This window comes from Ruditapes philippinarum, unplaced genomic scaffold (assembly GCF_026571515.1).
Source record: "Ruditapes philippinarum isolate M1 unplaced genomic scaffold, ASM2657151v2 ctg5210_1_1_1_1, whole genome shotgun sequence".
Classification (NCBI taxonomy): domain Eukaryota; kingdom Metazoa; phylum Mollusca; class Bivalvia; order Venerida; family Veneridae; genus Ruditapes; species Ruditapes philippinarum.
In genome coordinates, this window is record NW_026851983.1 from 1 (window position 1) to 60,307 (window position 60,307).

The window sequence follows — 60,307 nt, forward strand, 5'->3', positions numbered from 1 at the left end:
TTAAAAATTATTGTGTGGGGGTTGATTTCAGGTACAGTATATTGTGGGGTTTAAAACAGTAATGGTTAAAACGTTTTATTTCATAGGAATCTATATTATATGAGTGCAGGTTGTTTGTATTATATGATTTATACTCAATTGTTTTATATCTAGAAGTTTTGTTATGTTTCAAATGTATAAAATGTGATGGTCCTTTACAAGTATGATTTAATGTATATAATTTTATTGTAAATGAACACTCTAATAAACTATGTACTAGCAGCCTTTAATAACTAACATGTAATTTAAGTGAATTGGATTTAAGTTTAATATTTTTAGGTTCTGTAAAGTGGAGACATTGATTAACGCTGGTAGTATTCATTTAAATTTTGTAAACAATGGAATTAAATCATAGCATATTTATATATTGATTTTTCAAAGAAGAACAACTTCTATTTTAGGTGTCCCTTTTACTTGTTTGACGTTTGACGTCATAAATTTTGTAATCATTTTCAAAAAATTAATTCAAAAAAAATAAATCTATCCTCACTCCTGTACATTTTATATTAGAACTATCATCTACATTTTATTTTATAGTGGCAAAACTATCCTTTCCATGTTATCATAGAGCTATACTTAAAATTTTATTTCAGAATGGTAAGAACTATCCTTTACATTTCATTTTAGAATGGTTAGCACTGTCCTTTACATCTTATTTTAGAATGACCAATGAGATTCACTGATTTCAGTTTGTAATTTTAAAATGACCAATAAAAATTCTTCTTATATTCAGTCCTTCCCTGTTAATTTTACAGGAAGTCAAACTGATAACAGACGGAATTTGTCCGGAAAAAAAATGCAGCAGTTATATACCGAAACATTATGATCTAGTTTAATTAATGTGTATAACCATATAATATGTAAATTCTTTTAACATCTGAATTTTCTTACAAATTAAAACAGCTTGAGTTTTTGTATCGGGGGAACAATTTCTAAATTTGTTAATAGAGGTGATTTGGGGTTAGAATAAGGGCTTTATAATACCACTGGTGACAAGGTTAAATGTTCTAGGATTATTCTATTAGACTTCTTTTTCTGACTTTTTCATCTTCATTATAGATTTTTTGGATTTTTGTTATTGTTTTTTAAGAATTCATCTATTAGTAGAACTTTTGACAGTTATTCATTTCAGATGAAGTTAACATTCTTCCAATAAAGATGAATAAATCGCTTCATTGTTGTTGTTTTTTTGTTGTTGTTGTTTTTTTTTTAATAAACCCCGCAACATTTCAGGTGCGACATTTTTCTGCTGTGGATAAGCATTGATTCCAATATTTTTTCTACCTAAAACTATGTACAGTTTGGAGGGGAGGTGGGTACGTAGATACAAATTCTTTTAAACAAGACTGAAATTATTGTCTATATCCACTGTAGTCATTACTCTTGATTCAACTTTTTTCTTCAGTTTTTTCCATGTAAATTACGCATTTCAAAACCATAATCTCACAAATATCGGAACAGAAATCATAAGTAAGAAATTTCTTTCTATATATTGGCTTATCTTGGGTGTCACTTTTGTCAAAACAAGTTCGGCTCTTTTTCTTTTGTCATGTATTAAAACTTGATTGTTTCCTGTTATGATACAACCATATTTATGAGACTAAATTTTCAATAATCGTCTTGCAAGACATATCGGTGTGTTTGCGTGCTTTTATTAATCGAGCAGCTCTGTTCCGTCGTATCGATGCTTAGCATTGCAGAAAATTGATTCGGTAATTAATGAAGAAAACCTTTGTCTAATCATTCTATTGAAACGTGTTAACTCGTTTTTATTATTTTATAAATGAATTACCAGTGAAACAAAAAAGTGATACAGCGTCATTATAAAATATAAATCACAAGGTATGATGTCGTTATGTTGCGAAATATTCGTATAATTTCCGTAATTAAATCATAGAATATTCAACATGGCCGACATCAAAAAGATGTTATCTCACCACACTGCATGTTTTATACCCCGTATTAAAGTTATACGACCCTTAACGCTCATAATATTATTCGATATGAAATATCTATTATGCATATTACAGCGAGGAATCCGTCAGTAAAAGATAATTTCTTTGTAAGGAAAGGACATTACATGATGTGTTAGTAATCAAGATTTAAACTCTTGTCTTGTACCAAGGTGTTCCCGAGGGAAAATGCACAGCGCGCGTGGATCTTACTCGTTGGAGCAAACCATGGTAGCAAACCGTTTAAAATGATACATTGTCAATTATAGGTGTAATTCCATTCTTCACAATGTTAAAATCGATTTAAGATTCTTTGATTCTAATATGTAACACTCCTATAAATAAAGAACGCAGTGACCTGACCAATTGTCACCACTCCCCGTGGATGATGGATTGCCAAAACAGTTTATGGTTTTTCCTACGGAATAATAATATTATATTGACAAGTATAACTTAAGGTTAAGGAAATTAAGCGGTACAAAATATATATTAATGAATTTACTTTAAATAATTTTGTCAACACAACAATACATTTTTTTTTATTTAGTCAAGGTAACAGGTTAATTGTAAACAAAGTAGAATCCTTATACACATGTATATACATAAAAAAATGTATTTGGCGTATTGAAATATCAAAATATAATGTAACACTTTCTGTCTGTGCAGATTGAATTCATTTTATCAAATGCTCTACGATAGATTATAGAAATATTAATTTCATTAACTGTTACTTTTTCCAGAGTGAATTATAAAACAATATATATATATAAATATGTAAAAAAATATTTTTCATGGAAGAGACAGTGCAATTATAGAAATGTAATTTAACTGTAGCAGAATTACATTTGAATGCGAAAGAATAATGTACTATAAAAGGAAATTTCACCAGAAATACACTCTAAAAGTAAGTTAAGATACATGTATACATGCATGTGATAACTGGAAACGCATGAACAGGTTCACATTTATTGTTGAAATACACAAAAATCTTGATATCACATCTTCAGAATTATTTTTAACGTGACAATGTGACGTCTTAAAACATCGTTTTTCCCTTGTAAAATGTTTAGTGTGTGTTTCGGGTTTATGCAACTATCAATTGTATATATAATCGCCGGATACAACTCTAAAACGACATGGATGTGTATAATAAGTAGTACAATTCCCATCATAGTAAACAGAACATACTCAGAATGCTTATTATAAAGTATATCACAACTAATAAACTGGTAAGATAAAACAAAGATTTATACTGGTAAAATTTAGACCAATGAGAAACTCTGGAAAAAGTGTGATCCCTCTGAAGCATAAATCACACCAAAATTACATGACAATTGCAGACTCGGTTTGATTGAGTCTTTACATGAGGGATAATGAAAAAGTGCAACATCACTCATGCCGCCCCTAGCACCGGCTTGAATTTAAACACTCCCAAAATGATGACTTTCTTAAGTATTGCCACCTATTATTATAAGTATTGGTAATATCATTGTCGGTTATCCACGGTATATATTCCGTACTTCACGGTATATTTTCCGCATGTACGGAATATATACAGTGGGTAACCGACGGTATGATAGTATTATGACAATTCTGTATTATTTTACGTTTGAAATAATATTTAAATGTTTTGCTATTAAATGTTGAGAAAAAAAGGACTTATGTAGGAATGCCAGTAACAACATCCTCACATGATAGAGCTAATCTGTTTCTTGACGAGATTCGAACATTAAGCGGCAAGAGGCGCGTGATTCGAAGTAAGGCCGCACACTGCACTGTGGTCTTCATCACGGTGTACTTAAAATGCAACAATATATATGTAAATGTAAACTATATAGTTAAATATCAAAATGAACGATTTGTTATCATACAATGAAATAGCATTAAATCACGAAACCACTGTTTTAAACTATAGTATCACAAATAACACAGATCTATAAGTCATGACACAATATCAATTAATTATGAAAATAAAACAAACTGTAGATAATAATTGACTGAGAGTTATAATATCATCATAACTTTCAATGATAACGGTCGTTATCAACATGACTCTGCAGTTTTACATTGTCATTACACTGAAAACAAATGTTTGTAACCTCAGAAATATATCAAAATTTGAGAAAAAAGGAAATTAAAGAATAGTAATAAATAACCTTTTATTTTAGATAGTCTATGACATATTTTCACCCTATTGGTGGTATAAATTAATATTTAATGAAATATCTAGCACACAAAATGATATACAAACATTTTGTTTACAAATTTTAACATATTAACGATGCCCACTTGCTGAATCAATCACGTTGGTTGTCTCATAAACTAATATTTTGTAATCCTATCCGAAGATTACATAATAAACATGTTAACATGTTATTTTACTTGAGGCCAGCATCTGTAGATTTGAAATGACACCTTTTGTTTTTTCCAGATTTGCTACCCCTGTAGCAGCGCTATATATCTGTTACTTGTCAAACAAAATTTGACATTGTTATTTAAGTCTCCGCTGCGAGTAATGTGTAATCTTTCCTTTAATATTCATATTTTCATATGATATTCAATTTATTTTTCAATAATTTATTTCAAGTTTGTAAGACAATTAGCCCCCTTGGGACATCTGTCATCAACTTACATTTGCGATAAAAGCTTTTAACTTTCAAATTGCGATCCTAAATTTAAACGAATATAACATAAACAGAAATACTGATGAAACGCATTCATTCTTGTTATTTGAGATACGTAACTAGAAAACCTTGCTTCAAATTATCCGATACAATACTTTCATTGAACAAATAAGAATAATTAAGTTCTATCTGCAAGCTCTATCCCGTCAGTTTCTGCCTAAAGAAATAATTGTTTTTAGCATGGTAAATAATCGATGTTCAGAGACAAAACTTCGGACAAAGCAGATTTTCGGATAAGTTATAATCCCTTAATAACATAGTTACTTGATTACTAAGTCATCATAAATATTTACAAATAGGCAATAAAGATGCCGTGCACGGCGATTATTACACTAGCTTTCATTAGACGATGTTCCTCGATGTGGCATAAAGGATGCGTGTCATGAGACCATACATGTACGAGAAACGTTGTATCTGATCCCACGAGATGCGCTTAAAGCAATTCCTAGACAAAACACAGGTACTCTGCTTCTCTTATCTTTCCAAGTTTTATATGTAGCAAGAGGAGAAACTAACCTAACTATGTTTGTTTTTCCTTGAATTTAGGGCAGCTTTAATAGAAGCATATTTTGATACGAAAAATGTGTGGTTTAAAATGATACATGTTAAAAACGATGAAGTTTTGTCTTATCAAACTTTTTCAATCGAAAGAAGGTCTAGATAATTTAATTTTGTATCAAACAAGTGAAAACAATTTCCTGTAAATATTTTGTCTTAAACAATACATAGTGCGCCTCCAAGAGCAAGTTATATAAAATCGCGACATAGCCAGAACTTGAAGGCTGAATCATACAAGGAAACAAAAAAGTTCCCAGCAACAGCTTATATGTCTACATACATCAATAAGAAACCTTGAAAAAACGTGAAACACGATCCATTAGAAACCTTGAAAAATGTCAAAAACGACACATTAGAAACCTTGAAAAAACCGTTAAACACGACACATTAGAAACCTTGAAAAACGTTAAACACGACATATTAGAAACATTGAAACCGTTAAGCACGACACATTAGAAACCTTGAAAAACATAAAACACGATACATTAGAAACCAACATTAAACACGACATATTAGAAACCTTGAAAAACGTTAAACACGACACATTAGAAACCTTGAAAAACGTTAAACACGACACATAAGACACTTTGAAAAACCATTAAATAATTAAATACGACACATTATAAACATTGAAAACGTTAAGCACGACACATTAGAAACCTTGAAGAACGTAAAACACCATCCATTAGAAACCTTGAAAAACGTTAAGCACGACACATTAGAAACATTGAAAACGTTAAGCACGACACATTAGAACCCTTGAAAAACGTCTAACACGACACATTAGAAACCTTGAAAACCATTAAATACGGCCCATTAGAAACCTTGAAAAACGCAAAACACAACACATTAGAAACTGTTTCAAGCTCGTTTTTATTGAGCCTTTGATGGTCTTTTCTGGTAAATGCAAAGTGTCTTTCATACCCCCTAGCACCGGCTTAAGAAGTCCTCGACATTAAGACGATGAAATGATGTTCATAGGACGACGATCAATATAAACACCCAGTAAAATTGTGATAGTTTCAACTATTTCACATTTGCAACGTCATTTCTACGTTAAAATTTATCGTTATATTCACATTGATATTCGTCAAAGCTTAATTTTTTCTAACTAAACTGCTTCAGCAAGCAAATTAAACATAATTTAGTGAACAAACTCCCTGCAACACCTGAAAATGAACACAATGCAATATATTGTGTTTACATAGCTACTAAATCTTCATATGTACAGGTGTTAAGAATTTAAATTAATTTGTTGCTCTGTTCACACTATATTGCATTTAGAAGTCACGAGAAAATCGTGCAGTTTGTCAAGGCAAACTACCCGCCATATTGAAGTTCACAGGAACGAATCCCTCCAGCTGTTCCGCTTGTGTTATCGCCGCTATTATCAGTTAGATAAGCATCAAATACGTTTCATTTAGAACATACATCAATCTAATTGAAAGAATAAAAGCGATAATCTCACATTTTAAATGAGATCATCTTTATTATGTTCTTTTGCCGAGTTTTAACGCTCCATTGATGCGATTACAGATAGCAAATATTTTGATTAGAGTAATTTTAAAGCATGTAATAACATCTATTTTCCTAAATATTGCGTATATCCGATAGTACAATTTTGATTTATGACATAGAGTCATGGTGATTTTTTTCTAATCGCTTTCGATGATCAAAGCAAAATAATAACAACAAATTGCCTTTTAAATAAAAACTACGTTCAATTAAAGTAATGAATGCGCTTAATCTATTTTCATGTCACACAGACAGAATCTATGTCTTCTTGATTTTAATTTAATTAATAAATTCATGTGAATCATATTCAATTATGACATGTGTTGTGTTTGTTCTCTTGATATGTTTTCAAGATAATTAGTTATTTAATTTAGCTACTTTTACTTCAGCTTCTCTTTCTCGCTTATGCATTTCAATGCTTTAACCGTAGACCTTTACTAAAACCTTTGGCTATGATCATGGCTATGTTTTTTTTAACCTGTTGGCTGTATTTTGAATAATTCATTTATGAGTATTGTTTTAGTTAAATCTGTTTAATCTTGACTATTGAAGTATACATTGTTATTTTATTATTAATGTTTGTAGTTGGCACTCTTTGATAAGTTGCTTCCAGTATAATTAAGTAATACACTTTGATTCCAGTTATTTTTCACGTTAAAAAAAGAACAACATGACTTTGTTGTCATTTTTATTCCAATCATGATGTGTGTATCAAACTGTTCTACAGTAAAAACTTGAACTGAGACCTGTTATTGGTAAAGTAGTTTATTCAGGAGAACACTAAATGAAATATGTTCCACTGTTTTGTTGTTTGTTTATGTAACAAAGTAAAATAAAATAGTATTTTCATAAAAAGCGAAAAATTGTTGGACAAAAAGTTCTCATTTTCCGGACGACGTTTTGGTATTTCTAACGACACATGAAAAACACAAATTACATGCAGGTCAGCCATATGGTACATACTTCATTGATTCCAGCACATTTAGTGTTGAAGACTGTATACCGCTTCAGCCGGTGCTAGGGGGCGTGAGAGATGTTGCGCTTTTACATTATCTCTCACATACCACCCAAATCAAACCAAACCTGCAATTGTCATATAATATTGGTGTTTCCTTGCTTCCGAGGGATCTCCTCTTGTCCAGATTTTAAAACGCCCGTAAATAAATCAAACACAAGATTTGACCACTTTATTTTCGAAAACTATTTATCATGAACAGTATCTATCAAGTGGCATGGAGAAATAACAAGAGATTATACATCTGCAATTGGGGTGCCCTTTGCACACACCCCTCCCTTTTTCTTTCAGCAAATTGTATTTCCCTTTTCTATAAAAACTTGCCTTTTTTCTCTTATAAGGTAAGCGAGGGACCTTACCAACCGCCTCACACCTGGACTTAGTCGAAATCTTCATCACATTTCTAAACTATGGGACACCTGATCTAAATGAAACAAATCTGCCTCTCACCTATTCTTTAATTTAATGGTCCGTAACGACATAAAATATCATTATACAATTGTACTAGATAATGTGTAAAATTAATGGCTGCCTCCGACACAAATTTATTTTTTTAAATACGAAACTATGTAAATTGGAATCGATTAGTTTGCTTAACTCTATAAATACATTTAATTCGGGGTTAACAGGTACGAAGGAAACTTAACATAGATTTGGAAAAAAAGATAAACACTTTCTTAGGCAATATCGTTCATTACTCTAGAAATAATAATAATAATAATAAATAATAATAATAATAAATACCACATTTATATAAATAACATTTCAAAAACTGCTATGGTCTTCTTAGTTCGGGAGAAGTGAGATAATAGTATTTAGGTTTTTCCGTATTAAAAGCAGGGTTGACATTTTCGGTTGTTTAAGATATTGAATAATTTTACATGTAACTGGAATATCTTGACAGTATTACAACTGACGCGCATGCGTCGCCTATGTTAGTGTTCTATCCAAATTGTATTGCGGCTAATTATGCTCATTCATTTCCGTTAGGCATTGAGTGTAACCCATGAATAACATTCAGTTGTTTTGATGGTACTTGGTCACCAGTCTTTGATCACAGGCCTCTCAAATATACCACATTTATTTCAATATGTACTTTCATTTGTACAGTGTTATCCGACCATTTGAAGTACTTATATATTATATAATTATTGTCCTTGCATATAATACAATGTTGTATTAGTAATATATAATAAATGCAATTCAGCCACTCTCATTGGGACATTCTGCGACTTATTTAGTTGAATTTGCATACTTTCTGGAAAATATACATGAGTCCATAATTAATATCAACTGTCATTTCATTCTATTTCAGATTGAATGTTTAAAATGAAATACGTTAATTAGTTCCAAATGAATTCTAATTTACAGATAGATTGAAAATTTAATACAATCAAGTCTGGCTTTTCGTTCAATTCAGCAATAGCGTGTTAAAGTTTTATACATATTCGATTTAATTATATGTAGGTAATGACGTTTTTATTTTCATAAATATTATTTATTACATATATTCTAATCAACATTAATTAAGAGATATAAAACAGTGCATTTAGGACGTATCTGTTGTATACAGTGTTTATAACAGGAAAAAATGCTCTTTTTGATACACATGAGCCACATATTTTTTGTACATAAAACATTGGTTTACCACGCAATTGTCATCGTCAATCTCAATAGACTTGTGCTAAATCGTTCTGTTTTTTTTTTCTGGGTTTTCTTACTTTCTTTTGTTGTTGTTGTTGTTGTTTTAATTAAAAATATTGCCGTTGTCATCTCAAAACGTTCTTATACATTCCAAAAATCTACATTTTTCACTGCAAATATTATAGACCCTACATATACATGTATATGTCTGTAAGTTGAGTTTATATTTTTGTGTCACAAGTTACTCAAAATGTCGTATTGTCAATTGTAATTTGTGTGATGACCATTATATTTATGTGATAAGAAAATGATTGACCAATTTAAACAATCTTCATTTATATCGTTCTTGCAATAGTCGTTGTAGCTAGCATGTCCTAAAACATCACGTGACCGAAATCCCAATCATAACATTGCTGCTGATGTTCCTTTGCTTTTGTTTCATATTCCTGTCAATATATTTTTTATCAGTCGTATTTAACAATTGTACATCGATAGTTAACAATTCAATCCTTTATTTCAGATTTACAGTTTACATGAAGTTATCTCATGATCTGATATAATCAAGAAATCAAACAAAGGTTACAGTATCTACAATAATCCTCAGTTTGGAGGGGATAGAGAAAAATAGATACCTTGAAGAACGCCCAAAAGAGCAAAATTGAATATGTTGCAGGGTCTTTTCATGGACGGTACTGGTAAGTGCAAGCTATCGTCCATGTCCCCTAGCACCGGCTTCAGTAGAATTCAACATTTAACGTTAAGGTTAAATGTTGAATTTTAACACATCCGCAGATGTGTTTATGCGTCTGTTATCATGGAACTTTCAAGGTGACAAGTACGTGCCATTCCATTCACAGCGGCGTGTGGTTCCCCTAGTTAATAAATGAGTGTGCCCCAAAACAAAATGAAATTTTGAAAGGGGGACAGAGGTAACAAAACCTGCTGATACATATAACAGACAAAAAAAATCAAGGGAAAAAGTCGTAGCCTGTTCGACTCGTGCGATGAATGCAGACTAGAATCAACCGGAAATTCCATGTCGTCAGCTCATGGTCTGCACTGTTCGCTATTCAGTGAATTGTTTCCTTTAAAATGATAAATGGTTTTGTCCAGAATGAAAGCTTGGCAAGACATTTAAGATAAGTAGCGTGGTAAGGGCTAACATGTTATTAATCCGGTGTAATGTTATTGACAACAGCTTAAGCAATTTTAACGAAAGTAATGTTGAGTCTAAATTGTAATTAGTATACATTGTATTGCTTACAGACACAAGAAACAATGTATCAGCGCCCTTTGTACTTGAATTTTCTTGCCTTCTTTGTCCGTTTTATATTAAAACAAATATAAGTTACAATTTTTCATAATAAAATAATTTAATGAATAAATCATACATCACTGTCGCGGTGCATGCGTGAGGAATTATATTCGTGACATTCACATTCTGATGAAAATTTCCATGCATAATAATGCATGTGCTTATATACTGATAGCAGACGTTTGATTTGCTCAGACTGCAAAATAATATATTCCGAATAATATGATTGCATTTCTGGAATCCCTTAACATGCAAAAGTACAAAACTTAAAAAATATTTAATGTAGGGCCTATCTCATTAGGGGTATATCATAACATGAATATGTCAAGGTCAAATAATAAAATTTATTTAATAAGAAGCATCAATTTTAGACCGTTAATTCATTATATTTCAGAATATCATTTCTGAAAGAAAAATCTATTATGAAATATGTCCCTTCCGAAAATTCTTAGTACTCGCCTTTTTCTATTCATTTTTATTATTCATTTTATACTTGTAGGAATATAATCCCCTATAATTCCTAAATATCGTTTTTGACAATACAGCGTTTTACATACATGTGAACATGTATATGTAGAATCTATCTATATTCCAAATAAACAATACTATAAGCACATACATATGAAAATAAACACATACAACAAATTATAGTAATATGAAATAGTAATTGTTTGTAGTAGGCAACACCTAAATCTACCATTTTAATTCTGCACTGATTATTTCTGCACTGATCAATAGCCAGTCACAAGTCTTTCGGCACTTTGGGATTTAAGCTTAAGGCCCATCATGTACGTGTTAATATCGCTATGTATGTAAATGTTATATGTTATATATATTTGTATTGTAAATATATGATATATTTGTCTTTAAAATTGATAAATTCTATTTGGAAGATGTACCTGTGATGACCTTTGGGATCGGTGTATGTAAGAAAGTCCATACAGACGAATTTACGGTATGTCAGTCATACATACTTGTATTTCATTGCGTTTTTATGAGGATTGAGGGATAATAACTTAAGATTGGATATAAAACTTAATCACACAAGTCAATTATGTCAATAAATCTTGCAGCTTCTCTTAAACGTAAATTATTCAACTGTTAAAATATCCAGAAGCTATGCTGAAATTAGGCTGATATACCTTGCAAAGAATTAATATAGATATTTATAGCTTAGCCCATTACATTTAATAACAAAAAAGAGAAATGAAAATTAGGACTGATAATTTGCATACCGATGCATTTATTTTATTGAACTTGAAACAATGTAAGGAAGTTAACAATACCAATGAATGTAACTTTTGTATTTGTGATAGGAAAATATATTAAATACGCTGATGGTGACTTTACTTAAGAACATAGTACATAGGCACGCATCAGTCAACAACCAATAATGCGTTGGAATAGTAATTTAAGGATTGTTGGCCGCGTTGGTTCAAACCCTGTTAGTGGCAAACCGTTGTTTCAGTAACAAGAAATTTACACTCATTGGTTTCTGGAACAGATTTAAGAGTTTATCGCTTCTCACATAATCAAACTAAAATAAATTAGTATATACTAACAACTTATATTGACTGTTTCATTGTTTTGGACTCACTTAAAGGTCTCTGAAATGCAAGGAGAACCGTATTAATACACTATTAATTTTCTGTCATCATGTTGGAAATTACAAGAAAATTAACTGAAAAAAGGTTCACAACAGCATTTAAAGCAAAAGAATTGAAATCTTTCTGTAGTCGCAATTTTGTTTTGGTAGCCGCATACCCGTAAAATGTTTGAACTGTAAAATGTATTTAGCGGTTATTCACCTCTAAATTTAAGCGATATTATAAATAGAAAATATGTTATTGTTTTGTTTGTAAAGTCGACATAAATTTGACAGAGCGAACACCAGATGCAATATTTTCACGAGCTGCAAAGTCACTGACAGCTGGTGTTCACGAGTAAAATATAATTTCATCTTACATGCAAAACATACAAAATCTCTGTTTATTGCATGCTTTTTGTGACAATTTTTACATGACGCGTGTAAATATTCATGTGATTCCCGTAATCTTGAACATACGACGGTGTGTATTTCTGATGAAAATTCCACATACGTGATTATTCTTTTCATCCGCAAACAAATATAGATTCCACTTCGGCAAGATGTACTACATGTATAAAATTGTATTTTGATAGTTTCACTGTCAAAATATAAGAATATTATTTCACTCTATACAGAGAAGCAGATTAAATAATGCCCGTTCAGTCAGTCTCAATACTTTTTGTAGAACCGCTAACGACATACTAACACTTATGTAATTATTATACCGCACTTTGCTTGATAGAAAAGAAATTGTTATTGCTGAAACAACAAATGTTCACATTCTTTTAGCTTGTTTGTAAAATGATACAGCACCAAGTCAAAAGATAATAGCATCCTGCCATACCCTATACGTTCAAATACAGCACTATTCGTAGTTGTTGTCATAAAGAACTCTTCGAGGAGGATCTTTGACGCTTCCCGGACGGTGCAGGTCACTTTCGTTATGATTGATCATGAAATCCTTCCTACGGTCATTCGCACTATACCTCTGCATTTGCATGTACAGAAGTTACCAGGTCCTTGCGAAAGTGAAGGCAACTTGCACTGGTAAACTGCATGACAGCCTGCCCAGGAACGATACGGTCGCTGAACTGAGCTCTGGTAAATTCTGGATGGCTTACTAACGTGATGCGGAGTGAAAACTATCAACACCATCAGCATCTTTGACGCTATTTGACGAACTATGCTCCGAAAATGTGACGACGATCTGTATTCGGAGTAACAGTAGCTTCTAGTTGGATATAGATCTGCATATATCCGATGGAATATAAAATGCATAACATATTTGATGATTATAGAATCAAACACACACGCACAAAACACACAGAGTTTTGGGACAATAGTTATAAGACACTCTAATCGTCTTGCAACAAATTATCGGTAACAATCTGAGCACACGAAGAATTAACTTCTTTTAGTTTGTTTATGTTTTTATTGGCAGTTACTGGTTCCGTTGTCATTCATTCTTTATATAGTAAGACATTAAGGCAAACTTTATTTATAGTCGGTTATGGTTATAAGTACATGTACAAAACTTAAAATCCGACATGTCATCATTTAGATCACAAGAGCTTTTCTTGACGTTGCGATTGATTTTGCCGTATAGAACAACCGAGTTTATGGTTTGCAATTAATCGAATAGAGCTCCACATCGGAATTTCATTCGATGGATTCCTATAGGGTGGAGACATAAATTAATGTAACAATCGCAACTTCTTGGATAAGGAATGATTATAGGCTAGGTGTTCCGAATGGTACTGTATTAGCGTTTGTATTAACACACTTTTTTCAACATGTTATATCACATTTAGTGAATATTTGTATCAATTGTTGTGGACAATACTTTTGAAAATACTCCCAGCAAATATGAACAAAATTTGTGACATAGAAGACCACTGAATAAATGACTACGTAGATTAATGTTTACTTTTTTTGGCGCTAACGGAAATTATCTTGGTATTATTCCGAAGTCCTTTCATGCTTAATCTAACAAATCCAGGGTTAGAGCCTAATTAATGTTTACTAAGTCTTTTGTTAAATACTGACATATACCAAGAACCATGTAAAGTTTATGTATCATTATTTGACATTTCATCCGGCCCTTGTTCAACGCCGTTTTTCTATACTTCAGTATTTAAAGTTACATAACGGGGTATTGCTTTTTTCTGTAAAAGTCCTTTAGAGTGATGACGCAGTCCCATTATAAATGTAAAGCATTCAAAACAGAACTGTTTGCATATCCTTGGATTCTACTTAACTCATTATCGCGCTTATTTACTATGGCATTAACTGATTAGTAAAGTGCAAAATACGTTACATCAAATTATTTATTTAACGACTACGAACCCTATTTCCACCTGCTAATATACAAAATGGAAGTGAAATATTTACTAACCAGTCACAATAAACACATTATTCAGGCTTTTTTCGAATCCCTACAAGTTCAATACTCTGCTAATACAATACGCATATAAAACGAACAAATGTGTTGACACATTGAACAATACGTATAATGCCTTAGTTTTGTTAAATTTTACGATCCGGTGAGATTTAAAGCTCTTTGGCTAGTATCAATATTTGAATCTTGGAGATTTGTACAGTCCATTTCATTGACAATGTAGTAAATTATTGATATAGCCAAGTTAAGCTCCCAATTCAAATTAGAAACATTCGCACAAACTTCTTTGCTGTAAACATTTACCTGGTCAACAGCGAGTGGTTCAGGTTGAAATAAATGGTCAGAAGTGAGGTGCTGCGCTTAATGAACCTTACTACAATCATTTTGAATTAGTGTGCCCGCTTTAAAATTATTCATTGTTAACTATTACAAAGGGGCTTACAAAAGACAAAAGTCTACAAAACAATGCAATTATAACAGATACAGTGTTTTAAATCTAACTAACATGCAAGAATAAAAATCTATAAAGATTTATTTTTTTAAGATAATGCCTTTATTCCTCATCTACATATCTACATATTCAATTAAGACGAATCGTCTCCATAAATCAGAATGCCCAGCTTTTATTATGTACTGCCTGAAGTTATGTTTATGTCTTAGCAAAACTATAATAAAACTGATAGAGATATGAACAAAATCCATCACAGATGATATATAGAGTACAGAATACAGGTCCAAACATAATAACTTACAGCATGTAAAAGTTGATGCACGAAATATTGCTTGCGACGGACATCAAACGTAAAACATTATACATGTATTATATCACAGATATATAAACAACGGATAGGAAACTCCGAAAATAGACGAGAGTCCGATTCAGACCCACAATCCTTTGCGCGCTTCGGTTATAATCGGGCTTTCCCGCTAGTCTCCGATTTTCACGCTAGCTCCATGATTATATCATTACGTAACGGAACATGTGCTTTTTATTATGAATTATAATTAAGTCATTAACGTAGTCTTCAAGACATCTTTTAAATCTTGAGTCTAGTAAATTACGGGGTTGCGCCATCTAGAAGGCGCTACAGATTCATGTTTTACTTTGATCATTATGGTTATGTATGTACAGAGCTGGTAAATTGTTAAATTAAATATAATCTAATTACGCGAATATTCTGTAAGATTTTATCAATTAACCGAATCTTTTTAAAAGAAGCATACAAATTAGGTTTCCGAGTCATTTTGACTGGATGAAATATGACAAAATAAATCTAAATTATAGTTTAACTTTAATGAGATTAACTTTTAGTACTTTCAGCTGCAAACATGGTTGGTTTTCCATTGAAGTAAACCTTTATTTTTATCATACAACATATGGTTCCCGGTTTGTCATCAACCGATCTTTTACATCTTCAATGATTAAAGCTATGTTAAGCTTTTCCATGTCAAACGCTTTATGAGATTATCAGATTACAGCAGACGATATGTATTCAAACATTATGCATGTATTGTTTCACTGTAAATGTATCAAAGTCCTCCTCGTGAAATCAAAGCAGAAGAGATGTTTATATTGCAGACTCGGTTTTACTGTGTCTTTTCTTTACAGATAATGTAATATGCTAAAATCTCTCAAGCTCCCTAGCACCGGCTGAAGCTGTAGTGTTGAACAATTAAAGTATTTGAATCCATGATCCCGGATGACTACATTGGTATGAAGCACGGAACACATTTTTACGGCTGATCAATTAAGTCTACTTCTAAATCTGTGAAATAAGATATGCATGTTCATTGGTTGTATTGTTGAAAAATTATTTCGAGGACCTTCCTTCTAAATTAACTTATTTCTTTTTAATTCTGCTCTGAAATAAGGTTGTACCGATTTATCTGTAAGATATTATTACACATGATCCTGCATATTACACACGAAACTAATCCTTAAAAACATCCGATAGATCTATGCATTTTCTTTTAATTACTTTTAGATATTATTGTTATTATTATTATTCATAATCCAAAATCTAATATTTTATGTAGAATTTTTATGTATCTTTGCCGCACTGCTACTTAAATAGGCATTAATTATACTTAGAGCCGAAGCTTTTTGTCGCTTATGAAAAGTACCTGTCAAACAACACAGCCCGCCTGGCATTTGTAATTAGGAATCAAAGAAACTTGAGGGTAACGTGATCCGTTTAATCTGCAAAGTTGGTGTAAGGAAAGGGGTTCTTTAAACGCCGTATCCGTTTCAAAGGAAACTTGATACGGCGTGGTATATATTAATACGAATATTCTTTCAGATAAATATTAAGAAAATTAAAAGATGCTAATAAATTTGGCATATCAGTTCATCTCTTATCCCGGGCAGCAAAGATATGTTAAATATTATAGTGGTATTTTCTTTGGTAATCATATTAGCTTTTAACTCCGTATTTAAACGCATTCATCTACAGGTTATGTTTAAGAAAAAACTTTTAATACCGGGCTTGGGAAACTTCTTTATTACAAAACAGGCGTGTTGAGGAATATTAATGAGACAATTATTTCATTATGAATATTATTAATAAAAGGTTTTGATATAAAAATTACACAAGATGTTATCGCGAGAGCAGAATGAGGAAATTTATTATCTCTTTTTTGGTTTAGACCTTCTATTTTATGTTGATATTAAAATTTAAATCATGGTGAATGAAGTGTATTTTGTTTGTTATTATTACCTCATCATTTACATTAATCTGATCAAGGTGTTATAGGTAGGTTTGGCTTGTACAGTATACATACTTTTATCTTCTAATTGAGGCTTGGCAAACTTTTCCTTTATCACAACAATAGCAAGGTATTGTAAGAAGCTACAAAACGTGTAGCTCTCAAAGATATTTAACATCACTTAATTTTACACACAAAAAGAATGTCAGCTTAAAGGGACTCTGCTGAGGTTTTTATAACATGGCGGGACTATTGTTAATATTTTAGATGAATTTTCTATTTAATGTAGGTCCCGACCAATGACCTATGATTAAAATTTCAAATCATTCGCTCACTCCGTTTTTCAAGAATAATTATTCTAATTGTGAAGGAACTTTTTCAAGACTAATTATTCTAATTGTGAAAGAATTAACAAAAATGAAAAGCGTTGCAACGCTTTTCACTCATACCAGGCTACAGGGCTAAGAATACACACAAAAAAATCGATAATATTTTGCATATTTTTTTATTTATGTTAAAAAAATCAAAAATGTTTCTCGGCTTTTGGACCTCAGTAGAGTTCCTTTAACCACCTTATGAAGACATTGATTACTAGATATAGCGGTCATATAAATATGTCATGATTCTATCTTAAAACAAGAGCATTAAAAGAGCCGATTAAGATGAAGAATTTCTAGAATTTAAGTCATAATTTGATTTTCGTTTTCTTTAATTATACAAATGAGCCGCGTCACTACAAAACCAACATAATGGGTTTGCGACAGGCATGGATCCAGACCAGCCTTCGCATCCGCACAGTCTGATCAGGATCCATGCTGTTCGTTATCAGATTCTCTACTTGTAATAGAGTTGGTAAGCAATGTATGTCATAGAGAGGGAGGAAGCATGTTTTCAGTATTTGAAAGATGCGTGGATAACCTATCATTTGCTTTTTTTGGTATTGTGTTCATAGCTCCTGCCAATCGTTGGTGTTGGTTATTATTACTATGATGTTGTGATAATGATGATGATGGCGATGTTATTCTTGTTGGTGATGATGATGATGATGATGATAATGATGATGATGATGATGATGATGTTGTTGTTGTTGTTGTTGTCGGTGGTGGTGGTGGTGGTGGTGATGATGATGATGATGATGACAAAGCAGCGTCAAAACCGTCCCGATGTTTCAAATGGAAGGGACATAAGTCAATTTAAAACCGAATAAAAAACGCCAAGCAGATAAAGAGTTAATCCCCTTTAAGAGTCCCATTCAAAACTGGTTTAAAGTATGTCGAATTCAATCCTTAATATTTTAAGTTTTAAACAAGATAATGCAGTTATTCATGTATATACACATGTTGTCTTATAAACATTTTTTTTTCAAATGGAAACTTTCTCAACAATAAATTTTGGGAAATCGATCTCGATCGGGAATATACTGTATTCATATTCATCTAATATAAGTATTTCGTAAATATTCGTATGATTAAGCATATAAATTATTCGTTTCTTTTAAAGTATTTTTTATTAATTATAGGTTGGACATAACTTGAATATATTTGGTAGTACAATGGCGCGCTATATGTTAGCGTTACGCTATAGGCGCGTGAATAAAAAGTGATTACATGTTTTTAAGAGTAAACAGTTCTTACTTTGGATAAGTGATTAATAAAATATTATATTCCTGTAACTAATAGATTTATTCACAGGAGATTGACAGTCTATCAATAACTGAAAAATATGAGCAAATAATCAAAAACATAACGGCAAATGTACCCTTCCAGTTTATTTATAGTATAGAGGGGTACATTTATCGTTATTTTTTAAATTTTTGCTTATATTTTTCAATTATTGATAGACTGTCAATCTCCTGTGATTTATTGAACTCGTCGGATAAAATAAGATTATGCCCGTTCAATAAATTTAGTATTGACCTTACACTCATTCAATATCTTCTAATATATTGGCCGCTACAACGTCAAGAAATGTGAGGCTATTTTCTTTTATGCTAACCAGGAAGGGTCTTGGTTTTATGCATGTGATAAAATCTACATCACCCACAGTATATTATGCTGGCTGATTTTGTACACGTTGTGCGTTGCGTTGTCGATAGCGACAACACAACCTATATCGTTATCGCCTTTTCGTCTTGTCGCAAGCGAAACGCGCCAAATGGCGCGTTATCGCACTGTCGTCTTGTCGTCCTTTCTCTAGCAAATCACGCCAAATAGCGTGTTGTCGTGCGGCGCGTTTTCGCGATGCCTCCCTGTCGCTTGGCTTATAAGCCAATCCTTCGATTTGAGTCGAGCGACAAAGTGACATCGCGACAACACGTCGCACGGCAATGCATCGTTAGCGACAGGACGAAAAAACGAAAGTCCGACAACGCGCCATTTGGCGCTTTGTCGTGCTGTCGCTAGCGACAACATAACGCACAAAAGCGTTCCAAAGCAGCCACCAAAGTATATTACTCATAATGTATGAAATATAGCTCTTCCGAAATATTTTTGGCTTCATTTTCATGATTCCGTAAATTAACATTAACATAAAAGTTAATTGTTACGATTTGTTCTAACACATTTCTCTATTTAAAAATATTATTACTTCTCTCAAATTATTCTTACTCTAGTTACTCCGCGTGATGACGTCAGTCTTGTATTACTTTTGCATGGCAGCGTTCGCGTAGCCGTTGAACGCTTGGCCCCATCTTTAGAAAATGTGTTAGTTTTTCGTGAATAAGTAAGAAAATATAAACATTTTGGAAATGGAAATGTTCTCACTACTCCGTGTTATATAATTTTACACATGTAGCACTGTTTGAAACAGTGAAATTTCCACTTTGATAATTTCACTGTTTTGAATTTAAGCCCCTTACGTTGTTTTAGTGAAATACCAGCGTGCACAGTACTGGGTACCAACTTAATGACGTGACGTCGTAAATGACGTCACGTTGAATTATTATTTGGCGCGCTTTTCATTCAGTATCAGGTTTAATGTCTTTTTAAAAGGTTTCTTTTCATATGATAAAAAGAAAATTTGTTTAGTTTAGTGTAAGATCGAAATATATTTCACCTTTGATTTATCTAATACTTATGAATGAAATATTGAGAAATATTGATGAAATAAAATGCGTATTTTCAGTTTCCGTATTTTCACTGTAAAAAATATGTTCCACTGCAGTGAAACATATTTTCCGTATTTTCACTGGTGTCTTGCCGCACTACTATTTTTCCTAAATTCAGCCAAAAGGGAAATCTTTCAAATGGTAATGCAAATAAAAAGATTTCATCTTGTGGTATGAAAATTATCATATTTCACTCGTGGCTATCGCCACAAGTGAAATATTTATTTTCATACCACTCAATGAAAATAAAACCTGTATTTATAGAAAAAACTTAAATATCCTCTGTTTATTAAGTATTTTTCATACAAATTGGGGAAGGGAAATGAGTGTAAAATACTGAAATCCTGCTCGTGCATACGTTTATGAAATCGAAACTGTTTAAGATCATAGTACAAATATAAGCAAAATTATCTTCAAAACAAATATAGCATTTTGATAATATTGTGAATTCTATTGAATTTTAATCATTAAGCTATCGGAATACGACGATAACTTTATGCAAATTACAAATGAAATATACATGGAATGTTTATTTTCCTAGCCTAATTTGTATAAAGATAAGTTGGAAATATGAGTATTAATTTACCCCGCAACCATGATTTGCAGTTGCAACTTGTATCGTATCATTTTACTGTAAAGTACAGAGGAAATATGAATTTTAGTGTTTTCTTTAATATGAAAAAACACGAGTAATGATGCAATTAAAAAGTGATAACTAAAGACCGTAAAAAGTTATTTTGAATGAAAACACAGGAGTTTCGGATCATTAATTATTAATAGACCATTTTGTAAAAAAAAGTGAGATTAAACATATTGAATCTAAATTACTTTCAATCAAACTTATGACGATACATTAACTACACGAACATAAAACTTGGAAAAACTTGCACCCCCAAAATGCCTGGATTTTTAGTGGGCGTCGGAAAGGCGGGGGATGTGGCAGAACGCTCTCCGGCGGTAATATCCGCCAACCTCAAAGAAGATATGCTGCTACAGAAGAAGATGGTGGTGTTAAACCGGTCTGAGAGAAGTGTGGTGCATCAGATCAAGGTGGATCAAAAAGTCATGTACAAAAGGTTCCAGGCTCGTTTAACGTGCTCTAAGCTTGCGCATGCGCGTCTTATGGGGGAAACAAAACTTCAAATGCAGCTGAGAGCTAAGACGCTAGGTACACTTAACACTGACATTGCAGGAAACTGTGATGAAGACTATGCATTTCTTGAAAAATTAGAACAAAGGCCATGTACATCGAGCTCATTCTCACCACGTGGTGAATACAAGCCTCCACTTTGGAAACAGTCTGAAGACACCAAACAGTGCGTTCATCCTAAATCAATACTTAATACAAAGAAAGAGAGATCTTCATCGGCTCGAGCATCATTTAGTAACAGAAATATAACGGAAAATAAGGAAACGAAAGATAAGAGAAGAGAAAGTAATACTGAATCGTTGCCTAGTGACAGAGCTCCAAAACTACGTCCAGCAACTACACTTGGAACGAGAGTTGAGAACGAGTTCAATCGTCATCAGAGAAATATGGTAAAACAAGAAAATAATACAGAAGGAAGTCTGACGGAAGTGGAAAATGGCGTAGATAAAAGCGAGTCGCTCTCAAGTGCTAGAACAGGTATGGAGGGCGAAGACAACACTAATAGTTTGGGTGACAAACATACCGACACTTCAGATGATAGTATTGACGATGTTAAAAACAAACCTAACGTTGCATTCCTTGAACACTTTGATTTTACTGATAATCGTCCTAAAACAGTTGCCGATATTTCACAATGGAATACTTCTATCCCGACTTCACCCACATCACCTAAACAAATGTCTCGCCGGACCAGTAAAGCAGCCGATTTCTTCCAGGCAGAAGAGAAAGTAGATATGGTTGCTTTAAGACTTCAAGAAGCGAAGACACTAGACTTCACAGAAAATGTACACAAATTTTGTGAAGAGCTAGAAGAAATGAAGTGTTCACGCACGCGCCCTGACATAGATTACTACTCTATGCGACTTCAAATGTCGTTGGATCAAGCACATTCAAAGTCTCTCGTTGAAGTACCTGGGACGCCTGAGGATGAACATGCAAGATCTATGGGAAATCTATTCGTTAAAAGTTTAACCTTGCCTCCAATTAACTTTTATACCGATTAGATTGATAGTTTCCTTTAGTTAGATATGTTGTGTTGAGGGACAATAGAGACAAACTGTTAATAGCAGACTTACCACCTATATAGTTGTCAATTATATTCCCATTTTATTGTAGTTGCTGTTGTTGTTGCTGCTGCTGATGCTCTGCTGTTGAGAAATATTTCAAAGAACTTTGTTGAAATAAAAAGATTGAATGTTTTAAGTAAATTCGAAAGTTTTAGAAAAAATAGAAATTTGTGCCAGATTTTAAGGTATATTCTGACGTTGATTTTATATGTTGTGCTGTTGCATTTGCGAGAATGTGCTGCTACTATAACCAATTACTGTATATTATTTAGATAAAAGATTTGAACAATGTTCTCGTTTTATGAGAAGACAATCATCTTTTTATGTTTATTTTTTCTGTGGCATGCATAAACAAAAATGTAACAGGCAAATTGATTAAAACGTACATTTTTATTGACTAGTAACGGTAACTCAATCACGTATTTGATATCTTTGAGGGAAGTATTGTGTCCCCTGTATTAGGGCATAATGGAGGTACAATATCACTGTAGGCCACAATGATAGAGTTAACATTCGTTGATTCTACCGCGCCGGGTACGTTAGTACAATCTTCGCAGTTATTGAATTGACTAAACTCGTCACATAGTTTTATTGGAGATCTGCTCATTCTTTCATCTATATAATGACTTTCAACAATCGGAGAATTTAGAATTTCCTGCAGGTCGAAGTCTGTTAAATCTCTGTCGACTGTTAGTTGTTTGTATGTGGAAAATTCTCCTACCGGAAATGGGCAAGTGTCGTCTGATGCAGTACTGTAGGCGCTCGTGCTGCTGTCAGTTGACCGGCATGATTGCATACCTGAGTCATCATCCTCTAAACTGCTGTAACCGGTCAGAGTGGAGTTTGATGCGACATTATCAATTGTTTCTTGTTTTATATGCACAGATGTGTCTTCGTTGTCATGGCGATTATTTTCATGCTCCTCGTTCTTGTGATTGCAACCAGCACCTTTACCCTCCTCCTAAATGAAAACCTAAATTGAATAATTTTGAATACTAATACGGGTACATAAATGATACATTAGCAGAAAGTTAATATCTACTTTGTGTCTATTGTATATTGTCGTCTGCTGGTGTTATATTGATGATATGAGTTTCCTTGCCAGTTTTATTTCATCCCAAAGCTTTTATTTATCTTATTTATAAATTATCTTTTATTTAAGTCTCATTGGCAAACTATTCATACACGCATACATAACGTTTATACAAATCCCCACATAGCCATTCCTAGGTTGAATATTTTGAGAACATAAGTATTAGGTTCAGACTTTAACATTCTACACATAATCTTGAAAATAGAAATGAACCAGTCCTTACTAAACCATTACATTACAAGTGGCAACAGTTATGACATGGATGTAACAGTACGAGGGTTGTTGCAATAAGTCGTACACAACTGCTTTAACATTTAGTATATGTATAATTTCTTGAAATAGTGTTTATTATAGTTCAAATTGACGGAGATACACTTGTTCCAAATTATTAAAGGTTCTCCCTTTAAAAAATATTACAGTCATTGTCCACGACTTTGTGGGGCAACCCTCGTAATAAGAAATAAAGATTACAACTTTCACCAAAACGTAATGCATTTTGTAAAGTTCAATGCAGTAAATTAGCTAATGTATTATTCTTTCGAGAATTAAAAACAAACATTATTTTCAAATTCATATATCTGTATATTGCATTTGTACCAACTTAAATGTTACCCTCTGTTATAGTACATATTTACTATATTTCCTGTAAATATGATACACAATAAAACACAAAGGAAAAAGTTGTTACATTTAAGATATTGTTTTGTAGAATGTTCTGTAAGTGCTCAATATACATGCTCTTAATCGCTGTAAACTACCTGCGTATTTATTGCAATGCATGTATAATAGATTTAAAATATCTTGAAGTTCATGTTTTGTGAAGTTTGCAAATAATATAATTAAACACACTATTACAAATGCGTTGCAAGTGCACAGTTTACATCAGTTAAAACTGATCTACAAATGTAGACGAAAATAACAGGAAAATAAATGTAAATTTATATAAACTGATTTAACATCAACCGAGTGATTCAAAATGAGTCTTAATTAGCACATTTGTATGTTATTCTGGGAGTGCACTTCATGGACTAACCGAGGAATCAATTGAGGCAAAGGTAATGGCCATAGCATGGCTCGAACCCATGATCATATCCTGGACAAGCATTGAACTTTAAGTATTTAACACAGCTCATTCTTATATAAAAATATTTGAAAATGACTAGTACTAGTAAAACTTCAACTCACCTTACTAAGTTTTCTTTTTCTCTCGTAATAAATCAATGCAAGTAAGGAAACGACAAATGCAGAACCAAATAATTGCAAGTATGGAGTTGTTTTCCGCATGTTTCCGGATGTTGTTAACGTTGGCGCCATATGACGTCAGACGTTACGAAGACGTATCGATATGTAGAAATTTACTTCAATATGTATACGTCGTTTAATCTAACTATTTTTAAAGGGCATTTTTGTAATTTCTCATTGATCATGGAACAGAACAATGTAAATTGGTGAAAAGCAATTCTGCAAGATATTTGAATAAGTACATGTGCAATGGCAAAGTCCCGTTACTAATAAATACATTTATCACACACCCGTGCCGATTTTGCGATTCCGTAAATATGGTATTGCACGGCCGTGCATATATTTTGACGCGACGTCATTAGCGTTATACAAACATAGTGTAAAGACGCGCTAAATGTTAACGTTATACTATAGGCGCGTCAATGTAAAATTACTCTTATTTCACTTTAAACGGTCTTTATTTTTGGTATGTGATAAATAGAATATTAAATTCGTGTAAGTTCAATACTGAATTCATTGCACTCGTTGAATAAAATAATATTATGCTCGCCACAGGCTCGCATAATATAATTTTATTCAACTCGTGCAATAAATTCAGTATTAAACTTACACTCATTTAATATCCTCTATTTATAACCAGTTCCATATACTCAATGTTAATTAGTTTGTTTTGTTACTTACAAATGAAAAAGCTGGCTACGATATTATTATATATTATATCAACCCTAAAGATGATCCGCATTTTCAAAAAAACCAGCTGAGTGACAGTTTAAATATGATTGTGTTTGGAAAATTATTATAATTTTTCATTATTTTATTATTATTTTTGGACCCCATTGGAATAATCTTTTAGCAATTCTAGGGTAGCATAAGACATACATACTACTTAATTTATATAATAATATTTTTGTTGATTTTTATATATGTGACAATATAGTTTGTGTTTACGTATATTTCCCTGAAAAAAATCAATACGATACAATTTAGTTAGGTTTGTGGATACGGGAAAAGGCGCGTGCAAACCATGTGTATTTAGCGCCAGTGTCATTAATGTTGACCCAGAAATCAGTAAATAAGTGTAGGTTCAACACTAAATTTATTGAATGAGTTGAATAAAATTATATTATGCGAGCCTCAGGCGAGGAAAATATTATTTTATTCAACGAGTTCAATAAATTCAGTAATGAACCTATCTATATAATTTTTTTTATCACATACCCTAAAATTTATAGTTATAGTGCAAAAGAATGATTGTTCATTGACGCACCCGCTAATATTACGTGCGTTTTAATAACGCTTTGCTTATATAACGCAAATGGCGTCACGTCAAAATATATGCACAGCCGTGCAATACCGTTTTTACAGAGTCGCAAAAGCGGCACGGGTATGTGATAAATCATATCAATAATGACATTTTAATATCATATTGTATTTAACATATTAACTATGTAAAGAGATTATCAGTGTATACTTATATATTAATCCTATCAACTTTCTGTAGTATTTAATCAGTGACCGGGTTCAGGTCTACGCTAAATAATCCCTTATTTCAGATGTAGAACAGACTTTACTCCAAGCGACGATAAGTCGACTAAGTAAAATTGCCGACTGAATAAATTTTGTACTGAAAGACAATTGTCTTAATTTGATATATTTAAGTAAATGCATAAAGTTATTTTTATTTTCTTCTCCGAGAGAGAGGTGTAAACGTATCTGTTTCTTAACTTTAAGAATCGCTAGTTCGAACTCTTCTTGGGTAACGGCCATGTTTCACTTATTTACTATGATATTCCTGCTAGATTTATATATTAAATTATCTGGAAATAGATCTATTCCTTTGCTATTATTCTTCGCCTGTTGCTATATAATATCTTTGGATATTTAGAACTTGAAACGCTTCGGACGCTTTGTTAAATTGTTCCGCCGCATAATTTAGTGATATTTTAGGATGACTTTTAGCCGCTACATAAATAGTGTAACTTTAAACGTTCAAATCGATATAAATATTAACATGCCCTTTTCAGGAAACCGATAAAAATCAATCACTTTATTGACTGTATCTACAATACTTGATCATTGTATAAATGTATATTCAATTTGGCACTATCGGCCCTATTTAACATTACAATAGATTTTAAATTACAAGTATCGGCTAATATAAATTGTAAGGTATCAAGTTGACTAGCTAAAGTGCATTTTATTCTTCGCGGATTGTGCTTGTTTTGTTTCGTATACATGTGTTGAATTAAACGCTCGATTCTATCCTCTCTCTGTCAAAAACAGTATGCGAGACATGTGGAATAAAGGAATACATTAACAGTCTTTATATGCACAAAACCAGGGTGTCAGGTAGGAATAAGTTGCTTAATGTGTAATAAAAAAGAAAAGACTGTGTTCGATGGGGGAAAAGATAATTTTCTATATTTTTGCTTTGAAGTAATCATAGCACACCTGACATAAAAAACATAAGAGCGGAAATACCAGGACAAAAATTACAGATTTATGGTTTCCTATTTTTTCATGGCTATTACGAGGGAATTTACATTATACTTTGTGTTAAAGTAGTTAATGTTTAAATATTATATGCTTTATGCAAATTACATAATGTTTTGATGATTTGGGATAGGATAAGATAAGATATGATAAGATAACGATCGTAGTTAAACAACTGATAAGAAAAGACAGGAAACATTACTGTCAACTTATATGCAGAATGCTTAAGATTTATTCACATTCTGACAAAACATTTTATTACAATTGCGATCTTAAATTTTCAATGGTGATTTTTTTAAAGTCTTACAGACTAAAGCGCCACCTGTACTCAGTTTTATCACATCTTAGACATCGTGATGAGATAACAGGATAGATAAATATCGACTTTTTCACTGTAGATCTTAACTTATAAAGATAAACACCGACCTTTAAACCCGTTATCCTATTTGTCAATAATATTTCTATGGTCCCAAACAAAACCAGAGCCCAAATTATTGCAAAATTACATTAACCACATTAAATATCCCAAACCCATTACAATGGTATATAGATATTATATTGAAATATTTTTGTTCGCTGTAGTGTATTAGTAATAGAATATATTATAAAGCCATAAACAAATGAGATTTAATCTTTAATGCATGCATTTATGTCTACAAAAAGGGATTTATCTTATCGCACGAAATTGTCGAACTTTAAATTAATAAACGTCTGAGATTTGAAACAGATAAAAACAGTTCAACATTTGAGGAAAAAAAATCATGATTAAAGATACAGTTTAAAATAGTTTGACTTTATGTTCATCTATACCAATAAACCTTGAACAAAATCTATAAAACGGTTAACCTCTGTTATTATCCATCTACTTTTCAGCTGCGGGGACAAGTTTTTACAGTTGTGATTTAATGGTGAAAGATCGGATCTTTAATACAAAAATGGTAAGTATTTTTAGCTTGGTTAACTGCTGTTTATTATTTGTTATAGTATTGTTACGGTAACTAAATGCAGCATTTGTATTCAGTCTGAATTATTTAAGTTTAATTTGCACCATTGAGCTTTACCCGTAAGGGAAAATTCACGGTATAAATAGGATAGGAAAGGTTTATATTTTCCTGTCAGCACATGTGGAAATCTTGTCCTATCTCCGGAAGTTACTTTTAAATTTACTTTGCTACCTCTCCCAGTCTGAATCACAATGTTTTTTTAGTCTTGATTTCAAAGCATTTTTTAATATCTGACCTAGAACAATGGAGTCGTATCCTGTAAGTACTGTCAATGACTAGCAACATATCACCACTCAGTGCAGTTTAAATCCCATAATTGCGGCCAGAGATTGCAAACTTCTTGATTTTTGTTCAGTAGCATTCTTCGGATTTTCCTCTCCTCAATTTTTCTTAAAATTCACATCCACGTCAAAGACAAAGTAATTCAGAGCACAATGAACTTGTTCAGATGAGATATCATTAAGGAAGTTGTAGACAATTTAGCATCTTTATATCGTCCTAACATTTTTCAATTACATACATCAATAAAGACACTCTTGAACGGCACGATTTAAACGATATTGTTTCCGTATATCAAATGTTTGATAAAAAAAAATGTAATATAACCCTCAACTTGAAGACTTAGTTTATCTGTATCACTTTAAAACTTGTTAGATGTTGAAGTCAACGGCAAGTAAATATACTCAAGATAAGAGTACTCTGTCTTTGATAACAGCGCAAAGTAACTTCCGTCTGCTGATCTCATTGGTAAGTTCGCGATTTATTTACGGACACAGGACTCAGTTCTATGAGATATCTGCTATTTTTTAAGGGTTTCCGGGAGTTAAGCATTGTAAAAATTTATAACTGAAATTTCGTTTCTTGGGCAGATAATAAAAAGCAGTGGTTTCAAGTAGTCATTTTCGTTTAAACCAATCGCAACTTTTTGGGCCTTTCCTTATGTTGACGTTTATAATGCGGCCTTTTAGCATGTCGCAGTTGGATGTATACGTAATAACTGCGTGTCGCAAATGTTACTTTCCTGTCATAATTAATATATTATGTAAACTGCGTGTCTTAATTTAAATACAAAATTTGTAGATCTACCATATCCAAATAAACCGGTTTTTTTCCCTTATTTTTCTTATCGATACGTTGTACAGTGTTTAAACATTACATGTATGTGATTTACCTTTTTAGAAAAATATCAATTCATAATTTTTCAAATGACATGCTGCACTTTTGACCTGAATCATTTATGCATTTTATAGAAACCAGACTTGCTTATTTTACAAGCATTCAAAGCTATCTAAACAAACTAGCTTTGAAGTGCTTTTCAAGTTTACAAACCCATTTAAATTGAAACACTTATCAAAATAATGGCTAAATATCGGTTAAACATAATGTTATTTTCATATTACTTACACATAAAAGAATACTAAAATCTAGACCTACCCATTGTAAAGTTTACAAAGTGACGATAAATCTGTCTGTATATATTTGGTCAACAATTTATCTCTTTACTCGGCATTTAATTATTTCATATTTATATATATGTTATTTCCTTTCCTTTATATATCAAATTTTAAAGTGCTTATTAGATTAACCACATACGTATGTTTACATGTAAAACATAAAGAAATACATACATGAACATTATAAAATAAGAAATTTGCGAGTTTTGATACTGCACGGCTTCAAACAGCAGACGTTACATACACAAATGTAAATGAATGTATCACTTCCTTAAAAAAAGAACAAAAAAACAACAATAAAATTAATTTAAAACAAATGATTAAACGAGCATACAAGAAATTTGCATGGAAGAACTACGCAAATGTGTCGTTTTGATATTTTTGTTAAGAAGCAAACAACAAACGACAATGGATCGTTTCAGTTAAGAGTTTATATGAGCCGCGTCACGACAAAACCAACATAGTGTGTTTGCGACCAGCATGGATCCAGACCAGCCTGCTCATCCGCGCAGTCTGATCAGGATCCATGCTGTTCGCTTACCAACCCTATTACAAGTAGAGAAACTGATAGCGAACAGCATGGATCCTGATCAGACTGCGCTGATCGGCAGGCTGGTCTGGATCCATGCTGGTCGCAAATCAATTATGTTGGTTTTGTCGTGACGCGGCTCATATGTTGTTGAATTCATTTTTATATAATTATGATTGTTGTTGTTGTAGTTGTTTCTTCTTTTTTTATACTTTTTTTAACAACGGTCATTAAATTGCTTACGTGTGAACGAGATTTTAATAATCACTCAACACGTGTGAAATCTATAATATCATTTAGATATTTAATAACTCTAGTCATAATATTTTTAGACAAATTTAACAATTTTATTATATTCTCAACGCTAGACCTATTTCATTTTCAATAATTCAATAGTGGCTCAAGAACTCATGTTTTTTATCCTTAAAAGCTGTTATTACAAAGATCTTTTTTCTGTAATGGTTAACATTTTTAATTCAATGACGGATTAACAAGTTTAAATACTATGTTTATATTTAGGATAGATCTATTACCGAATTTACATAAGTTTCAATCAAAGTTCACACCGCATAGGGATCAAGATAAGCGTCCGTCTCAATCAATTGCTCAAAAAATATAAATACAGTCGAGATATGGTAATAGGCATATTCATGGATATCATAAAAAGGTATATATCTATATATACATCAGCAAGCTTAAAGTCTGCCTATTAAATCACAAGTTGTCATTAATCTTTATCCAGGAAAAAGTGTTGCCGATTTTTTTGTACAAGCTTTTTACTACATGATGCTTGTAGATGATTAGATAAGATAATAAAAACGATCAATCAAAGTTCTTTCATGAAGCACTGCCAAAGCCAAGTAAAGAACAGTTTTATTAGTTATAGAAGTATCAGTACAGAAGTAATTGCAAACAAACTGTCCGAAAAGTCTTGTACTTGGTAAACCTAGCGTTTTAGGGGCTCAAATAACCATAAGTGGCGGTATGGCCGAGTGGCTAATGTGTCGAACTATTAATCTAAGATCGCTTACCTCGTGGGTGTGGCAAGCCTCTGTTTCCTTGAGCAAGAAACTTTTCACTCATTGCTCATTACTACTGGAACCTACCAGGAACGGACTATAAGCTTATAGCTTCATACTTAATCAAACTTAAACAGAAAAACCTAAGATCGCACGATCAACCTATAACATATAAAGGTAATATTTGTATGTATGCTGTAATGTTTTTTAAGTCCTTTAGTTATCAAAGCATAACTTAGTTAAACTATGTTAGATAACTAGGTTTATCAAAGACGCGAATGAAAACAGTGAATTGATGTTGCGAATAAGATAAGCGTTGAAAAGAATCTCAAGTCTTCTGATATACAATTATTTTATTTTTAATTAAGAATAGTATCAATGATAATTGTAGGTTAACCTTTGTTTGAATCTTCTAATTAAACACGGTCACGATATATGGCTATGGTGATACCGGAATCCGGTGACAAATTGAATACTTTCACGTACTCGTATAGAACAGTTGCTTTAAATATATACCTTTCTACTTGTTCATACAACTTGTTAAGTTCGTGGCTATTGATCTATTAGTAAAAATATTGTGGCTATCTCTTATCTATCCCTAAGTCAATGATCTATCTCTATATGCCGTATATATAAACCATTCTCATCTTGTTCCCTCTATCATACTCACTATATGGAAGACACTGTTAGTTGTCATTAATTTTAACTGTATCTTTAATGCAAGTAAATTTGATTGAAATAAATCAGGGAATACTTTTGGATTGTTAGAGCAAAAAGGTAAAAAAGTTAAGTATGACAAAATGTTAATATTATCTATTTGATGCATTCTATATTTTTATTGTACCAACGTAGTTTGATATTATAATATTTAAGCAGCTAGGAAAATAGTTCGAAATTCTAGAATGCGAATATATTGCGAGTGAGGTGGGGGTGTGGGTAGAAGTTTGTGTGTAGTAGTCGGGGTGCGGGAGCCGTGACGGTGCCAGTGCTGTAGCATTGTCGATGTAATTAGTTAAATACTACATAACTTAAGTTAAATACTACATAACTTAAGTTAAATACTACATAACTTAACACTTCTTTAAATAATTGTTTTAAGAATGTATACATTGCATGACGTAAGTTTTCTAAATATTGTGATGAAGTCAAAATATATCATTGAGATGATTTTTTTTATTTCTAATACCGATGTAGTCGTCAAATTTCTCAAAACTGTCAACAAAATTGGGTAATTTCATGTGTGATTTGTCTTACAATAGAACCGTATGCGTGAGAAAGGTCGGTATAAAATATAAAGTTCATGATGTATATGAAGAAAGGAATTTTGACGGAATTATAATGAAGCTAAATAAGTCGGAGTTTTAATTCCACTAATTCTCTAAATCCGATCGTAAATACATTACAAGATTATGAAGCTTTCTTTGAAACTAAGGTCCACTTATCGTAATATTTCATAGAGATAGGGTGTCAGAAATTCAGTAAGATACTCAACAGGGGGAAAAGGTCAATATACCAAAGTAATTATCATAGTACATATGGAACGGTCAGATTATAGAATTTTTTCTTATATAATATAAATTTCATCGAGTTCAAAGAGAGTAAATCGAGCGCAAACTGACTAATATTAATAAGAGTCCGAGCTATGACTTATTGTCATTTTGTTGGAGTTCCGCTAATTTGAACCTTTTCAAAACAAAGTAAATACTTTTAACCGTTATTAAAACTACGACAACTCCTTTTTATTTAAGCTTACCAGTTAGATACCGGGTTTAATCTGTGTGATAAAATCCATATCACCCACAGTGTATTTAACCACAGATTAACCACTGTGTGGGTCATGTAGCTCTGTCCAACTATTTTCATGTGCAAGTTTTTTATGTTTCCGTAATTTTGTTAATTAACATTAAAGCTTACTGTTGCGTTTTGTTTTAAATAGCATATTTCTCGATTCAAATATCATTATTTCTCTAAAATTGTTAACAATTTATCAGCAAAATGGACTAATAACATGAATCAATTTTTCTTTGAGCAGCGTTCGCGTAGCCGTTGAAAGTCTGACTTTATTTTTTACGTGTGTCTTTTCCCGCGCTACAGCATTATACATATTATAAGGCATAAAATAAAAAGAAAATTTGCTGGTTTTGAGTGAATATGATATACATGTATATCACACAACGAAGTGAGAAAAATATCCACCTTTTCACTCGCGCTAACCCGCCACTCCCGCAACCTACAGACACAAGCCCTATCGTTCCCGCCACCACTATCATCATCATCAAATGATAATTTTAACTAAAGCCTTAAATTAGATTGCACTATTTACAAAAATACAAATTTGACTGACACTGAAATTAAAAGATGGAAAATTGTAAGATTGTTACTTGAATGATTTACGCTGATATTCTATATTTATGTGGGAAAAAAATAATGTATTATTATTATAATTTTGACTGTAATTACCGTTTTAAGTCATGTCGATACAAAACGGCAACCGTAAAAAAATCACTTTAAAGAAAAAAAAGTTGTATAAACTTGTATCAGATCCATACCGTGTGAAATGCACTTTGTATATCGCTTAAAGTATTTCATTGGCACATTACAAGTTACTTTGATCTTCATCCAACAATCACATTTAATACATCAAATTGTAAGTCAGGGAATTTAAATGCAATGTCACGTAAGAACAAATTAACAAGAGCATGGACCAAGCTGAACTAAATACCAAATTTCCGTGTCATTCTGGTAGTTAGAAATTATCCATTGAATGGTTGTTAATTGCTAATAAAAAGAAAAGAAAAAAAAAGAAAACATAATTTGAGCCGCACCATGACAAAACCAACACAATGCGTTTGCGACCAGCATGGATCCAGACCAGCCTGCGCATCCGCGCAGTCTGATCAGGATCCATGCTGTTCGCTTACAGACCCTATAACAAGTAGAGAAACTAATAGTGAACAGCATGGATCCTGATCAGACTGCGTGGATGCAACACCAAATGTATGAAAGAAATATGTTGGCATATAAATTTCCTTATGAGCGAATGACGCATGCACAGAATCATGGCTTAACAGTTAAAAACCCTCTAAAGTAGTGTTCCTGAACATTTTATTCTGATTACATACATTTTTCATCTGTGTTAAATAGAAGAGACAAGTTTCAAATCTTTCGATACTTTACCATAAGGATAACAATAAAATTTTACCATTTATAAATTTTACAGGAAAAAAAATCATTAAATACAGCGTTTTACCCCTAAAATCTAAATGTTGCTTTCTGTAACGAATGTTCAGAAAATGTACAACAGTCCATGTACTATATTGTAACCGGGCGCCGGATACAGTACATATACATGTACAGTTATCATTAATACTACTCTGTTAACAAGATGCTGTCTATTCTATTGCTATAATATATATACCATATTTATTTGCAGGATTTCGAACTCAAGGATGAGCGAGCACTGTGCTCTACCGCCACTGTCAAGGAATGACAGCTTTATTGCACCAAAATCTAGAAGAAACAGTAGACGAGGGTCTATTAGACAGAAAGATAATCAGGACAATACACCAGTAACGCGATTCAAAGAACTCGTAAGCGAGGACGTGTACCTGATGGATAACAAGACAAGGAAGATTAACACTAATCTGCTGGCTAACAGCTTAACAGCGCGTCTGCGTAGAAATCTACCAGATGGTACTGTTGAAAATGAAACCATTCAGAAATTAAGACGTGATTCTTTAAAAGATTTTGTTCACCTTGACAATTTAGAGAAGCAATATGCAAGTGAACTTAGTCGAGAATCAAGCAGATTGGATAAGGAATCACTACAAGTATTGAAGCGTCAAAAACAAATGCAAAGACAGAGTGAAGTTCAAAAGCGGAAACTAGATAGATTAGAATCGTCTATGAGATCTAGATCAGGCTTGAGCTCAGCTTCTTTGTTCCCACTTATCATGACCAACGGTACCGATAGTGTGGAGCAAGAAACGGAAACATTTCCACAATTCGCGTCCGTGGATAAAGATGACCAGTCACACGTTAAAGTTTTCAAACTAAATGGAATATATCAGCCGACAAATAAATACTCTAGTCGTATAGAACCTTTAGACATATCCCCAAGAGATAAACCAGCAATTAAAGAAAACAACATACAGGAGTCGTTGAAACTAGCAGACACCGGAAGTCCCTCAGACTTATCGCCAAAATCAAGAATGAGTAAGAAAGGCTTGCGAGTTTCGTGGAGTAGACAAAGTAAATATTACCCAGATGGTAGAAGTGAAGTAGACAATATTAGATCACCATCCGTCGCAGACACGCGCGCAGATACGCGCATGTCTCAATATGACGTGCGTTCTGACGCCAATAGTCCAGATCGTGAAAAAGCAAATAAAACACCAACAAAACGAACATTTAACAGCCGTTTAAGTTTTCGAAGTGACACGTTTTTGCTTCAGAGTAAATTAAGACCGAAGGGACGTCGAAAAATTGAAACAATTGGTCTGAAATGGAAAATACCTCCTGGTGTTGATGCCCATCAAATCATCGAAGAGGCACCACCACGTCCAACAGTAAAGGCGGGAACACAACGTTTGTCTCATAACCTTATGCCAGTAACGACTGCTTTAGCAAAGGAAGGAATGTCAACAAAGAAAACGTGCTGGCAGGTGAAGAAAGTTCAATCACTGTCAACTATAGAGATGTATAAAGCATGGCTAGAAAAGTTAGAAATGTTGAAAAACAACGAGTCTCGGGACAGAACAAGAAATTTACATAGTAGAGCTACTGTTATGACGCAACCAGTTTGATGAATATGTCTCTTCTAGTACACCATATATTTTTAACTATGTTTACCGTAGCATTATAAAAAATACATGTAAGATGTCATAACAGCTAACTGTTTCTCTAGAGGATTGTATATGAAAGTGTTAACTCAGAAAACTAAGTACATGCATCCTAAACAAGTGGTATGATTGAGATCGTGTGGTTTTTGACGAACATGTAAATCAACAAATGTTTTCTATTTCAAATTCTTTGCTAATGTCTTCCAATAAAACATACGTATAACCGGTTCCGATGCAGACCATTTGACTAATTTACATAACGAAGTTAAAATGGAGAGAAATAAGAATCCCTCAAGAAAGCCCAACACGGCAAAGGCTGTTTTAGATTTTGGACTGAACAAAACAATTTCCAGATTCATGCTTTTGATAGAAAGATGTGTTGTGAATAGTTTTAGCTGATCACAGAATACAATTAACTCATAAGATTGAATCTGTTTTGCGTGAACGCATAAAGTTCCAGCGTTATTTGAGACAGCAAAGTAGTATTTGAGTGTACGAATTGCGACTTGTATTTACTATGATTATTTCAAAACTTTAATATCTAAATGTGTTTGATAGCAAAAACAATAATTACGTTATTGTTTGAAAAACAATATATGTAAGTTATATGTGATTATATTTGTGTATGTATAAATGCTGGTATTTTGGTATGTTTACTCTTAAATATGTTGCAATACATGATCTAACAGTGCTCATATGTCAACTTATTTTTATCTATTTATAAAGGTAAATGGCATTTACAACTTAAAGATACAAATAAATGTGCTTTAACTTAATAAAAAAATGCGACACAAAAATACATGTAACTGATATACACCATTTATTAAATAATATTATAATTTTATAGAATAATATACTAGAAATAATTGCTGAATATATATAAAGAAAGCAAGGGGTCATGTTTGATGCAAATATGTGTCTATAGCTTTGATGAAATTTACCCTGTAATAACGCTTGGATTGTACAGCCATAACTTAATAGCAATTTGTGAAAATATGTGAAACAAGTACCATCACAAAAATAATCTTGTGTGGAAATTTAAGAACTATTTGAGCCGCGTCACGACAAAACCAACATAGTAGGTTTGCGACCAGCATGGATCCAGACCAGCCTGCGCATCCGCGCAGTCTGATCAGGATCCATGCTGTTCGCTTACAAACCCTATAACAAGTAGAGAAACTGATAGCGAACAGCATGGATCCTGATCAGACTGCGCGGATGCGCAGGCTGGTCTGGATCCATGCTGGTCGCAAACCTATTATGTTGGTTTTGTCGTGACGCGGCTCATTTTTTCATTAGCTTTTTACTTTACTGAATACTTACAACGTATGGATTATTTTCTGCATTCATTAAAGCTGCAGAAAATCAACATTAAGGATATGTACATGTACTTAGATTTTAAGGCAAGTACAGGTAATAATTTACATGTTAATTACATTATATGAAAAATATTTGATCACATGGCTGGGTCAACAACAGTTTCGCCTACTATTGACCTGAATCATCTTAAAACAAATATTGTGAAAGATTCATTTTTTTTAAATCTCAGTTAACTAGGGTCAACATCTTGCAGAACTCAAAACATTTTGATACCAAGGAGAGGTCCATATCAAAGTTCTTATCGAAAGACAAAATAACGAAATAACCTGTTTTAATCTTAATTAAAACTGCAAACTGAAACCATTTGATTTTCAATGGATTTGTCAGTAATGCAAGGGGATTGCACACCTTTTTCAATAAATAGTGTCTTTACATTTTATTGCAATGTTTTGTTCTAAACTGGTAGTGTTTAAGATATCTTTAAGAAATGAGCAGTGGGGAAATATACATCAAAATTGTCCAAAACTGGAATTCACTGTAATGACCAACCTAGGCTATTAGTCGGTTTAATAAGTTCTCTCACACCGTATCAAAGACTTGACACGCGTCAGACAGAAATATTACAAAATGTTAACAAGCCTGATCGTCAACATTATAAAAACTGTAGGTTAAAGCCATATTTAGGAGCGCCCTATAAACTTTTCCGCACGTCCTTATCTCACAACTATTTGCATCATTATAAAAAGCCGTCGGATTTTAATGAAAGCGACTTAAACATGGAGATCAGACACGTACACTTAGTTTGTGTAGGATACATTATTTGGTTTTACACACTGCTTACTGCTGCAGCTTTCACAAATGAGGATACCTTGAAAATAGTTCTCTCAGAATTAGAAGATTTAAAGATGAAGGTCAACACATGCGAGAAGAGAATGGTCATCAACGACCACAAGCTAATGGCGGTCACCAATGAACAGAGATTACTAGTAGCTAACATGGAAGAAAGACTTCTCGCTGCAGAGGAAAATCTTAAAACTACCGCAGAATTATATGAGAAAAAGTTAGCCAAGTCAGACAGTAAACTCCGTGCCGTTGAAAGGAAACTTACAGTGTTTGAGGAGATGTACGGTCGCTTATCAAACAAAGGAGAGCCAATTAAAGACGTTGGGGAAACTGATTTGAACGTGAATACCACCGATTTTGACGGGGAAAATAGAAAACACAGTGCTGATGAAGAGAAGTTAGCATCCCTAAATGGGTTCCATGTTTCTGAAACGGTATATGACAGCACTTTAGGGGAATCTCTGTTGACAGATACTGACAATAACCACGGAGATATAAGGGACACTAACAACATCGACAATACACGACGCTCATATACTCAAAAATCAGAAAGGGGTAACAAAACTTAATTAGTAGATAAAGATCGTTTTGAAAACTCCTATTTAATCATAAATTAATTCAGTAGTGTTCAAAGACATCATATAATACAAATATAAACATGTATTTATATATACAGCAATGCCATGATAATGCAATAGTTTTTTTCTCATTTTAGCATCGCATACCATATATCATAAGCGACTTGTGAATCCAGCTGTCAACCATCGTGTTGCCTTCACAGCGCACTTATCAGTCGACAAAGCTACCGAACTTGGGAAAGAGCACACAATTCCCTTTAATCAACTCCTGTTAAACGAAGGCCAGGCATATGACGCTATCACAAATACGTTCATATGTCCAGTGAACGGTATATACATCTTTCAATCAGCTTTAATGAGTCCTTTACAGGAACGTATCCAAACTGAAATGGTAATAAACGGTGCATGTATTGGTAGAATGTATGCGAACGGTGCAAGTAATGGATATGATCAGGGATTTAATTCTGCAACTGTACAATGCAATAAAGGTGATCACGTGTGGGTCAGAGTACACTATCATTATGGCACCAGCATTTATAATCTATTATATTCTTCGTTTTCTGGACACATCCTATGGGAAACATAAATACTTCCTTTCAATTATTTTAATGCCCTTATCACTTTTTTCAATTAGTAATTTGAAATGTATTAAAGACAAATACATGTATGTTTGGAATAACACATGTATATAATAAACATGCAAAGTCGCGAATTCTTTTGTGATTTTATTGACAATTACACCAAACAAACAAAACTGAGCACTATGAAGCAAACTATCTCTTATATCATAGTTTGGAGATATTTTAAAGCTACATGCCTCCAAATAAGTTAAAATATTTCAATAAATGCAAACTTGAGAAGAAATTTACTAAGATTGTAGAAAAGTAAAAAGATTCAAGATTCAAGTAATAATTTCAATTATTTTTTGGATTAATTACTAAATTTTTTAGGGTTTTAATTTATTTCTTTTGGTTTACAAAAGCAGCAAGGGTTTTTTGTTATAGTTTTTTCCCCTTTTTTTGGGAATTACGTGTGTTCATGGGAATTGATAAAGGGTTTTTTCAAATTTACACAATTTAAAAAACATTTTTCCCAAAATTTTTTTGAAAAATTTTCAAAGAATTTTGGAGGCCCTGCTGCTTTTTAAGGGCGTTTTCCCACCCATACACGCACAAGGGGCGTTTAACTGGAGTTTCCCAAATAATTAAAAAAATCGAAATGGGCCTATTTTGAAATAATTTAAGCTTTCATTTCCCTGCATTTCCCACAAACACAGCCCTTTTCATTTGATTGAAGAAGAATCCAAATTTAAATTTTAAAACATGTTTGGGCAACGGAAAAGAAGAAAAAAAGAAAGCCAAAAAAAAATAAATTGAAAATAGGGTTTTTTCGGTTTTTATAAAGAGGTGGGAGTGGGGTTTTTCAAAATTCCAAAAATTTCTGCCCGGCTAAAAGCATTTAATTTGGGGAAAATTTCTGAAAATTTGTATTTTAAAAACATTCCGGCGTTGAAGAAAAGAAATTTTAAAGAACACGAAAAGTGTTCCATTCTTGAATGTGACGCCCTGGGGTTTCCCGTAAAAGAATGCCCCTGATTTTTAAAAAAAATTTTAAATTTTTAAAAAACACAATTTTTTAAATTTGTTATATTGTGTACTTAAAAAAAGGGAAAATTATTGGGAGGGTTTTTTCTATCCTATCACAAAAAAGAATAAGTAACCCTTAAAAGTAAATGTGTTTTTTAAAAACGCTTCCCAGTGCTTTTTTGTCTTTTTAAAATTTCTTCTTTTTTAACAATTATTTCAAAACTTCAATAACACTATGTGTGCTGCTTTTTTCTTTTTAATATTAGAAATTATTATGTTAAAATGATAGAAATTCGGTAATCTATGAGTACTTGTTAAAATGTGGCAATACATGAACTTACAGTATTTATATGTATACTTGTTTTTTTTCTATCTACAATTTACATTTAAGTAATGACATCAACACATATGCCTGTTCTAAGACTAATAAAAAACAAGGGCTCGTTTTGTCGCAAAATACGCCCATCATTAAAAAATTTCGACAGAGATGTCGGCATTATAGATATACAAATAGGAGATATGCTCTGGGCAATATCCGGACAATATCTGGAATTGTGATCACAAAAGCTCACCTAGTCACTTTGTGAAAGGTGAGCTAAAAACTAAAATATAGGTCACTAGGTCAAGATATCTCAACTGATATATGAGTTCAACTCTATATCAGAGACCATGCTTAAGGTCCAAAATTTATAGCTGTATGTCAAATAACTAACAAATTTTTACTTAATGCATGTAAGGAAATCCCATGGAGGCCCCGCCCCATCCAAGGGCAAGGCGTATTTTGACCACAAGGCTATAATTTGATCGATCTTTGTAGCTGTCCACTATAGTCTGTCCCACCAGATTTGAATATTTCATTTTTTATTAAATATAATAGTAAATTCATTTACATTAATGTCATGTTAACCCTGACGTCAATATCTCTAGGCATGTTTTTCACATTTTTCAAAAAGTCAGTAATATTGTCAAAATGTTAGAATTATTTTTTCCCGTTGACTTACGTTGTTACTTGACGTGACGTCCATATCAAAATGGTTGCGCCATTACTGACGTCGTGTAGGGTTCGTCTCATAATAAGCGTGAAATTTAAATCGGTTATTATAAAAATTTGATTATTCTTATTTACTTACTGATCAATAAACCTTTTACAATACGATTTTTCAATAGTAATGCGTAGGACAAAAAAGCAATAACGATGACCACAATTTATCATATTTAAAAGCTTTAAAAGACGTTAATCAACAAATGTTTTCTATTTCAAATTCTTTGCTAATGTCTTCCAATATAGCATACGTATAGTCGGTTCGACTTATTTACATAACGAAGTTAAAATGCTGTATTAAATAAGTGACTAAACAAAACAATTTCCAGATTCGTATTTTTGATAGAAAGATGTGTTGTGAATAGTTTTAGCTGATCACAAAATGCAATCAACTCAAAAGACTGCATCTGTCTTGCGTGAACGCATTATTTGAGACTACATAGCAGTATTTGATGTACGAATTGATATTTGCAATTGCGTATGTATAAATGCTGGTATTTTGGTATGATTACTCTTAAATATGTTGCAATACATGACCTAACAGTGCTCATATGTAAACTTATTTTATCTATTTACATAGGTAATTGGCAATTTATAGACACAAAAATATGTTTAAGTCATTAAAAATGCAACACCACAAATACATATGACATTATGACTGATACACACCATTTATCACATACCCGTGCCGCTTTTGCGACTCCGTAAGATGGTATTGCAAAGTCGTGCATATATTTTGACCTGACGTCATTTAATGACGCGCTAAATGTCAATCGGAACGTCCTCGGCTATTATCTATAACAACCTCGGTGAAAGTAGTTCTATCACGTGGTTGCAGATATAAACAGAAACAAAGATAACGTAAAACGAATGTATATATATGTATTTGACATCCAAAGGAAAATAAAGTCTGTTCGTACAATAATGATTGAATATATGTTGACAACCATTTTTAAGTTAAATATAACCACTGATGTACAATTCTAAACAAATCAGACAATGACATTTAATATTTTCGGTTTCTACTACCATAATAATAAGTATATGAATAATATATTGTTCGCTTTTATATCTATGAATGTTGACATTTACTTGATTGAAAATAAACTTGTCAACAACTCCCAGCATTAAATTACTATTTGTTTACATGTTTAGTTTCTTAGCGTAGGTTAGACCGAAATAACGTATCCGTTCTGGGTATTCATACTTTTGTGTCCGAAGACTGGCGGAAATGGCCGAAAAGTTGCGATTGGCTAAATGTTAGCGTTATACTGTAAGCGCGTCAATGAAAATTTTTATTTTTACTTCAAACGATTATTATTTTTTATGTGATAAATAGAATATAAAATTCGTGTAAATTCATTACTGAATGTATAGAATTCGTTGACTAAAGTAATATTATGCTTGCCCGAGATAATTTTATTCAACTCGTTCAATAAATTCAGTATCAAACTTACACTCATTCAATATCCTCTATTTAATAAATAATATGATAATTTTATTGAATAATATAGTCTAGAAGAAAATGCTGAATATATATACATGTATAAAAAATTAGGGGTCATGTTTGATGCAAATATGTACGGCCATGATTCTATAGCAATTTGTGAAAATATTTACGGAATGTAAAACAAGTACCGTCTATAATGGTCTCATTGGCCTCCCGTGCTCACAAAATTCGACTTGCATACATATTTAGTATCATTCAGTGAATTACTGAATTCAAAATTTATATGTCACCTGTTGGTTGATAGTAACATTTAAGGACATAAATGGTGACATGTCCGGGGTCAGTACTCTCAGTGCCTGAAAGAGCGGATGGACCCTCATTAACCCTAGGATACATACATACAAGTACCGTCTTTTGACTTTACAAAAATAGTCTTGTACGGAAATAACATACTTCGGGAAATCTTTAGAACTATTTTTATGTGCTATTACGGGGCTGAATATACGCAACATCTGGCTTTTTTTGCTTTTGTTCACACCAATTTAGATGAAAAAGGTTTGCTCAAATGACTTGAACAGTTTTGTCTACCAGCTATTTGAATCATTTCAAAACGAATGGTGTGTGCACTTGCAGCACTCAAAACATTCTGACACCAAAGAGTAGTTCTTATCGAAAGACAAAATTACAAAATCGTTCCCGTCTTGATCTTAATTAAATCTGCAATCTGAAACCATTTGATTTGTAAGCGATTTGCCACTCATGCTGAGGTTGTAGCACATATTTCAATACAAAAGTGTCTCGACATTCTGTCTAAACCAGTAGTGTTAAAGATATCTTTAAGACATAGACAGTGGGGAAATAAGAACATCAAAATGGTCCAAAACTGGAATTCACTGTAATGGCCGACCGAGGCTTTTAGTCGGTTCAATTAAATTCTCTCATACCGTGTCAAAGACTTGACACGCGTCAGAAAGAAATATTACAAAATGGTAACAAGTCTGATCGTCAACATGATATAAAATGTAGGTTAAAACCATATTTAGGAGCGAGCTATAAACTTTTCATCATGGCCTTATCTCACAAGTATTTGCATCATTATAAAAGGCCGACGGATTTTAATGAAAGCGACTTAAACATGGAGAGCAGACACGTACATGTAGTTTTTGTAGGATACATTATTTGGTTTCACACATTGCTTACTGCTGCTCGTTCCACAAATGGGGATACATTGAAAATGGTTCTCTCAGAACTTGAGGATTTAAAGACGAAGGTCAATACATGCGAGGAGAGACTGGTAATCAACGACCACAAGCTAATGGCGGTCACCAATGAACAGAGATTACTAGTAGCTAACATGGAAGAAAGACTTCTCGCTGCAGAGGAAAATCTTAAAACAACCGCAGAATTATATGAGAAAAAGTTAGCCAAGTCAGACAGTAAACTCCGTGCCGTTGAAAGAAAACTTACAGTATTTGAGGAGATGTACGGTCGCTTTACTAACAAAGGAGAGCCAATTGAAGACGTTAAAGAAACTGATTTGAACGTGAATACCACCGATTTTGACGGGGAAAATAGAAAACACAGTGCTGATGAAGAGAAGCTAGCAAACCTGAATGGGTTCCATGTTTCTGCAACAGTATATGACAGCACTTTAGGAGAATCTCTGTTTACAGATACTGGCAATAACCACGGAGATATAAGGGAAACTAACAACATCGACAATACACGACGTTCATCTACTCAAAAATCAGAAAGGGGTAATAAGCTTAATTTGCAGATAAATATCGTTTTGAAAAGTCTTATTCAATCATAAATCATTTAAAATGTTTTGATAGACAATATAAAATATAAATATGTATTTATATCTACAGCAATGCCATGATAATGCAATAGCTTTTTTCTCATTTTAGCATCGGATCCCATGTATCATAAGCGACTTGTGAATCGAGCTGTCAACCATCGTGTTGCCTTCACAGCGACCTTATCAGCCGGCGCTACCGAACTTGGGAAACAGCACACAATTCCCTTTAATGCAGTTCTGTTAAACGAAGGCCAGGCATATGACGCTATCACAGACACGTTCATATGTCCAGTAAACGGGATATATATCTTTCAATCAGCATTAATGAGTGATGGGGAGAAAGTTATCCAAACCGAAATCGTAAAAAATGGTGTGCCTATTGGTAGAGTGTATGCGAAGGGTACAAGTTATGGATATGATCAGGGGTTTAATTCTGCAACTGTACAATGCAATAAAGGTGATCACGTGTGGGTCAGAGTACACCTTCATTATGGCACCAGCATGCATAATGATTTCTTTTCTTCGTTTTCTGGACACATCCTATGGGAAACATAAAAACTCTATTTCAATTACTTTAATGTCCTTATCACTTTTTTAATTAGTGATTTGAAATGTATAATAGGCAAATACATGTATGTCTGGAATAACACATGTATATAATAAACATGCAGAGTCGCGAATTCTTTGGTGATTTTATTGACAATGACACAAAATCAACGAAACTGAGGACTATGAAGCAAAATATCTATTATATTATAATTTGGAGACCTTTAAAGCTACATGCCTCCAGATAAGTTTAAATATTTCAATGAACGCAAACTTGAGACAAAAATTTAATAAGATTGTAGAAAAGTAAAAAGATTCAAGTAATAATTTACAAGTTATATGCTATGAATTTTCAGGATTTATAACTATATTTTTCATATTTTGACCCCTTTTTGGTAATTTACGTGTGTTGCTAGTTCCAATGATAATGTGAAAAGTCCATGCCATGCCTACAAGCACATTCCTAACATTTGATTGATGAAGAACTCAAATTTAAATTTTGACAATGAAATAGAAAGAAAAGCACAGTCCCTAAGAACGCCAAAATTAAAATATAATTGAAAGTGGCTCGGTTTGATCAAGAGGCGGCAGTGGTTATTGCAAGCTACAGATATACTAGCACCGGCTTAAGCATAATATGATGAAAATGGTGAAAAATTGTATTTAAAAACACCCGACGGTTTGTTCATACGGCAGTGATCGATATAACCTTCACTGTGGCACGCACGTGCCATTCTATGACATGTGGCGTATGGTAACCAAGTAAAAAAAAGCATGAGTCTTAAATAAAATGAAATTTTGAAAGACACGATTCTTTATTAGTTTTATTTGTGTACTTAAAAAGTGAGGTCATCTATGGAGATTATCTATCCTATCACAAAAACGAAAAATTTGAAAAACAGAAACAACAGTCTACACATTAAAGTAACTGTGTTGTTTGTAAACAAAGTATCCGAGTGCTTAGTACACCCCATCCCAGGGCAAGGCATATTTTTACCGCAAGGCTATAATTTGATCAAACTTTGTCGCTGTCCACTAGATGTTTTATACCCAAACATTATCAAAATTTAGTAATTTGACCTTAAAGGTCAAGGTCAGTTATGGCTTACATTCAAGGTTAGTCTGGTCATCTTAAAGGAACATTCCAAAGGATTGTAATGTCCAAGCATGAAGACAATTCATTCATTAACAATAAAGCAATAGCCACTTTGGTCCATTTTTAGGTATATTTTCTAAGTTTTCAAGGGCATGTTGACGCAAAATACGCCAATCACAAAAGCTTTTGACAGAAATGTTGGCATTATAGATATGCATATAGGAGATGTTCTGGGCAATAAAATATCCGGAATAAAACAGTATACTAGTATTTCATCATCTTTTGTGACCTTGATATTGCATATATTGACCGAACTTACATGTGTCTCAGACGTAGTAATGAAAATGACCATTTGTATAACAAGCCATCAATAAATGATGACAAAATAGTCCTTATGCCAATCTTCATATTTTTACCTGAAATTTGACCTCTATGCGTGACCTTGGCCTTGGCTGCAGGGACCTGAATTTTACGCGCGACACTCTGCCTAACAATGGTAAACATTTATGCCAAGTTATATTGAAATTCCCTCAATGTGTAAACGTTTTGCTTCGGACAAGCGTTTTTCAATGAGCTCTAAGTGTAACCTTGACATTTAAGCCTAGAGTACAGCTGGCCCATGCAAGTGACACGGCTTGTCAAGTTGCCATAGTGGTCAATATTTCTATGTAATTTTAATAAAATCCCTCTATGTGTGAAGGAGATATACTCCGGATAAAATTGGACTCCGTCCGCCCGCCTGTCCGACCTATAAAACGGCACGTTTTTGAAACAGGTGTATTACTGAAAAGGTATACCTTTAGTTCTACGAAACATTTTAAATTAAAACTGAATTAAACCTTTAAATTACACCTGATGCACAGATCTTGATTCTTTAACAGACTAAAATGTCGAAAGAAAAGAAATCGTAATTTGACTTCAAAAGTATCGTCCAAAGAAATTAAGACCTAAAATGTTACACTTATGTTTATTTCAATGTGCAAATTGTGCTGTATGAAAATATTCCAAATTATGTATTTAGTTTCACTAGTTAATCAATCCGAGTCACTTGGGTCAAACTTTTTTTAACATTAAAACATCTAATTCCACGTTAATCTTATTGGAAATTTCGATTCAAAATGAAATTGGTGAAGAACGTGTCTCAATCAAAACGTGTTAATGTGACATTATGCCAATCAATCCAAGAGAACATGTATATAGTGAATCACAAGGTGAAAGTCAAAATAAGTTAACATTTTGCCGTAACTCCTTTCAATTTCATAATTTAGTTCGCAAGAACGACACGTAACTCATGTACACATGGAAATGTCATGCTTAGTAAACTATTGTAATTTTTAAAAATTCATGTAAGACAGGAACCTTGAAAAAATATTTGTCTCAGACCAGACAGGAAATAGCTGTTAACACTTTTTACTCGCTACAACTTGAGCCGTCCGGTTAGCTCAATAAAGTAGAGCGTTGGACAGGTCGATTCCGGACCGCGCAGGTCACTTTCGTAGTGTTTGATCATGAAATCTTTTCTACGGTCATTCACACTACCTTTGCCCTAGCATGTACAGAAGTTATCAGTTCCTTGCTAAAGTGAAGGCAACTAGTGCTGGTAAACGGTTTGACACCTTACCCGGGCACGATGCGGTGACTGAACTATGCTGGGTAAATTTAATGACTCGCTGTCATAACTACCAACACCACCACCACCACTTAAACTTGGTATTCTCCAATAAGCACCATTCAACGTATTTCTCCTTTCTGATCAAGACCATGTGTCACTAATAAATTGATAATAAGCGTAATTTACAATATGATAAGAAATGTAGGTTAACACCATATTAAGAAGCACGGTCAAGTGTCAACGAGTTCTATCTCCGAAAACAAATTGCGATATCATAAAAAGCCACAACGACATAAACATGACTATCAAAAACGTACATTTAGTTTTGTTTGGTTATATTATTTTGTTTAACACACATCTAGCTGCTGCTGATGCTGCCACAAATGGTGATACATTGACAAGAGTTCTCTCTGAACTTGAAGAATTAAAGGCGAACGTCAGCACATGCGAAGAAAGACTGATGGTAGTGGAGGATCACAAAAATGACAACACGTTGAAAGCGTCCACAAATGAACAGAGATTGGCTCATATGGAGGAAATGCTTCTCGCTGCAGAGAGAAAAATTAGAATAACCGAAAATATTTATGAGAGAAAGTTAGCTCAGACAGAGGGTAAACTTCGTGGAGCAGAAACCAAACTAAACGTCGTTGAAGAGCTACATGACCGCTTAGCACACATAGAGCAGTTGATCGTGAGCTTTAGTTCCAAAGATGGTGACATTGAATCGGTCAAGGAAGCAGCCAACAGTTTGAGAATACAACTGCCACAGAATCCGATGAGGGAAAATATATCTAATGCAAAGATATTTGGTATCCACGAAGAAAAACATGGGGATGAAACCGACAATAAAACCAACACTCAAAGAGATGACTTTAACAATATCGCTGAAACACGACGATCATCTAGTCGAAAAATAGATAGAGGTAAGAAACCTCTTATATTCAAAACTGTGTTTCTATGATGAAAATACGATGGCACGATGATGAAATGGTGAATCGCAATGGTATAACATGACGGCAAAATTCGATGGGAAAATGGTGGACGCACGATGGGATAATGCAGTATTACATCACCATTTTACGATTGTACCATCGTATTATAGCGTTTTCATCCTGATTTTGAGGAGAAAAATAACGCCAATAAACACGTTAACAAGTAAGATTTATGTTTTGAACCTTGCCAATGCAAAAGTTCATTTAAAAGGCGGTAGAGGCGCACATAATTCGTGTGTAACATTGCCTTTTTCATAACATCTTGAGGACCAATCGTTTTAATTGAATCCAAATTTAATACATCAAAAATACTTTGCATGTGTTTAGGACCAATATTGTATTTATTGGCGAATGCAATAAAAATATTGTTTACGCCAAGTTTGTATAACGCAACAAACGTCAGTCAAAATATCTACACATTGTTTATAATAAATTGATTATCCTACAACCATAATGGTAACAGGATAAGGAATTTAAGTTCCCCTCGTCTATCTTGCTTTTCTGTCAAACCCCTCGTGACAATGTAGAAAATCAAATCAAAGATCAGATACTATATCAACAATAGAACATTACATATAAGATTTGAATTTCTTTTTTGTATATTTTTAGGGTCCAACTTTCCCTACTCGAAGCGACTTTTGGGTGTAGTCGTAAATCACAGGCCTGCTTTTTCAGCCTTTTTATCCGATCACGTATCTGGACTGGGAAAAGAGCAAACAATTCCATTTGATGACGTTTTGCTAAATGAAGGTAATGCGTATGACCCAGTTCTGCATGCATTCATATGTCCGGTCAATGGGATATACATGTTCCAATCAGCCGTTATGTGTAATCATAATCAATATATGCAGACTGAAAGGATGGCACAACATTGACAAGAATGTACTCTTCGGGAGCTACCGGTAGTGATGGGTATGATCAGGGCTTTAACTCTGCCATTGTGAGATGTAATCAAGGGGAAAGAGTATGGGTTATAGTGCATAATACATACGGGACAGCAGCATTCAGCTGGCGGTACTCTTCTTTTTCAGGCTACATTCTGTGGGAAGTGTAATTTTACTGTAAAGAAATAATGTCATTAAAGTATAACAAAGCTTCTTAAAGGAAATGAGAATTTATTGCCCTTTGTATAAAAATATACATCAAATTAACATAAGTAAATATTGAAATGAACACTTCAGTGATAAGGTAGATTAATCTAAGAACACAATATGGTAAGGCACTTGTAACTTTATTAAAACAAAAAATAAAATAAACTGTTGCCTATTTAAATCAGCAAAAATTTATTCTATTTTTGAAACACAAATCTGAAGTACCACAGGTTGAGAACACAATGGCTACAAGTTCTAAGTCGTAACATGATTAACATGTGTGTTATGAAAGGGCCCTTAGAGCACAAATGAGAAATGAAAGTACATGTATAATTTTTGATGGGTTTTATGTAGCACCAACACAACATAAGTCATATGGCCACTTTTCTGGTGGAGGAAAGCCTCAAGCAAAGGCGGGAACCCGAGTAGAACCACAACTGAAAGGAACACATGCAAGGGCTAACATATTTGAAATACATGTAAAATACATAAACATATAGGAACACAAGAAGGTAAAGCATGAAGACTATGATTTTGAACACAACAGTTACAACAAGTTCTTCATTACTAAAGAAGAACACAAGTTTCTATAATTTATAATACCTTAGAGTAAAGCTTATATACAAGTGGCAATCCCCTTAAAGTAAAGAATGTAAAAGTATAAACTTCAAATCTCTCTCCAAATGATATCTAGAAGAAATATATTAAGAACTGTGTGTTTCATCTTTATCATTTCAGTTGTATAAGGCAGTAGAAAAACAAATTTTATTATACAGCATAATATTCCCGCATTTTTTTTTACTTTATATGTGTTGCATAATTTTTAAAGAATCCAAAGACAATCATATACAGATTAATTCTGTCTATAAACTTATCTAATAGATGACTTTTTTACAAATTATTTAACACTATTTAAATCATTGAGCAGCTTTTTTACAAGTTATCTAACACTTTGTTAAAGCATTGTGCAAAGTCCAGGGAGGAAAACTGTATCAAACTTACACTGGCAGTGCAAGGCTTTATACATAAATCTGGACAAATTAACTATTCTGCATCAAACTATGCTATAATCAATTGGTAGAAGTCTAATAATTATTTACTATAATTTGATTAGGTAATTGGGTCTTAGAAGAATAATGCGTGAGGTACAGCTGCAAAGCTTTGTAATTAATCTCTTAATGTAGTGAAAATTTAAGTGTCAGGTGTGTTAGAATCATCAATATATCAATCTTTTTGTTGAATACAAAAATTCAATTAAGTTTAAAAATTAATTGTAAAACAAATTCTATTCTATATTTTGTATCAAAATAATTTCATGCTGCAGTAAATGCATTGCAGTAAGAAATTCTAATATATTTTGTTCAGAGATAAAATAAGCTTTAAAACAATTTTTCAGCTGTATATTGTGTGACAATTCATATAAACGGGAATTGTAGTCGCTTAACAAGCTTTTAAAACATTCATTAATAATTACTTATGAATACTTTTGAAACAAATATATATTTGCCTATGATTATATTTAATGTTCTGAGCCAAGACTAAGGGTTTGCCGACCTTTTTAAGGTAAGGATACATGCCAAGAAAATGTCTGTCATTTCAACAAAATTTGAATTACATTCTCTACTACAGAATTGTTTTGAATAATAAACAGCAGTAAGTTAAAACTTAAACCTAGTAAGAAATCAATCAAATGGAATGCAAAAGGTTAGGGGTTTTCTTTTTGTTTCACAAAATATTCCTCACTAACCCGTCTTGATCTTAATTAAATTTGCAATCTGAAAGCTTTGATTTTTAAGCGATTTGTCACTAATGCTTAAGTTGTAGCAGATATTTCAATAAAAAGTGTCTAACATTGTATTCCCATGTTTTGTTCTAAACCAGTAGTGTTTAAGATATCTTTAAGAAATAGACAGTGGGGAAATAAGTACATCAAAATTGCCCAGACAGGAAATCACTGTAATGACCGACCGAGGCTTTTAGTCGGTTCAATTAAGTTCTCTCATACCGTATCAAAGCCTTGACACGCGTCAGAAAAATAATTTACAAAATGGTAACAAGCCTGATCGTCAACATGATAAAAAATGTAGGTTAAAACCATATTTAGGAGCGCCCTATAAACTTTTCCGCACGTCCTTATCTCACAACTATTTACATCATTATAAAAAGCCGACGGATTTTAATGGAAACGACTTAAACATGGAGAGCAGACACGTACACTTAGTTTGTTTAGGGTACATTATTTGGTTTCACACACTGCTTACTGCTGCTCGTTCCACAAATGGGGAAACATTGAAAATAGTTCTCTCAGAACTTGAAGATTTAAAGGTCAATACATGCGAGCAGAGACTGGGGATACACGACAACAAGTTAATGACGGTCACCTATGAACAGAAATTACTAGTAGCTACCATGGAAGAAAGAATTCTCGCTGCAGAGGAAAATCTTAAAACAACCACAGAATTATATGAGAAAAAGTTATCCAAGTCAAGCCGTTGAAAGAAAACTTAAAGTGTTTGAGGAGACATACGGTCGCTTAACTAACAAAGGAGGGCCAATTGAAGACGTTGAAGAAACTGATTTGAACAAGAATACCACCGATTTTGACGGGGAAAATAGAAAACACAGTGCTGATAAAGGGAAGCTAGCAAACCTGAATGGGTTCCATGTTTCTGAAACAGTATATGACAGCACTTTAGAAGAATCTCTGTTGACAGATACTGACAATAACCACGGAGTTATAAGGAAAACTAACAACATCGACAATACACGACGTTCATCTACTCAAAAATCAGAAAGGGGTAATAAGCTTAATTTGCAGATAAAGTCTTATTCAATCATAAATCATTTCAAAAGTTTTGGTAGACAATATAAAATATAAATATGTATTTATATCTACAGCATGCCATGATAATGCTTTAGTTTTTTTCTCATTATAGCATCGGATCCCATATATCATAAGCGACTTGTGAATCGAGCTGTCAACCATCGTGTTGCCTTCACAGCGACCTTATCAGCCGGCGCTACCGAACTTGGGAAACAGCACACAATTCCCTTTAATGCAGTTCTGTTAAACGAAGGCCAGGCATATGACGCTATCACAAACACGTTCATATGTCCAGTGAACGGGATATACATGTTTCAGTCAGCTTTAATGAGTTATTTTGAGGAACATATCCAAACTGAAATCGTAATAAATGGTGCATGTATTGGTAGAATGTATGCGAAGGGTGCAAGTACTGGATATGATCAGGGGTTTAATTCTGCAACTGTACAATGCAATAAAGGGGATCACGTGTGGGTCAGAGTACACTATCATTATGGCACGAGCATGTTAAATGATTTATTTTCTTCGTTTTCTGGACACATCCTGTGGGAAACATAAAAAACTCTCTTTCAATTACTTTAATGTCCTTATCACTTTTTTCAATTAGTAATTTGAAATATACAATAAATAAATACATGTATGTTTGGAATTACACATGTATATAATAAACATACAAAGACGCGAATCCTTTTGTGATTTTATTGACAATGACACAAAACCAACAAAACTGAGCACTTTGAAGACAAATATCTCTTATATCATATTTGGAGACATTTCAAAGCTACAGGCCTCCAGATAAGTTAAAATATTTCAATAAATGCAAGCTTGAGAAGAAATTTACTAAGATTGTAGAAAAATTAAAAGATTCAAGATTCAAGTAATAATATACATGTTATATGTGATAAATGACTGAATTTTCAGGATTATAAGTATATTTCTACTGCGTTACGAACGTAGTAAGGGTTATATTTTCATATTTTGACATCTTTTTGGTAATTTACGTGTGTTGCAAGTGCCATTGATAATGTGAAAATTGCTTCCTTTTGGTTATTTCACAATATCATACATTTAAATACATTTTTAAAATTTCATGAAAATTGGCATAAATCTGGTGGAATGCTGCTTTAAGTCGTATCCCAACCCATACAAGCACAGTGTGTTAACTTGAGTCCAAGTATAAAACAAAATCGACAATGGTGCCTATTCATGAATAATTTTAAGCTACGATCCATGCCATGCCTACAAACACAGCACTTACATTTGATTGAAGAAGAATTCAAATTTAAATTTAGAAACATTGTTTTGACAACGGAATAGAGAGAATAGCGCAGTCCCTAAAGAACGCCACAATTTAAATATAATTGAAAGTAGTGCTGGCTCGGTTTGATTAATAGGCGGTAGTGGTTATTGCAAGCTACAAATATACTAGCACCGGCTTAGGCATATGATGAAAATGGTGAAAATTTGTATTTAAAACATCCGGCGTTGATCGATAGAACTTTCATTGTGGCACGCACGTATCATTCTATGACATTTGGCGTTTGGTTACCAAGTAAAAGAATGCATGAGTCTTAAATAAAATGAAATTTTGAAAGACACGATTCTTTATTAGTTATATTTGTGTACTTAAAAAAAGTGAGGTCATCTATAGAGATTATCTATCCTATTACAAAAACGGAAAATTTGAAAAACAAAACAACAGTTTACACATTAAAGTAACAGTGTTGTTTGTAAACAACGTATCCGAGTGCTTAGTACACACCATCCCAGAACAAGGCATATTTTGACCCCAAGGCTTTAATTTGATCAAACTGTGTCGCTGTCCACTAGATAATGTTTTATAACCAAGCATGACAAAAATTATTAATTTGACCTTAAAGGTCAAGGTCAGTTATGACTTACAGTCAAGGTTAGTCTGCTCATCTTAATTAAAGGAACATTTCAAAGGATTGTAATGTCCAAGTATGAAGACAATTCTTTCATTAACAATAAAACAATAACCACTTTAGTCGATTTTTAGGTATATTTTCTAAGTTTCCAAGGGCAATGTTGTCGCAAAATACGCCTGTCACAAAAGCTTTCGACAGAGATGTGGGCATTATAGATATGCATATAGGAGATTTGATCTGGGCAATATAATATCCGGACATAATTAGTAAAATGTATATTTCATCATCTTTTGTGACCTTGACATTGCATTTATTGATCTTAATTACATGTGTTTCAGCCTTAGTAATGATAATAAACATTTGTGTTACGATTAAGGCCCCCACGGTTATACGTTTAAACGGCTTCGTTTCGATTTTCATTCCTAAACGTTTACGATATTTTTACCGTTTAATCGAAATAACCATATTGTCTTACAAAATATCTTAATCATTGCCAGTAATCACGGCTTTTATCAATTCCAGTTTGTTTATTCCAAATTAAAAATGGAAAATATGTGTTTACAACCGTCCACACAGCATCACCGTGCAATAATTGCTTATGGCATAATACATTTTTGGAAAAGTTGATTTTCCTTTGATCTTTCAAAAGAGCGAAATGGGGATACCATGCAGAAAATGTGTGCCGACACAATCGTGATGAGCCCTGAACATCTACGATCCCTAAATAAATGTTGACTAAATGGTCCTTATACAACGTTACAGTCGTTGAAAATGCTACTAAAATGTCGAAAGAAAATAAATCGTTATTGGACTTTAAAAAGTATTCCCCAATGAAATTAAGACCTAAAATGTTACACTAGTTTATCAGTCCCAGTCACTAGAGTCAAACATCTGATTCCACGTTAATCTTATTGGAGACAAACTGATAAAATCCCGATCCAAAATGAAACTGGTGTGAAAACCATTGGTTTTGAAGAATCAAAACGTTTTAATGAGACATTATGCCAATCAAACCAAGAGTACATGTATATATTGAATCAACAGGTGAAAGTCAAAATAAAGTTTACTTTTTGCCGTAACTCCTTTCATTTTCATAATTTAGTTAACAAGAACGACAAGTAACTCATGTGCACAAGGAAATGTATGTAAATACTCATGCTTAGTACACTATTGTACGTTTTAAAAAAATCATGTAAGAAAGGGACCTTTAAAAACATTTGTTTCAGACCAGACAGGAAATAACTGTTAAACACTTTTTACTCGCTACACTTTGAGCCGTCCGGTTAGCTCAATAAAGTAGGGCGTTTTACTGGTCGATTCCGGACCGCGCATGTCACTTTCGTTGTGTTTGATCACACTATTCCTTTGCCCTAGCATGTACAAATGTTATCTTGCTAAAGTGAAGGCAACTAGTGCTGGTAAACTGTGTGACAGCTTGCCCAGGCACGATGTGGTGGCAGAACTATTCTCGGGTAAATTCAATGTGACTCGCTGTCATAATCCAGAGTGTAAACTACCAACACCACCACCACCACTTCAACTTGGTGTTCCCCCATAAACACCTTTCAACGTAGTTTTCCTTTCTGATCAAGACCATGTGTCACTAACAAATTGATAATTAGCGTAATTTACAATATGATAAAAACTGTAGGTTAAAACTATATTAAGAAGCACTGTCAACGAGTTCTTACTCCGATAAAAATGCGATATCATAAATAGCCACTAGTCGGAATGAATAGAGAAAATAAGAATCCCTAAAGAATGTCCAACACAGCACAATTGATAATGTTGCAGGCTCGGTTTGATTGAGCCTGCTCATGGACGGTACTGTCAAGTGAAACTACCGTCCACGCCCCCTCGCACCGGCTTAAGCAGAATTCAACATTTAATATGAACTGGTACAATTTTGAATTTAAAAACATCCGCAGATGTGTTCATATGGCGGTCATCCTGGAACCTTTAATGTGACACGTAAGTGCCATTCCATGAAAAGCGGCATATGGTCCCCAAGTTAAAAAAATGCGTGTGCCCTAATCGAGAAAACAATGAAAACGACCTAAGCATGACTACCAAAAACGTGCACTTAGTTTTATTTGGTTATATTATTTTGTTTAACACACAGCTAGCTGCTGCTGCTGTCACAAATGGAGATATATTGACAAAAGTTCTCTCTGAACTTGAAGAATTTAAGGCGAACCTCAGCACATGCGAAGAAAGACTGATGATAGTGGAGGTTTACAAAAATGACAACACGTTGAGTGTCCACAAATGAACAGAGATTGGCTCACATGAAGGTAAGACTTCTCGCTGCAGAGAGAAAACTTAGAATAACCGAAAATATTTATGAGAAAAAGTTAGCTCAGACAGAGAGTAAACTTCGTGGAACAGAAACCAATCGTCATTGAAGAGCTACATGACCGCTTAGCACACATAGAGAAGTTGATTGTAGGCTTTAGTTCCAAAGATGGTTACATTGAATCGGTCAAGGAAGCAGCTAATAGTTTGAGAATATAACTGCCGCATAATTCGATCAGGGAGAAGATATCTAATGCAAAGATATTTGGTATCCACGAAGAAAAACATGGGGATGAAACCGACAATAAAACCAACAATCAAAGAGATGACTTTAACAATATCGCTGAAACACGACGATCATCTAGTCGAAAAATAGATAGAGGTACGAAACCTCTTATATTCAAAACTGTGTTTCTATGATGAAAATACGATGGCACGATGATGAAATGGTGAATCGCAATGGTATAACATGACGGCAAAATTCGATGGGAAAATGGTGGAAGCACGATGGGATAATGCAGTATTACATCACCATTTTACGATTGTACCATCGTATTTTCATTATCGTATTATAGCGTTTTCATCCCGATTTTGAGGAGAAAAATAACGCCAATAAACACGTTAACAAGTAAGATTTATGTTTTGAACCTTGCCAATGCAAAAGTTCATTTAAAAGGCGGTAGAGGCGCACATAATTCGTGTGTAACATTGCCATTTTCATAACATCTTGAGGACCAATCGTTTGAATTGAATCCAAATTTAATACATCAAAAATACTTTGCATGTGTTTAGGACCAATATTGTATTTATTGGCGAATGCAATAAAAATATTGTTTACGCCAAGTTTGTATAACGCAACAAACGTCAGTCAAAATATCTACACATTGTTTATAATAAATTGATTATCCTACAACCATAATGGTAACAGGATAAGGAATTTAAGTTCCCCTCGTCTATCTTGCTTTTCTGTCAAACCCCTCGTGACAATGTAGAAAATCAAATCAAAGATCAGATACTATATCAACAATAGAACATTACATATAAGATTTGAATTTCTTTTTTGTATATTTTTAGGGTCCAACTTTCCCTACTCGAAGCGACTTTTTCGAAGAAAAACATGGGGATGAAACCGACAATAAAACCAACACTCAAAGAGATGACTTTAACAATATCGCTGAAACACGACGATCATCTAGTCGAAAAATAGAGAGAGGTAAGAAACCACTTATACTCAAAATTGAGTTTCTATGATGAAAATACGATGACACGATGGAGAAATGGTGAATCGCAATGGTATAACATGACGGCAAAATTCGATGGGATAATGGTGGACGCACGATGGGATAATTTCCAAGATGCAGTATTACATCACCATTTTACGATTGTACCATCGTATTTTCATTATCGTATTATAGCGTTTTCATCCCGATTTTGAGGAGAAAAATAACGCCAATGAACACGTTAACAAGTAAGATTTATGTTTTGAACCTTGTCAATGCTAAAGTTCATTTAAAGGACGGAAGAGGCGCACATAATTCTTGCTTAACATTGCCTTTTTTCATTACATCTTGAGAACCAATCGTTTTAATTGAATCCAATTCAATACATCAAAAATACTTTGCATGCGTTTAGGACCAATATTGTATTTATTGGCGAATGCAATAAAATTTTGTTTACGCCAAGTTTGTATAACGCAACAAACGTCAGTCAAAATATCTACACATTGTTTATAATAAATTGTTTATCCTACAACCATAATGGTAACAGGATAAGCAATTTAAGTTCCCCTCGTCTATCTTGCTTTTCTGTCAAACCCCTCGTGACAATGTAGAAAATCTAATCAAAGATCAGATACTATATCAACAATAGAACATATAAATATAAGATTTGAATTTCTTTTTTGTATATTTTTAGGGTCCAACTTTCCCTACTGGAAGCGACTTTTGGGTGTAGTCGTAAATCACAGGCCTGCTTTTTCAGCCTTTTTATCCGATCACGTTTATCTGGACTTGGAAAAGAGCAAACAAGCTGGCGGGTACTCTCTTTTTTCAGGCTTTTCAGTTTCTGGTTGGGGAAAAAAAAAAGGTGTTAAAAATTTTTTCTGTAAAGGGAAAAAAAAGGTTTTATTTAAAGTATAAAAGCTTTAAAAGGGAAGGGGAGAAATTTTATTGTCCTTTGGTTATTAAAAAAATTTTAATAAAAATTTTAAAAATAAGTAAAATATTTTAATGAACACTTCAGTGATAAAAGGGAGATTAAATTTAAGAACCCCAATGGAAACACTTCCCAACTTGGGCCCAAAATTTAAAACAGCAAAAAATTTTTTTATTTTGGGAAAACCCAAAACTGAAGATCCACAGGGTTAGAACCCAAAAAGTTCTTTAAATTTCGTTAACATTTAAAATTTAAAAAAGTTTTGTTTTGGAAAAGGGCCTTTTTGAGCCCCCAATGAGAAATGGGAAATAAAAAAGTAAATTTTTTATGGGTTTTTTAAAATTTTGCAAAACCCAAAACAACACAAAAAAATTTTCCACTTTTCTTAAAAATAACAAAAAACGGGAAAGCCGGTTTGAACCACAACTGAAAGGAACACATTTCAATTTCAAGGGCCCCAAAAAAAATTTGGTTTTGGGGGAAATTTTCCTTGCTTTAAAAAAATAAAAAGTTTAAAAAAATAGGGAAACCAAAAAAGGAAAAGGATTGTAAATTTATGAATTTTTTTAACCCCAAAAAAGGGAAAAACAAGTTTTAACAAAAATTTCCTAAAGAAGAACCCCCAAGTTTCTAAAAATGTATTAAAACCTTTAAATAAAGGGTTAAAAAACAAAGTGGCCCAATTTCCCTTAAAAAAGGGGAAAATAAAAAATATAAACTTTCAAAGATACCTTTAAGAAAGAAAATTTTTTAATTTAAAAAAGGGAAAGTGGAAA

The 60,307-nt window shown here is 33.1% G+C and overlaps 7 protein-coding genes across 8 annotated transcripts; 6 read left to right on the forward strand and 1 right to left on the reverse strand.

Annotated features, from left to right (window-relative positions):
- The first annotated feature begins 20,836 nt into the window (after positions 1-20,836).
- Positions 20,837-23,540, forward strand: LOC132744813 (uncharacterized). The gene has a single exon (XM_060733596.1). It carries the CDS (start codon positions 21,418-21,420, stop codon positions 22,672-22,674), a length of 1,257 nt encoding a protein of 418 aa, XP_060589579.1. The 5' UTR covers positions 20,837-21,417; the 3' UTR covers positions 22,675-23,540.
- Positions 23,109-25,168, reverse strand: LOC132744821 (uncharacterized). The gene is made up of 2 exons (XM_060733607.1): positions 25,016-25,168; positions 23,109-23,698 (listed from the first exon to the last, which is right to left on the reverse strand). Exons 1-2 carry the CDS (start codon positions 25,142-25,144, stop codon positions 23,153-23,155), a joined length of 675 nt encoding a protein of 224 aa, XP_060589590.1. The 5' UTR covers positions 25,145-25,168; the 3' UTR covers positions 23,109-23,152.
- Positions 25,169-27,220: 2,052 nt separating this feature from the next.
- On the forward strand, positions 27,221-37,214 carry LOC132744830 (uncharacterized). 2 transcript variants are annotated; one of them, XM_060733627.1, is made up of 3 exons: positions 27,221-27,421; positions 28,439-28,503; positions 35,005-37,214. In XM_060733627.1, the coding sequence occupies exon 3, from the start codon at positions 35,021-35,023 to the stop codon at positions 36,374-36,376; it is 1,356 nt and encodes a 451-aa protein (XP_060589610.1). In that variant the 5' UTR covers positions 27,221-27,421; positions 28,439-28,503; positions 35,005-35,020; the 3' UTR covers positions 36,377-37,214. The 2 variants fall into 2 exon arrangements, with proteins under 2 accessions (XP_060589610.1, XP_060589601.1); XM_060733618.1 differs by lacking the exon at positions 27,221-27,421 and having other exon boundaries at positions 28,213-28,503.
- A 1,258-nt stretch (positions 37,215-38,472) lies between these two features.
- Positions 38,473-39,875, forward strand: LOC132744782 (uncharacterized). Its single transcript, XM_060733565.1, has 2 exons — positions 38,473-39,130; positions 39,291-39,875. Exons 1-2 carry the CDS (start codon positions 38,509-38,511, stop codon positions 39,737-39,739), a joined length of 1,071 nt encoding a protein of 356 aa, XP_060589548.1. The 5' UTR covers positions 38,473-38,508; the 3' UTR covers positions 39,740-39,875.
- A 4,434-nt stretch (positions 39,876-44,309) lies between these two features.
- On the forward strand, positions 44,310-45,708 carry LOC132744804 (uncharacterized). The gene is made up of 2 exons (XM_060733584.1): positions 44,310-44,988; positions 45,142-45,708. Exons 1-2 carry the CDS (start codon positions 44,367-44,369, stop codon positions 45,585-45,587), a joined length of 1,068 nt encoding a protein of 355 aa, XP_060589567.1. The 5' UTR covers positions 44,310-44,366; the 3' UTR covers positions 45,588-45,708.
- A 2,859-nt stretch (positions 45,709-48,567) lies between these two features.
- On the forward strand, positions 48,568-50,161 carry LOC132744793 (uncharacterized). The gene is made up of 2 exons (XM_060733576.1): positions 48,568-49,209; positions 49,888-50,161. Exons 1-2 carry the CDS (start codon positions 48,585-48,587, stop codon positions 50,151-50,153), a joined length of 891 nt encoding a protein of 296 aa, XP_060589559.1. The 5' UTR covers positions 48,568-48,584; the 3' UTR covers positions 50,154-50,161.
- A 2,672-nt stretch (positions 50,162-52,833) lies between these two features.
- LOC132744844 (uncharacterized) lies at positions 52,834-53,865 on the forward strand. The gene is made up of 2 exons (XM_060733637.1): positions 52,834-53,167; positions 53,306-53,865. Exons 1-2 carry the CDS (start codon positions 52,834-52,836, stop codon positions 53,749-53,751), a joined length of 780 nt encoding a protein of 259 aa, XP_060589620.1. The 3' UTR covers positions 53,752-53,865.
- The last annotated feature ends 6,442 nt before the right edge of the window (positions 53,866-60,307 follow it).

Coding starts and splice junctions, on each gene's coding strand:
- LOC132744804 (XM_060733584.1), top strand. CDS start 44,367: ATGGAGAGCAGACACGTACATGTAGTTTTTGTAGGATACATTATTTGG. Junction 44,989..45,141: donor TACTCAAAAATCAGAAAGGG/GTAATAAGCTTA, acceptor TTCTCATTTTAG/CATCGGATCCCATGTATCAT.
- LOC132744821 (XM_060733607.1), bottom strand. CDS start 25,144: ATGGCGCCAACGTTAACAACATCCGGAAACATGCGGAAAACAACTCCA. Junction 23,699..25,015: donor GAAAAAGAAAACTTAGTAAG/GTGAGTTGAAGT, acceptor GTTTTCATTTAG/GAGGAGGGTAAAGGTGCTGG.
- LOC132744793 (XM_060733576.1), top strand. CDS start 48,585: ATGACTATCAAAAACGTACATTTAGTTTTGTTTGGTTATATTATTTTG. Junction 49,210..49,887: donor TAGTCGAAAAATAGATAGAG/GTAAGAAACCTC, acceptor GTATATTTTTAG/GGTCCAACTTTCCCTACTCG.
- LOC132744830 (XM_060733627.1), top strand. CDS start 35,021: ATGAGCGAGCACTGTGCTCTACCGCCACTGTCAAGGAATGACAGCTTT.
- LOC132744782 (XM_060733565.1), top strand. CDS start 38,509: ATGGAGATCAGACACGTACACTTAGTTTGTGTAGGATACATTATTTGG. Junction 39,131..39,290: donor TACTCAAAAATCAGAAAGGG/GTAACAAAACTT, acceptor TTCTCATTTTAG/CATCGCATACCATATATCAT.
- LOC132744844 (XM_060733637.1), top strand. CDS start 52,834: ATGAGAAAAAGTTATCCAAGTCAAGCCGTTGAAAGAAAACTTAAAGTG. Junction 53,168..53,305: donor TACTCAAAAATCAGAAAGGG/GTAATAAGCTTA, acceptor TTCTCATTATAG/CATCGGATCCCATATATCAT.
- LOC132744813 (XM_060733596.1), top strand. CDS start 21,418: ATGCCTGGATTTTTAGTGGGCGTCGGAAAGGCGGGGGATGTGGCAGAA.